We start from the raw sequence: 72,089 nt of genomic DNA on the forward strand, positions 1-72,089 counted from the left end.
TGGGAGGCCAGAGGGAAAAAGACCTCTGGGGAGCCCGAGATGTAGATGGGAGGATAATATTAAAATGGATTTGAGGCAGGTGGGATGTGATGATAGAGGCTGGATTAATCTTGCTCAGGATAGGGACCAATGGCGGGCTTATGTGAGGGTGGAATTGAACCTCCGGGTTCCTTAAAAACCAGTAAGTAAGTAAGTATTGTAGGTCTACAGAGACATCTACCTTGCGACAGAGATAATTTTCATAGAAAGTGAACTTTAAATCTTTAATAGCTAGAATCCACCCATTCAGGAATAAGACTAATTTAATTGCGTCAGTGTACAACATGGGACACTCCACTTTATTTTTGTTCTAAAGAGAGCCAAAATTACGAAATTTATTGCCCTTAAAACTACTCCATCGTCGATTATAATTTTACCATCTATTATTCCACATTTTCGAAATTTTGTAGGAATAACAGGAGCCCATGCATTTGGAAGACATCGACGCAGAGAATGACATGCAGCCCATGGAGTGGGACCCTATAACTAACCCATTCGAGCATCAGGTTACATCAGAATACCAGACAAAGATGGGATACTCAACGGAATTAATGGAATAAACGTTTCACCAACAGGTTTAGACCTTGTGGCTTTCATCTTCTGTACTATACTCCGTTTCTGGAATCTGTAGAGTATAGGAACCGAAACAAGTCCTTTGCGCAAGTGGTGAGTGGAGGGGGCCAGTCCAATGACCGCTCTGGGGGAAAACATTGATTGAAGACGAGAGTCTAAAATGCCACCTCTACCTATCACCTTCTGTCATGCGCATCTTACCCCATAGCGACTGTGAGCCGATGCAGCTCGCAATATACTCCCGCACTGATAGACTCCGCCCATTTGTTTGTCGTAGGCTCCTCCCAAATGCGTCGATTTACTCCACAGATTTCAGAAATGGAGTGCAGTCTAGGTAAAATAATTGAAATAACATGAACTATTACTCCAGCAATATTCCTGGTCCACAGTGCAGTGGCAGGGAAGTGAGGGTTTAAGATTATTTACCTCTAGGAATACAAGGCTTTTGATTTGAGAAATATTCAAGTTAAGTTATTGCTTGTCCATAACGTCTTGAATGGGCAATTCTCTTAATTCTTAAAATTAATTTATACCGATTTTTTTATAGCTTGTATATTCGAATGTGTGGAAATATGTACATTTTAACGACTACAAAATAGTATGTGTCTTTTGGAGTTTAGGCAACACCAGTTGTTACAAACACAGATCTACGAGTATGTACAGATACGGAAAAAATCTGGAGTTTCCTTATTGTATAAGTTTCGCCTACAACACACTGCGCATGCGCAGTAAACAAGAACCCCTATATGCTATTTGTGGACAGTCGTGTGACATTGTTGCCTAGATACAGGTGGACTCCCATGAAGACTCACTCCATGAAAGAATTTTGAGTAGAATAAGTACTTAGTGCGTATGAGAATGCGTAATATTTCTTTTTTATTACGATTTTGTTGAGACGGGCTGTTCGCTCTTTGTAACGCCTGTTCAATCTGGTTAACATTTTAGTGTAACTTTAATGGATCAGTCGTGGAAATGAAAAGTGCTGTAATTTTAAGTATGCTTTTTATGATGTACACAACAAACACAAACAGCGAGAGTAAGATTATTCCAGTATTCATATTAAACAGTGTAACGTACACGAATTTACAACATGAATACTTAATACTAAGACTGGGGAATTCTGCAAAACATAACCTATAGAAAGTGTTGTCTGAGCGGTAGTTGTGTTTGTGCTGATCATCATGATGACTTGCAATGTTTGGACCTACCTGTCTTTAGTGTCAGTCCAAAGACAAGTGCACAGCACATAAAATAATTTTCACATGCAATTTCTCATCCACTCAAATATGAGCTCTGCTAGACATATTTTCACTCAGGGACACCAAGATTCAAGGGGCTTTCATAGAACAATACAAATTATCTCAAGCCTACCTGTGTGCCCCCAATCCACACAGCATTTGTTTCAAAATCTCTCTTATCACTGCATAAATTAATAATATTGAAGTGCTAGTTTCTTTAATCTTCACATAAGTTTAACTTCATCTTGTTCCTGTTTCACATCTAGGTATTGCGCAAACTGAAAATTAATAATTAATGGTATTTGTGAATTTGAAAATGGTGTCGTTCTAATTATTTTATTCTTAATGTAGCCAGAACATCATGTTTATTTCTTAGTAGGTAATAATGTTAATTTCACATATCTAGTATTTCAATGACATAACTTTAATCATAAATCATCCTGGAAGCCTAACTTTCTTGGTATCATGTTCGATAAGGATCTTAGTTGGCCTTTTCACATCGATGACCTTCATAATGCTTTAGACTCAATAAGGGGGGCAAAGACTAATTGGGATTTCCCGGTCTCTGATCGGGTCAAAAACCCTGATGGAACTGATATTTAACCCTTGTGGTGAATTTCGGTGAAGTCCGGAGGGCCTAATTAGTCAAATCCACTCTCCTCACCTCCACGCTGGGGCCCCCTGGGATCTTTTAAGATGCGAAAGAGAGAGTGGTGTGCGGAAAGCAATGGGAAGCTTCCGCATTTATTTATCCCAAGAAGAATAGTATTACAAATAACTGCATGATGAGTTTTTCTCCCGTAAAAAATTCCGGACGTAAACTATCCCCCCAATCGGATGTCCGGGTGGGGGATACAGGAGAAGGACGATTCATGCCAGAACATGAAAAAGAAGAAAGAAGACTGACGACTGCAACTGGAACAGGAGCTACTCTGCAGCCAGGTAAGTTGGAAAATTTGAAGAAAGCAATAAGAACAAACAGAGTGGATGTGATGGGAATATCAGGAGGGAGGTGGGAAAATAGTGGGGAGTTGCAAAAGGAGGCTAGCAATAGCGAAGGAAGCTTTTAATAGAAAAAGGAACATCTTCTGCGGACCTTTGGGAAAAGAACTAAGAAAGATAGTAAAGTGCTTCGTATGGAGTTTAGCATTTTGTAGAGCAGAAATATGGACATTACGACGAAGTGAAGAGAAGAGAATAAAAGGATTTGAAATGTAGATATGGAGAAGAATGGAACATGAGAATTGGACAGACAGAATAAGAAATGAAGCTTTGTTGGAAAGAGAGGGTGAAGAAAGAATGATGTTGAAAATGATCAGGAAGGGGAAAAGGAATTGGTTGGGTCATTGGCTGAGAAGACACTGCCTACTGAAGGATGCAATGGAAGGAAAGGAGAAAGGGAGAAGAGTTGGGGGCAGAAAAAGATCTGAGATGATAGACGAGAATAAGATATATGGATCATATGAGGAAACAAACAGGCAGGCAGAAAATAGGAAAGATTGGAGAACGCTGGGTTTGCAGTGGAAAACCTGGACTTGGGAGAACAATGAATGAATGAATGAATGAATGACTGAATGACTGAATGTATTTTTTGTTACGGTTAAAGACCGCAGATTATGTAGAGGAAGCTATTGCATATCTGGCGAGGATAAAGCAATTTTGTGCATTAATCAATGCAATTGCCCACTTTCTACTGTACTATTTCATCTTCAAGCTTTTTTATTGTAAAAATCGGAGATATGCTTCCCCTTTACCATTTTTGATATCTTCATTCGATTTTGGTATGCCTTTTTTTCTCTTTTGCCTATAATTTTTAGGGCACTAAATTCAAATGCAGCCTTTTTTAAATATATGTAAAGTTATTTCATTCTTCTTCTATGTTTCCTGAAATTTTGATTTGTTGAAGGTGTTCCTTTATTCTACATTCATAAAGCCATTGAATACTACTATCTCTCAATAAATCTATTTTAAATATAGACTTAAGCCTATTATTTTCTTGCTTGAAATTTTTATTCTTTCTTTTATTCCATGGTTATGGTATTCTAATAGGGGATACAACTAAATGATAATCCGTGTCTAATTCTTATATTTCAAAGTGTTTAATATAAACAATTGAATGCTTTGTTGACGTGAAGACACTTCGAGATATACGAGTAGCTTCTAGCCACATAACTTATCCTTTTCATTTGGAAATTTGAGAACTGTAACATAACACTCTCACTTATAGCACTCTGGTAATTGCTGGTACACAATCACACAACATTTAGGAGCCATCTGTGAATAAAAGAATATGGATAAATTAATTTCATTTTAAATGAAAGTCTAAACTTCCATCATTTCAGTTCCCTGAATGTATTTTTCTTTTAGGTTATACTGTACCTATACTAGAAGTAACCATTACTATGCGATTCATCTTTTGATTCCTTTTCAGACTTCACTTTTATGATTCACTTATTTTTAATAGTTTGGAGACGTACAAGTTACCATACTACTGTCCGTCCGAGTGGTTATTTCGCAGGGTCGTCCAAACAGGGGAAATCACATAGCAGTTAGGCCTACTTACTTAACTGTGCCCTTTCTTTTAAATTATTTTAAACAGTTGTATAATACTACGTAAATTTCCAATTCTGTACAGCAAATATTTGCAGAGAAGAGTATCCACTAGTTCTTACAGAGAGGACAGGAGAAACGTTTGGGGCAAACCGGGATGCGACATAAGCATTCGGCTGGACAGTAGCTACCCATTTATCCTCTTCGTAGTTACCAATCAGTGTATTACGAAGATTTTAACCAAGAATTACACTTCCTTTTAGATCGACAAGAAGAAAATGACAAGATGGAAACTCCGATGATGGTGGAGGCTTCGAGCAGCGACCAACAGCGGGCATTTAACAACTGGAATGCGGAGTGGGAGAAGAGAGTCAGGCAGGGGGACCCGCAGAATCTGAAGAATTTGGAGGCTGGACTTCATTATTTCCAATTCGATAGCCGGGAAGGTACAGTAACTGTTTACATCCCGAAGTATACAATTGCTTTCAGCTATGCACAAGCAGCTCGTGGATACCTAGAGTAGCGCAATCAGCTAATCGGCCGCCATTGTTATTCCATTTCAACACTCTTGGGATAGGAATATTTAAAGTAAAGCTCAATTTAGGCAGTGTCCGTGGCGCTTAAAATTAAGAGTAGGTTATTTGATTCTGACTTAGACTATATTATTTCATTCCTATACAACTGTAGCATATACGACAAATAGCGAGCGCTGCGCTGGAATTGCTATGACTGATTTGTCGGTTTTCCGGCGCAAAGGATTGTGGTACTCTGGATATCTACGGACTCTGTGCACAAGTTCAGGAGACTTGAATTCTTATTAGTAGCGAATATGGCATTTATCCAGAGATGTCATGTAACCAGTTCTCACTAGTCGCCCGATTCACTTGTTGAATTAGTCACAATTCGTAGAATCTATTCTTAAATGTTTGAAGTTTAAAATACATTAGGTTCTTGAGAGAAAGCAAGAACATTAAACATTTTAACATGAAATTCTCTAGCTTTTTAATATGACAGTAAATATAATCGTATCATATTTTTAAATCGTTGTTTCTTAACCAAGTGTGCAGACAGTCAGAGGAGGAATACAATATCGACGGCCCATTTAGAAAAGAAAACAACTCAAAATTTAAAGTTTTGAGAAACCTGAATTTTGAAGCTTCATGTTATTGTGAAAAATCATCAAAGGATTGTTGAACTTAATCCAAATTGAAATCATGGAAATAGGCCTACGTAGATAAATTAACATGGAACAACCTAAAGCTTAGTATTCATATCATGAAATAATGTTATTTAATTACTCTGTCTATTTAGAATCCCCTATAGAAGATTTCACTTTAAGAAAAAAGCATTGAACATATGGGGCTATTCCATCAAATGACCAGTTGCCATAGAAACATCTACCTATCACATAGCTTGTACAATGTACAGAGCGATCCAAAAATAGCGCACATCTTAATAGGTTTCTATGGATGAATAAATGGGTAGACCTTATTATAACAATTTTTTTGGTATACCGTCTGTATTTATGTCCTAATACGTTCACATATATTTATAAAGATGAATTTGTTACATTTACTTACATCAGGTTTAACTTAAGTTACATCATTTTTCACAACATATGCTGAAAATTGCAGCCCCTTTCAGTAACGCATGTATAGCTCGCGCAAGGAACGATTACCGAAAAGCAATGGTGGCGTTGCTGTCTGTTTTGACGTGTGTATGTAGGCACGCCGAGGGGGCGAGAAATGCTGGCCGATTGAAGTACTGTCTCTTCCAACAAGATGAACATATGAGGACACAGTTGTGGAAATGAAGAACGTAGCAAGAGAAAAATTTGAAGCTAATTAAACGCGTAACATATGTTTATGAATGAAATAATAATACCGTGCGATACAAGTCACGTATTCACATGCAACGGAACAAACTAAAGTCGTGATGTAACTATCATAACGCAAGACTCGTTCTATAGATGTCATTTCTCTTCCGACTGTACTCTTGAATATCATTTAATCTATCTCATGACCTTTCCTGTTCGCCGCTCTTCCTTATCGCATTGTTTCATTCGCATTCCTTCCTTCGGTATTCTCTACTTGCGAGACCTATACCACAGTAGGTAGGCTATAACACAGTACTCGCCACGCGCAGACTACGAGGCAAGCCCCGCCCTTCTCTACGTCATCCGTTGTACAAAGTGTGAAAGCTTACGCGCCACAGACATGCATTAAAAACGGAGGAAAACAGTAACACTATAATATATGCATACACGCAGCAAAATACAATGAGCACCATTACTTAAAACATTGGCGTCTGGCTACGGAAATCTCCATAGTTAGGTGGCCAGCTGTAGGTGTCGGGGGCCACGGAGATTTCTGGTTTTACGTAAGGGTTTGTTTTGTCATATGTCAACTTTTGTAGATTAAGTCACAGGCTTTTAATTGTCGTAACATATTATTGAATAGGAAGTTTCTTATTACCTTTGGATCCTTCTACCCTCCTTCCCCTAAAAATTTATAGCGTACAGACACATTCACAAACCGTCAATAAAATTTCAGTTGAAACTGTCCCTGAATGAGGAAATTATTCTTTAGAGAAGCCGTCTAAGAGTATGGACATGCAATTCTGGAAAATTAGTAAAACACGGCATTCTCGTGAGAATGGTAAGTGAGGTCATAACAACGTATATGTAACATGGAAATATACTCATATGCTACTGAAGGAAAGAGATTAGAAATAGACACGATATACACTTTCTGGAACCGAACTTCTATCTACGGCATTTTCTTGAAAGAAAGACAAGGGTTTACGGTACAATAAGAAGCAACAGAGAGCTTCTGAAGTCTTTCGTTGAAGATGAAAATAATTTAACAGTAGAAGAGAGCGTATTATATAGGGAGGATGGCGTCTTCTTTAGATTTCGAAATACGAAAGAAGAGAGGAGTTAGGATGGCCAGCACTTTGTACTTGGTGACACTAGGAAGAAAGGAAAATGCTAGAGGAGGCTGTGTGAAAGCTCTCTTGCATCATTCATTAGAACAAATATGTACACAGAGTAAGTCAATATCTGTTCTACTATTCAATTCTGAGAAAAACTATAAAATGGAGCAGAAAAGTTGTGTTGTGATTCCTAAACTGTGCTTTAGGATCTATAAATTAAAAACTCTGACATGAAGCTGTTATATAAGAATAGGTCTATCTTGCTGGAAACAGCTAGCTACTGACGGAAATGATTTAATCTAGATGTCATAAGATACTTGTAGTTGTCTCTCTTCAGTTCCTCAAACAGACCTCGAACACTCTTTATAAAAATCAAAAATCCTTTCTGAAATGGCAAAATAACTTTCTTACCACTACACGCATTAAGTTGAACAATTGAAATAATTAATCTTAAACTTGATCCTGTTTTTCAGTTTCTATGCCGTAGATGATCTTTAAATTATATTTAGTGGCTGGCTAGAGTTCAACACATCGAATCCATCATTAACACATTTTATGAATTCTGATACATGCTTTTCTTCGGGAATAAGGTGCAAAATGGTTTTGGATATTGTATTAGAAAGAACTTCTGCGACCTTTCTTACATTTTGCTTCTCCATTCCACACAGAGTTAAATGATCATTTTGTATCTTGTATGTGTATTTCAGATCTCTTTTGTTGTAATTCAGAAGTTTTAAAAATGTATTCTCATTCACAAATTTCAAAACCACTATCAAGAAGATCGTTTCTTAAGAATTTCAGCGCATGTGGCACATCACAAAAAGCCCATATACTTATTTCAGGAACGTTAGTATTCTGAAATTGGGTTTTATTTTGGACACGACCCAACTTTAACAGAATCCACATATTACGCGGCCCCATGTCATTTACGAATCCTCTCATCCTTAGGCCTATATTCTTCAATTCATATACAGCAGTATGAAGAATGGCAGGGGTTACTGCGCTGTCGGATCGTAAAATATTATCTATAAGAATGCGTATCATCATTTCCCACGGGGCGTGAAACGCTTCTGTCAAGTACGCTTTCGTAAGCCACTATCCATGTGAACGTGGTGTAGTAAGCTTGCCGGTGACGTCAAAAGCTCACGATTCGGTCGTGACGGGATCAAACATGTTTGATTTTCAGTCGTAAGCTGCCTGGCTTTAGTGAAGCAAGATGTCTTGTTAGCTTTGTTTTTAGATTTAGTAAGAGTGATACAATACAATTTTTGGAACTATAGGTATCAAATAAAACATGTTCTGTACAATCCAACATTGGGCGAGTATCGGGATCGTGATAAACAAGCAGCAGCGGATAAACGAATGTCTGCTACCCTAAATATACCAACATTTGGACCGAAGGAATTTATAATGAAATTTAAAAACTTGAAAAGTTTTTTGCCAGGAAATGAGGAAAATTTCTGAGAGTGAGAGATCAGAAAAGTCTACCGATGAGATCTACAAACCTAAAGCTGCCTGGTTAATGAAAATAAACTATTTCAAGTGACATTCTAGTTCTGTTTTGGCAGTTATTGTTTGTTTCATACAGTTTTTGTGTCATATTTTGTTATAAGAAGTCGAACTCGCTCAAACAAATCTTCAAATTGTACCTCTGTCATTCTTAACGAATTTTTTAAATCCTCAGGATGATTTTTAAGTTCTCCTTCAATAAATCTTCAAGCTCCCAAAGCTTTGCGTTGTAGTGTCCACTGCCTAACCCACCATCTCCTTCTCTTGTGTTTTCTTCTTTGCAAGAAACGATTTCATTCGCTGAAACTGAACATATAACCCAGCCATCGGCAATTTTGTACTCGCGATGACATCACTGGACACAAGCCGCAGTACGTAAGATGTAATATTAGTCGAGGAGTATAGAGCACTCCGTTCGGATCCCAGTGGCGGACTCTCAACCCAATCATCTGACGTAGACTACACAATATTGTTTTATAGATGAACAGATTGTATTGTATTTCACCTTTATGTTTGCTGTGCTACAACAACCTAGGAAAATACTTCACAAATTGGCACTCTTAATACAACTCGTAAATTTTCGTCTGCTAGTCACGATCTTTGTTTAGATTTTACAAGTTTTCGTTCAGAAAAAAATTGTTCGGAAATATATCGAATGTAGAGACAAACATAGCGGCTATGTAGGGTTGCGGCAGGCAACCTATGATAATACTATAGATATTTTCTATGGAGAGCATTTTAAATAATTCTAAGCCAGTCTGGTGTGTTATACAATGACAACGTTTAATGTCCTCACTTATTTCCAGCTCTCTTAATATCACGTTAGTCCACCTAGTAGACTTTTTTAAAGTCGTATTTCGAGTCCCGTATGTTACTATAGATACTAATTACTTTCTGTTCAGATTCGTTTCTTCTATATATTTTCTTCATGCTTGGCATAACTTTTCTCTTATTGTATTTCCTTCGAGTGTAATGACATCGAGCAAATATTCTTATACAGAGAGATAATTCGTAACTCCGCGGATGAACATTACCATTTATACTGCATCAATATCTGTGTTTTCACCTGAAACGAGAGATTAGACCACTGTTCATGCATCTTTGATTTTATTTCTCGTTCAGCTAGTGTTTCAATATCCCTTATGCTCCTTTGTAATGTCTGTGTGGATAATTTCATACTGTTAAAAACATCAGATTATTCGGGACAAATAATGTTAGCAACTTTATTCTGACATGTTTTAATGAATTGTCTTTTATTTTAGCACTTCAATGATTTTGCGATTTGTATGTATGTATTGCGAGTAATTTTACGGCTGTCGCCGTCTCCCGCTTCTCAACTTCCAGGTACTCCGGTTTTGACAATCGCCCATTTGTAGACCCCTGCAGATCATATCCTCCTGAACCTCCTCGCTCCATTTCTTCATTGGCCTTCCTCTTCTCTTTTTTTCCGGGGGAGTCCAGTTGAAGACCTTATTAGGCCAGCGGTCGGCTGACATTCTCTGGAGATGCCCATACCATATCAGGCATTTAGTTTCCACTGATTGTAAGATATCTCCTGATACCTGCATTATATTTCGGACATCCTGATTCCTAATGTGGTCCATCCTCGAAACTTGACAACTACGGCGCCAGTAATCCATTTTTAGAGCCAACAATTTCTTCTTCATCCTGTCTCTCATTTCCCAAGTTTCAGATCCATAGGTACATATACTTTCTATTATAGTTTTATATATACTTGTCTTAGTTTTCCTTGTTACCTTGTCATTCCACAGGAGTGTATTTAATTGTCTTATGGCCCGCTTTCCTTGGCCAATCTTATTATTATCTTCATCACTTTTGGCCTGACTGTTGAGGGTAACACCCAAATATTTGAATGATTCAGAATTTTCTATTTGTGTATCCCCAGTATCTAAATTTACCTTGCTGCGACTACCCACAACCATGTATTTTATTTTCTTGAAATTAATTGATAGCCCCCCTTCCTTATTTTGCGATTTCCAAAGCAATAATATAACTTGCATGGAGTTCCCTTTGACTCAGTTTGTTCCATCATAATTTAATACTGGAACTGTTATTTGAATTTCGTTCTTCTATATTTTAATTGCTTGACTCCGTCTAGCCCTACGAAAAGAAAATTATTTTTATACTTATTTTCTACTGCATACATTTCCGTTTACAATTACATTGGATATGTTCATGCTTACCTATGATTTCGTGATAATCTTATGACGTGTCGTAATGTCGCTAGATGTTTGATTTTTAAGTGTCTATTATAATTTTAGAACAGAAGAGGCGTCTACATTGTCACCATATGCACACCTACTGTTCCTCCCATTCTTCCTTAAACACACGTTTCCGAACAGACGTTGAAGGTTTTGAGAAAGAAACAATCTAATATAATCAGGTATCCACTGATAGATGTCTGTGTACTGGAGTTGTAGGGGAGTTGATTGGAAGGGAGAGAGTGAAGCAAAGACAGTTTACTGCGCTGCCCCTTCGACAGCACTATTGCTAATGATCACGATGACATTTTCTCCGATCCCTGCCATACATTCTTCAGCAACTAACCATGGCTACGTCTCGACTGACTACTTTGTCCTTCCGTGTGAACGGACCACGCTTTCCAGCAAGAAGGAACTGGCGTGGAGCAATCACGATATTTTTAAATTGACGCGAGCGTTTCACGCCCCGTGGGTACACAAGCCTGCTAAACAGTCAAATGTATTGTCGTAAGAAATGCTATGCTGCACTTGCATTTATTATTATTATTATTATGCTGCACTTGCATTTATTATTATTATTATTATTATTATTATTATTATTATTATTATTATTATTATTATTATTATTATGTCTTTTTCCATGTCAATCGTATTATTTATATTATATTTTAAGATCTCAAAACTAAAAGAGATCAAACCTACATGCCTTTTATGGTGAAGAGATGCCTTTGTAATGTTCGAGGAGAAGGTAATGGATATTTAAGTTGTCTTTTAAAATCATAGGCGTTTTAGACAGAGCTCGTAACGTGACTGCTACAGCAACATCTTCGACTTTTTCCCCCTTCAAGTTACTGCTCTTCTAGTTATTAACACGGATTTTTTTGAGGACTGAAAATGGAGGATAATTTAATACTTTCATTTTCAAAAGTCTTAATACGGGCTTCTAAGTGCATATTTTCATGTTTTAATTCCTTCAAAGTTTCTTCTAGCTCTGTAATTTGGTCCGAAAGCATCTCATTTTCGGATTTCAACCATTTTTTTTTCAAAATATCAATTTTTTCGTGTCAGAGATACTAGGATTAGTGAACACTTGTTCATTTCCATTATTAATTGCAGGACAATAATTTTCTCCCGTGTTCGAGACGCTGGAATCCAACACATTTTCTAGGATCTTTTTGTTATTTCTCCTCTCCATGCGTTGGGTCCGGCGTTCTGAAGGATCATTATTTGATTCGGGATTAGAATTCGGTATAGGCCTATTTAGATGGGGTTCAGCTCATTCACGTAATATCCATTTATGTTTCAAAGTTGGAAGCTCCGTTTTAAGATCCCTTTCATAATAATTTTCACCAAAATGATAAGATCAGACTGTTGCGTTTTCTTCATTGAAAGAATCTTCCCTTTTACACAAATATGCCCATCTTTTCCTACGCACATCTTATTTAGGGAATCTGTGGAAAGTGATACTCGCGCGGGCAGAAATCCTTGTTGTAGGCTGTTTGAGCAGGTAGCAATAGCGCATACAAAAGGCATTTTTTCTTGTTTTGTTTTCGCAATAGCTACTTTCAATAGTACGTCATAATGTTAGTCCTTAGAACTAGACCAATTAAATTTATATTTCAGTTATGCAATATACGGTCGTAGGACATATTTTGACTGAGAAAGATAGCATAAACATTATTTATATTAACATTTTCCAGAAATTATTATTAAAACAAATGACCTTATGATGAAACTTACTTGTATGTACAGAATGAAGTAGCTCTATTAAACCTAACACAAAAATATGTACAATCACTATTTACAAACACAAAAAACAAACAATTTTCACTCAAACCCTCAAACTACTGTAAGACTGGTAATCCCCGCCACTTGGAGTGTACAGTACGATTATTTAGTCCTGACAGTCGCCGGAGATGTGCGCCTAGATCAGGCGAATCCATTTAGTTACGCCAAGGGGTGTATGGGTTATTCATTCGCTTGCCTTCGAAGCGATCGGGATGTCATGCGTGCGGTGGAGCGGCATGTTTCCAGTACAATTAAGCTGTACTGCATTCCTTTACCGACCGCTCGCCCTTATCTCTACTCCGGAACTTTTCCCCTCTTTCGCGTCGCTGAGCTGTCAGGACTAAATAAGCGGTCTGTACAACGGCTGATGCCAGAGACAGAGTTTGCTACCGCGCATCCAGTTCATGACATGTACCGTGTTATACTTACAGTGGCATGTACGAACTCTTTTTACCATGTTTGCGGCCACTTTTTTGAGCACGCATACACTGATGTTGTTAATCTCCGTTGTTATGGTACTCTTTAGTTCCTCCAGAGTGTGCGGTCTGTTTTTGTATACCCTTCCTTTAAGATAACCCCACATAAAGAAATCTGGGGACGTCAAATAGGAGGTCATGGACGCTACAATCCTCGAAAAATGATACGCTCACCCAAAAGCTCGCGCAAAAACTGCATGGTTTCATTAGATGTGTGACATATGGCACTGTCCTGCTGGAACCAACAATCACATTCATCACTGTCAAGAAGCGCAATAAACTGTATAATGATATCTATGTACACAACACTGGGCACTGTAGTTTCAAAGAAAGTGGAGCCCACTATACGACGACGTGAAACGGCACACTACACTCCAATTTCTTTAGAGTGTAAGGGGGTTTCATGGAACACATGTGGATTTTCGGTGGACCAAATTCGAGAGTTTTGACTGTTCATGTAACCACTAAGGTGAAACCACGCCTCACCTGTGAAGAACACATGGTCAAGCTCTGCAATTCCATGGTTGTCAACTAATGACCGCAACCATGTAAGCTACAGTACACTACGCGATTTTGTTTATTAGGCTCCTTGAATTCTTGAACACTGCGTACATGATAAGCACGAAAATGTAACCGCTTCATCGCTCTCTGAGCACTTCCACATGAACTCTAAGAGTGGAGCTCAGAGTCTCCGCGAACGTTTTGAAGGCGAACGCTCCATCACATTTCTCACCTCAGCCAGTTTAGCAGGAGTTAAAATGGCCGGTCTCCCGGTTCTCTTCTTGTCTGCAACTGATCCACATTCCCTGAAACTGACGATTACTCTCGTTATGGTCGAATTGTTGGGCACTACCACATCCGGATAATTCCTGCGAAATTCGTCTACAACACGTGTACAAGGACGACTGGAAAAATAATGTTCAACAACGAAACCTCGTTGCTCTTTGGAAAACGACATGTTTGCCGAGCAATAAACAAAGAACTATTGCAAGCGTCAGTGTATACATACACATCACAATGACGACAAGGTTTGTTGCTGTAGCAACATGATGCGGTAGCCGATAGCACTTTCCAACTGCATTACTCAATATAGACACCATAATTTTAATGTGAGCGACTTTTGGAGCGCTCGTATTAGGCAAGACCCATAGGCCTATAATCAATGCTTTTTTCTTAACGTGAAATCCTCTATAATTACTTTCTTCTCACAAGATCTGGGAGTTATCTTCGGCATGGAGTTCCACCTCCTTGGCCACCAAATATCTTCATTGAGTCATTCCACTTCAAACAGGACAAATATAAAGGAAATTTAACCTTGATGTTTTTTATTTCTGTCAAATTTTTTGTTCGATTGAAGGAACAAAAATAAAATTTAAGGGATACAGGGTTACATACAATCTGTGAAATCATATCTTTGTAATTTCTCAGTCGTAGATTGGCTGTTAATTTCGCAGTGTTTCCACCATCAATTAACAACTTTATATTCTCATGATGACCACACACATACAGACTGAATGAGTACTACTAGCTCCAGGAAGCACACATTGTTTTGGTCTTAGTTCCGCAAATTTTTAAAAACTAATTTGTATGTCTGAATATTTAACCTTAAAAGCTCAAAATGTTTCTTTTAAATCTGATGACAATAATCTTTTCTGTTTCTGTACTTTGTGGCCGTCTTCTTTTACAGAAACGAAGTTTTACTTTCTCGCCATGATGCGACTTATATCATTATTAGTGTAATGGTCAATTAAGTACTTTTTCCACTATGGATGTGTCTAAAGTTTATCCAATTCTAGATTCTGGATTTGAGAGAATTCCCCTCTCTGCAGCTAAGTTTTTTGCAACACTGATCATGTGATTAGATGCATCACAGTGTTCCCTAATTTTACTGTATGACCACTCTTCAAATATATAGTATTGACAGAAGTCAATAGTGTTTCCGAAACACTCTGGTAGCTTATTAATTATGTCACCGCTACTCTTCTCATCTGGTGTTGTTTCTACTTCCTTTTTTCTCAACGCGAAAAATCTTTTCCTTATGTGTCTGTTTTATTTTCTGATATTTCTGTTAGGGATAATTCTTCTGTGATAATTTCTTCTTCTTAATTGATGTCTCACCCTTGACATCAAACTTTCATTAAAATTATCAATGTCCGTCACTGACACCTCTGACACCTCTGAATTATTTATCAATTTCCGAATTGCCTGTTGTTTCTTCTTCAATGTTCTGGACACTAGAACCGCCTAAGATATCAACACTGCTGGTTTGAACAGCACTTGATTCACTAATATTTGACATTAACAAAATTTTCTTACGACAATTTTCACAAATCCTAAGATTGTACGACAACTTAATGTGTTGCATTTTCAATTTTTAAGCATGTTGGAAGTCACGCACCTTAATTTCCCTTTCTTAAACCTACGACTATGATTGCTTATTTTGAAAGGATTAAAACACTGATCATGTCTAGGTTCTGTTATTACTCATTGTGATTAGCCTACACACTAATTGCACCAACTAAAAACAATAACAGAAACTACGCCACACACACTCGCGGTAATACTATAGTACAGTGTTATTAATGCCCTAACGTTTGAAAATCTCGGAACAAACTGAAGAGAATTCATTCCTCCTTGGACCTGGATTAGGTATGGTATTGTATATCCCAGCCAATCTTCTCCAGACATAAACAAAGAGGACTGACAGTCGCCAGTGTGATGTCGCATGCCAGACTTCAGCCAACAGTTAACAGTGTGCCGCTACAAGGAATTAAGAGCGCAACAGAGCTCTATGCGCGTATTTATTTAGTATTTTTTTACTCTGTCATTTATTGCTTTTCCACTATGAAATTTTGGTCTACTTACACATAATTAAATGGAGAACATGCTGATAATTTAAAAATGGTATTCTAAGTTTGCTAACATTATGAACAACAAAATTAACCTATATAATAATTATGGCATAAAGTACTGTGAATACATAAAAATGGAAAGTGATTATACACAGGCTAAAAGCCTGATATTTAACCTTCCAAATGAAACTAACCTCGATTTCATACGATACACATAATGGGAGAAACGAATGTTTGTATATGCCAATGTGTACAATTTTTCAATAATTTTGATGCTGTATAGATCTCAAAATAACCAGAACTGGGGCCAAGAAAAATAATATGGGTCTCTTATTTTTACCTTTAGAAAGCATACAAGAAGTTTCAAACAATTCTAAAAATATGAGATGAAAAATTTGTCCGGTCTGACGTGGAATGACTCCATTGCATATAAAGCCGACACCTTTACATTTATACTTTGCTCCAAAACATGACGTCCTTCCTTCACACCTTTCACCACTTAACTGTAGAAACGAGCAAGGGGTAAAATTTACAAGCGTCTAGCTGTAGCAAACAGGAGTCTCAATTTCTGCATGTCTGATTGGGTCGGGAGAGATTGGTCGAGATCGGTCATCTGCCGTTGTAAGAGCCATCTCGTGTATGTGTATATATACGCGTATTAGACTGTGGTCTATATCGTGTAGGCCAATGCCATCATCCTGGCGGCAGCCTTCGAAATCTCATAGAATTGTCTGTGTTTTTTCTGTAATTTGTTAAATTTGTTTCTCTATTTATTTGTGCTATTTAGATGTGTATTGATATAATGTAACTAGTAATAACCATACTTTTTATGTAAGTTTTGTGGTTCCTCAGTTTTCTTATAAACGTAATGTACAAACTCATAAGAAAGTAAAGCATGTTGTGAAAGTAAGCAAGTCCTTCAAGTGCGATTATTATGACGCGCAGTTCAATCATGTGAAGAATCTTAAAAGGCATGAAATTAAAAAAAAAAAAAAAAAACATAATATTGTATATAATAGGTTTAAAAGTGACAAAATCTTTAAATGTGAAATGTGTGATGCTCAGTAATCAAGAAAACAAACTCTGAAATAACACGAAAGTCAGGTGCATCAGTTAGAAGCAGTGACGCGTAAGAATGTATCAAAACATCATTGCTCTCTTTGTTCATATGAAACAACCAAATATGAATGATTAAAACATTATAATGAAATTCATAATATATCACAACTAAATCGGAAACATTTCTAAACTTAGAAGAAGTTCATAAATGGAAGAAAAACACAGAAGTGGAGACCAGAGAAAACTTTATATACAGTAAGTTAGAGCGTGTCAGAAAACAGCAAGTAACATTAAGCATCACTATTTTTCCTGTTACCACAGTTGAGTATTACATGCCTACGTGAAACAGACAAAGGCATATATACAAATACAGGGCAGCAAAAATTAATGCTTTTTGTCCGGCCAGTATGAAAATAAGAGAGTTGGAAGTTATAATTTACGGACACACATGTTGGGCATGGAAGTGACCTTGGCCATTTGTTTCTCTCTTCTTCTCAGCGCCTGGAAACAGCCAGTAAGATAGCTAACAAGATACCATTTGACACCATATTGAATGAGATACGAGACTCTGTCACAGAATCCAGTTTAGAAACAGTACATCTCTTAACTAAAAAGGACTGTATAATACTGAGAAAGCCTTCAATCTTTCGGAAGAGGGGATGCGTAATGCTGGATACAGGAAGTTACAGAAAGCAGTGATCAGTGTATTCTGTATTATAAGTAGGGAAAGGAAGTTCATGTATTTGCATATTTATTCTCTATCATTGTTTGAATATGCTGAAAGATTATCTACATGAATCACACATTTCTGAATACAATTATATTACTTTTATTGTGCATTAATGTGCATATTTTGCCTCTATTTATAAAAGCATCATATTTCAACATTTATGCAGGGAACCTGCTTATTATGTATGTTTATTTGTCTTTCCCTCATTTTTAAAAGTATGTAATCTTGTAAACACGACTAATTTATGTTTATGAATTTTGAACATAACGATGGCGCCCCCATAGGGAGCCTCTTGAGTTAGCAATTAGTATTCCTTTACTGCAGTCTTGAGCAGATTTCGATAGAACAATATCCAGTTTAACATCAGTTGCAAAAAATGTAGGAGATAAAGTGAATGAGAAAACAGCAAATATTCTTTCCAAAAACCCTGGATATTATCAACTTAAAGAAATTCAAGATATTCTCGAAGGAAAAACACCCCAAAAACCAACAAAATGTTCTGTAGAACAGCTCACAGCTTTTGTGCAAGCCCTTCTTACTTCTTGTGACGTAGAACGAAATTTATCGCGCTACAAAGCTATGCTTAGAGACAACAGGCAAAGAATGACAACAGAAAACATACGACACTGCTTAGTTGTGAACTGTAACAGCATAAATGGAACATTCAGCAATGAGGCTAGCATTTCAAAATCCATAGACTAAACGTAAGTTACCTATACCTTATTATTCTGTTAAAATAATCTCAGACTGATAATGAATACTTTGTAGCATATTTATCAACAATTTTTACGGCATAAATGCATACATATTCTTCACATTTTTAGGGCATGAACTTCCTTTCCCTGATTATAAGCCACAAGGAACTGCTCCTGACATGACAGCACATTTTTTGAAAGAAGAAGATTTTGTTCTTATAATACAAAGCCCAGGGAGAAATTTTAAAAACATATGGCTCAGAGAAAGTAATAATTGAGGGCTTTGCCGGAAGAAAGGCGGATAGACCTATATGCCCTTCTTCGGAAAAACGGTTTAAAATGTAGTGAATAATTCGCTAATTATAATAGCGGAATTTTGTTTTGATTGTACTGTACATACCTGCAGGAAAGGGCTGCATGCGTGTATAACATTTTATTCAGGTGCGTTTTAAAATCTTAGATTGCATGTATCTCATTTAGCCATATTGACGTATACGCCCTTTTTCCGGCAAACCCCTCAATTATTGATGGTAGGGCCTACCCATGGTATGGGTGATTATGGATTTCAACTTATCGCAATAATGACAGTTGATGAAATGAATCAGGGATTTCCAGGGACTTTCTTAATATCTAATAGGACAGATGAAAATGTGCTATCTTTTGTTTTTTAATTGTGTTAAACAAGAAATTGGTATCCTGGCCACAAAATCTTCATGAGTGACATGAAAGAAGAATTTTATAAAGGTTTACGAAAATGTCCAGCTTTGGCATCAAATTTTTTGGATTAGGACTCTAAATTATACCGGGAAGCTAGAAGGCGAATGAAGAACTTCCAAGTGCCTGGGCAATAGATATTACTACAGTGCGAGCGAGAAGTTTCTCCGCAGTGCTTCTGTAGCCACGGTGCAGCCGAGAATCCACCAGGCAGAGAATTCAAGTGGCAGCACTGGCCGCTAAGCATATGATTGACTGGGGATGTGAGGTTGTCAAACCGGAATTAATGGGAAAATGTCAACTTTCTACAAGATTATGTACCAGCTGTCTACAGGATTACTACAACTAATGGAGCTGCGGAGGGACTTTTGGATCGCACTGTATAAAGCTTGGGTAACTGCGATGGGCCCTCCCGATAAACGCTTGTTTTACACCTGGCACATCGAAAAAGTATGGAGTAAGAACATTAGGAATAAAATAAACGATTTAACCTAGCAGCCAGTAACATACACGTATTTACGAGTTCTTCATACAGAAAATGACGAGAACATTTATGCTAAACTTTTGGTAGGAATCCTTCAGTATTTAACAGGTGATACTGAATTATCATTATTTTTTTAATATTTTACTACTACTGCATGAAGAACATAGTGTGTTGGGCCTGCTGCCGTAGGAAATAATTGTGGTATAGATATTAATATGCACATAGAACGGATGCAACGTAGTGCTCTAAAGCACATATACCTACACTGTAAAAAAAACAAGAAGACTAGACAAAGACATATCAACTCTCATGAAATTAACCAGAGATAGACTATTCGACAGACTGACCGTTTTGAACAAAAGAGAAATACAAAAACAAATCTGATATGAGCAAGCCAATCCGCAAAGAAGTTCTAAATATTTCTCTGTCACTTTTGCAAAGAAAGGAAACAGATCAATAAAATATATGTACAGTTCATGTTTCTTTAGTGTTGTTGTTTGTTTGTTATTTAGTAATATTGTATTTGTTAAATTCGTTTCTTCATAAGTCAGTTTATTAATTTTATCCTGACATTATCTATGGGTGGCAAGATTTATATACAGTGATGTACAGTTCAGCAGTGTAAAGTGAAAAACTGGTATCTACACATTCATTTGTAGATTGGATTTAAATGGTGAGTGACTTATATGGTATTTCATAACATACTATTAATGATGTTCTTATATTAATTATTTATGTTGGATTTAATCAATTTTTTGTGGGGATATTCATATTATGTTAGTACAATATAGGAACCTTACATGCAGGAAACAAGCATCGAACCAAAATCACACATGCGCGACTGATTTCACTCGACCCAACAGTACAATCGTTAATGTTTTATTGTACAATCATTACTTATTAATTATAAATAAGATACACTTTAGAAGTGTAGGTCTAAAAGCAATTGGCGTACAAATGTATGTAACACTTATTAGACCAGTACACCTATTCATTTCAAGAGAAACACAATATCTGAGACTTAGAATAAATTGACGCCTAATGTCAAAGGACACTAACTCCAAAATCACAACTTTACAGGGGAGGCAAAAAACAGTTTAATTGTGTACATTTTATTGTTACTGCTTTAATTTAAGAGATATGTTGATAAAATTTAAATCATATATACTGTATATATATCAAATATAAACCTAAAGACAATACAATACAGTACATATTTTCTAGAAATATTTTAGTATTGTCTTAAAAATTAACACATTTTGGAGATAGTGTTCTTTGTTACTAACGAAGCTTTCAATTTAGTAGACAGTGTTAAAAATAAATGCCAAAATATTGAATTTAAACATTTTAATAAAAAATTATAGCTATTTGACAATGCAGATTAATAAATTTAATTATTGTGGTGAGCAGCAAATATCAATTTCTTCTTCTTCATAAAGGAATATTATCTAAACTTAGAACATATCAGTAAGATTATAAAAATACCAGTTAATATTATTTACGCAGCATAAAAGCATAATATTATCATTATTAGATCAATTTATACTATTATCTGAAATAATAATTTTAACAGTGCATTTATAAAATAATAAAAGAGCAAAGTTATCTTCATTTTTACATTGCATTTTAGAACATCAGTGTTTTTAAATATTGCTAATGTTACTTTAATATACCACAGCTGATGAGGGTTTGGACGAAAAAGTTATTCAATTAATGATCAATTTATTTAAAAAATAATGAATTCTACAAATTCAGTTCATTTAAAAGTCTGTCTGCACGTAATGAAAAGAAAACACACTTAACTCAGAATTTGTGCCCTAAATGACATTGAATAAAATTATAATATGAATATATTATATTATATTTGATTCAGTATTTTATGTTTTGAATAGTATCAATATCTACACCTCTCATATAAAAATTTGAAATTTCCTCTTAATTTTATAATCACTCATTGCTCTTCATTTTGAGTACTGTATCTTATATTACGATTTCCTGTTCTCCATTTTTAAACTATTGTAAAAGAATTGGTAATTTCCTGGTAAAATATTCTGTTTACACAGTTGCAATAGATTTTTAATTTTCTAATCTTGTATATTTTTAGTGCTCCTTGATGCTTTGGTTTAAGCTGACGATTATCCAGCCTAAATCCAAGTGTAATCTTGCTTTGTACATTGAATTTTTGGAATTCTTCATCATACTTGTATTTAAATAATAAGTGTTCACTGTTACTTTTCCGATACTGGAACCACACTATATCCAGCCATCTTACAATGTTTCCGTTAGTGTCAACTTTCTTGTTCTTTATTAATGTCTTCTGAATTTCTCTTACATAATTAAATCACTCTGTTTCACTTCTATTTTTGATACAGCTTAAAGTATAGTGTATCACCCTGATGGATCAAATATTTCTGTATGTTTGGTTGTTTTTTTTTCAATGTTCGCGTGGACTGTGTCCATTTGTGAATGTCCTGGTTAAAAAAAATATGTTCAATTTGAGGTATGTCAAAAACATTCGCAGCGTAGAGGAGCATGGTTGATATAAGCACATTCCTCCACAAGTATCGAACATGAAATAGAACCTTTTACCATTCTGCAGTTTTTTCATTTGAGCAAAGAGACGTGATGGTACTACTGCAGCTTCCCTTTCTGCAATTATCTCGTTTCATATAAAATTTTGTGCTGTTCTGTTGGCTACAGCATACACGGTCAAATTATATAGGCCTACAGCTAATCTACGTTTATAAAACACTCATTCCATTTTAAAACTTGGATTGTAGCGCACAGCTTCGAAATAAAATTTAAAAAAGTAAAGAACGTTCACTGATGCCATAATTTTGTAATTTTCTTTTACTTGAGCTGCTTCCTTTCTTTCAATGTGGGACTGACGAACTGCCTCCGTTTCTATCTTCTTAAGTTCAAACATGTGATCATATTTATAACATTTATTGCATTGATGCTTTCTGGGATTATGAAAAGCTATATTAAAATTATTTTTGAAAATATGACGTTAATATGAAAGGTTTTCTGTCTGAACATTAGCATTCCTGAATTTCCCTTCCCCCAACATTTGGGCTCATCATTGATCCGGATGCACCGCAACCTTAGGCTTACTGTGCTACCTATGTTTTATCATTTAATACCAATTCATCAACCCTGTTACCTTGATTAAGGTGTACAGTCCAGATATAGAACGTTTATTACAAACTGTAAACTTCTTACAAACTGAATTGATTTAAGAATGCGTGTTCTCTTAATAAAAAAATTATCAAATCTTTAACAATAAACAGTATGGTGATTGTATTACATTCTTGGTTGTATGTTCTGAGGAAGTGTCACCAATAAAATCTTAGAAATGTTAAATAATTTAGAGACAAAGAACACTATCTCAACTCAGTGTTCTTCTAGTTTATATTTTATTATTGTCAAAGAAAACTAAGTCTAGATAGTGTTGTTTGACACTCAGCATCTGTCTAAATTAACACAACACTATCTAAAAAAAAAAAAAAAACAAAAAAAAAACTATTACTTGTAGAGACATATTACTTTCACACTATTATAAAGGCTACTTTGTACAACATGATACTACAAATAATTCAGAAAGTCGATTTTTGGCGATAGTGTCCTTTGACACTAAGCCGTCGAAATGTCAAAGTGTTTTGTAACTAATTCTATAAGTGAAATGAATTACTTTATAATCGAAATTGAAACGTTTATCTCTCTTCAATAGCACAGAGCATACAGCTGATCGCGAAGCCCGACCTCTCTATGACGTCACATGGAATGTTTGAGAGCGACATTTCTATTTGTCTCCGAATCACACATTAGTCGATGGTAGCCAATAAGAACTCGACATACAATATAGCTAGCTACACCTGAAAATTTCTACTCCTCACAGCGCGACCGATCTCGACCGATCTCATCCGACCCAAATTAGACGTCTCTTGTATGCTACAGATAGACACTTATATAAAATTTAGCTGAGTTGCCAATTCCTGAAGTCATTATCACATTGTATTTATGCCACGCGCCTAAGGGTTAAGAAGATAGGGATTTACGAGGGTTTACAATTCCAGGAAGAAAGACCGTCATATATTTTGGTGCAAGGTATACCCTCACCATTATTACAATCTAAAAAGCGTCACATTCCAGTACAGTGCCCCGAAAACTTACATAGTGCGAACACTGGATGAAAGATTAAGTAACAAAGTTTACTCCGAAGACCGTTTAATTGCACAACTGGACAGTATTGCACAACACAGCATGACCTAATAGTCTATTGTAATGTAACGTTTATTGTTATAATTGTAACTAACAATAAAATTACAAAAATGGATAAGCAATAAAGAAAACTGGTAATGTTTTAGGCCCATATTCGAAAAATTCTGGGTTAAAACTCCGTGCCCAGCCAATTTGACTCATGTTTTTCATGGTTTCCCTCAGTCACGAAGGCATATACTGGATTGGAAATTTGCATATCATGATTCATAACACCCTTAATCACCAATATCATGAACATTAAAATAAAATCTAAATCAATTACATGAACACAAGCCATTTATAACACACGACAATAAAAACAGAGTCAGAACAAAAGTCCATGGCCTACAGATATACCCAAAGATCCTACACACGTGATACGATCATAGATGTTAGTGTGTATGAATAAACTTATCAAAAGAGATGCCAACTGAGAATAAGTGAAACAGGAGAAGGTGGTTATGGGATTTTTAAGTCAGGTAGGATAAATTTAATTTTAGACAAAATGAATAACACGACCTCAGAATGGCTCGAAATTAACATAGGAGTGAAACGGATTTGCGGTGTTTCTCTTTTTCTGTTTATAATGCAAACGAAAAAAATTATTCAGGAATGGAGAGCCATGCGATATAAAGAGTTAGAGATAAACAGATATTTAAAAATATGTTAATTAATATTTGTGGATAACCTAGTTTTAATAGCACCTACAGAAAATGATCTACAATACTCAGTACATTAGTAAAATATCATTGCAAAATATAACATGGAAATAATACAGAAAAAGAAAGTTTCGCCTTCTGGCGAAAATAGCTTGTCCCTAGTAAAATATGTTTGGAAGACAAAATTTTAGAAAGAGCAAATGATATTACATATATTGGCTACAAATTAACATTTGATAATTATTTAGAATAATGAGCAAAACTGTAAAACACTCCAAGACTATGGAAATGATCAATAGAGTAATGAAACCTTCCCTGGTACAGAAAAGCACTAGAATACGACTTCAACAAACCCTGTACTCAGTTATGGCAGTTCTTTTTATTTTATTGAGTTATTTTACGACGTTGTATCAACATCTCACGTTACTTAGCGTCTGAATGAAATGGAGGTGATAATCCAGGTGAAATGAGTCCGGGGCCCAGCACCGAAAGTTACCCAGCATTTGCTCTTATTCCCTTAAGGGAAAACTCCGGAAATACCTCAACCAGGTAACTTGCCCCGATCGGGATTCGAACTCGGACCACTTGGTTTCGCGGCCAAACGAGGTGACCGTTACTCCACAGGAATGGACTTATGGTAGTGAGGCAAATATATTAAGGGGAAAGAACAGCTAATGAAATAAGATTTATGCGAAGAACAGTATTATATAAAAATGAGATCATAAGTGCAGCGATGAAGTAATGGAAGAACTCGGCCTGTAATCAATACTCAATTTCATACAAAATATGAGAACAATTGCATGAGACGTTTGCGATGTATGAGATCCCACAGAATCCCAAAAGCTATGCTTCACTATCTATCTTAGGGGAAAAGATTTCTGGGAAGCCCCATAAAGAGTTTGAGAGAAAATTACTCTTTATTATGAGATCTAATAGACCACATGACCTAAAACTTGTATGGATGATGATGAAGTCAGGTAGATAGATGTCTTTGGAAATGGTTCTTGTTGCGCAGTAGTGCAATGGAACAAATGCATAGTGTGATTGTTTTGGTTTTGCCAATCCACAATGCATATGCAAGGAATTTCCGCCATCGAGTACAGTTAAGAGAAAAATATTATGTGCTGACAATTAAGATTATTATTGTTTTTACCAAGTATGCTAATTTGAAGCTTTATGCCATGAAGTCCTGAAAATATGCTGCATAGCATGCTCAATAGTTAATATACACAGGAACGCCTGAAATATGAAAAAAAGGTACAGTTAATTTTGTATATTCGTTACTACTGTCGTTCAAAACATGTACAAAATGATTTTGTATGACTTGAAAATGGAGAGTAAATTATGCAGTTGAATACGTATCCTCGCCTTACTACTAGGTCTATGTCATTCACTGAAAGTAAGTGAATGCAGTGACACATGCTTAACAATCAAGTTTATTTTGCTTCTTGCAGACTTACCAGGATACATGGAAGACAAGCCAGGTACAATACCACAAACCACGCCAGCTACCATGACAGAACCAATCCCAACTCACATGTTAGATCCCGTGCCACATTCCGTGCCACCACCCGTGCCACCTCCCGTGCCACCACACGTGCCATCACCCGTGCCATCACCCGTGCCAGCACCATCATTACAGAACCCACCAGAAGAAGAAGATGACAGGAGAACGAAGAGTTGCTGCTGGCGTTGTTTAAGGTATTTATTTCTTTGGCTACTTCACATGTTGAATCGCAGGCCAGCACCCATGCCAGCGCCTATGTCATCTCTCATGATAGATTCAATGCCAGCTCCCATGCAAGATACCATATCAGTACCTATTCCAGAAACCATGTCAGCTCCCATGCCAGAATCAATCCCAGACCCCATGCGAGCTTCAATGCAAGATATCATTCCAGCTCCCATGTCAAGTCACATACTAGATCCCGTGCCAGCCCCCATGCCAACTGGAATGCCAGCTCCCACGCCAAGAGCAATGAGCCTCTGGTCTCGTTTAAGATATAGGTTTCGTGGGCCAGCTCCCATTTCATTTGACATGCCATTTCGCAGGCCAGCCCGCATGCCATCTCCCATGCCAGATCGCATGTCACCACCATATTCCAATTGCCTACCAGCAGAAGATAGGCACCGAATAAGGAATGCCTGGTGGTCTTGTTTAAGATATATATTTTTTGGGCCACGTCCCGTACTAGATGACGACGAGACATATTACACGCCGGCACCTATGCCAACTTCTGTGACAGCATCCTTGCCAGATCCCATGCCAGTACCCAGACCAGCACCAATTCCAGATTATATGCCAGGATCCATGACAGCTCCCATGCCAGATCCAATACCACTACCAGTGCAAGATTCCATATCGGTGCCTATGCCAGGTCCTTTGCCATTACCCATGCCAGCTTCCATGCCAGCAGAAGATAGGCACCGAAGAAGGAATGCCTGGTGGTCTTGTGTAAGATATATATTTTTTGGGCCACGTCCCGTACTAGATGACGAGACATATTACACGCCGGCAACTATGCCAACTTCTGTGACAGCATCCTTGTCAGATCCCATGCCAGTACCCAGACCAGCACCAATTCCAGATGATATGCCTGGACCCATGACAGCTCCCATGCCAGATCCAATACCACTACCAGTGCAAGATTCCATGTCAGCGCCTATGCCAGGTCCTATGCCATTACCCATGCCAGCTTCCATGCCAGCAGAAGGTAGGCACCGAATAAGGAATGCCTGGTGGTCTTGTTTAAGATATATATTTTTTGGGCCACGTCCCGTACTAGATGACGAGACATATTACACGCCGGCACCTATGCCAACTTCTGTGACAGCATCCTTGGCAGATACCATGCCAGTACCCAGACCAGCACCAATTCCAGATGATATGCCTGGACCCATGACAGCTCCCATGCCAGATCCAATACCAGTACCTGTGCAAGATTCCATATCGGTGCCTATGCCAGGTCCTATGCCATTACCCATGCCAGCTTCCATGCCAGCAGAAGATAGGCACCGAAGAAGGAATGCCTGGTGGTCTTGTTTAAGATATATATTTTTTGGGCCACGTCCCGTACTAGATGACGACGAGACACATTACACGCCGGCACCTATGCCAACTTCTGTGACAGCATCCTTGCCAGAGCCCATGCCAGTACCCAGACCAGCACCAATTCCAGATGATATGCCTGGACCCATGACAGCTCCCATGCCAGATCCAATACCAGTACCTATGCAAGATTCCATATCGGTGCCTATGCTAGGTCCTATGCCATTAGCCATGCCAGCTTCCATGCCAGCAGAAGATAGGCACCGAAGAAGGAATGCCTGGTGGTCTTGTATAAGATATATATTTTTTGGGCCACGTCCCGTACTAGATGACGACGAGACATATTACACGCCGGCACCTATGCCAACTTCTGTGACAGCATCCTTGCCAGATCCCATGCCAGTACCCAGACCAGCACCAATTCCAGATTATATGCCAGGATCCATGACAGCTCCCATGCCAGATCCAATACCACTACCAGTGCAAGATTCCATATCGGTGCCTATGCCAGGTCCTATGCCATTACCCATGCCAGCTTCCATGCCAGCAGAAGATAGGCACCGAATAAGGAATGCCTGGTGGTCTTGTTTAAGATATATATTTTTTGGGCCACGTCCCGTACTAGACGACGAGACATATTACACGCCGGCAACTATGCCAACTTCTGTGACAGCATCCTTGCCAGATCCTATGCCAGTACCCAGACCAGCACCAATTCCAGATGATATGCCTGGACCCATGACAGCTCCCATGCCAGATCCAATACCAGTACCTGTGCAAGATTCCATATCAGTGCCTATGCCAGGTCCTATGCCATTACCCATGCCAGCTTCCATGCCAGCCGAAGATAGGCACCGAAGAAGGAATGCCTGGTGGTCTTGTTTAAGATATATATTTTTTGGGCCACGTCCCGTACTAGATGACGACGAGACATATTACACGCCGGCTATGCCAACTTCTGTGACAGCATCCTTGCCAGATCCCATGCCAGTACCCAGACCAGCACCAATTCCAGATTATATGCCAGGATCCATGACAGCTCCCATGCCAGATCCAATACCACTACCAGTGCAATATTCCATATCAGTGCCTATGCCAGGTCCTATGCCATTACCCATGCCAGCTTCCATGCCAGCAGAAGATAGGCACCGAAGAAGGAATGCCTGGTGGTCTTGTTTAAGATATATATTTTTTGGGCCACGTCCCGTACTAGATGACGAGACATATTACACGCCGGCAACTATGCCAACTTCTGTGACAGCATCCTTGCCAGATCCCATGCCAGTACCTAGACCAGCACCAATTCCAGATGATATTCCAGGACCCATGACAGCTCCCATGCCAGATCCAATACCAGTACCTGTGCAAGATTCCATATCGGTGCCTATGCCAGGTCCTTTGCCATTACCCATGCCAGCTTCGATGCCAGCAGAAGATAGGCACCGAAGAAGGAATGCCTGGTGGTCTTGTTTAAGATACATATTTTTTGGGCCACGTCCCGTACTAGATGACGACGAGACATATTACACGCCGGCACCTATGCCAACTTCTGTGACAGCATCCTTGCCAGATCCCATGCCAGTACCCAGACCAGCACCAATTCCAGATGATATGCCTGGACCCATGACAGCTCCCATGCCAGATCCAATACCAGTACCTGTGCAAGATTCCATATCGGTGCCTATGCCAGGTCCTATGCCATTACCCATGCCAGCTTCCATGCCAGCAGAAGATAGGCACCGAAGAAGGAATGCCTGGTGGTCTTGTTTAAGATATATATTTTTTGGGCCACGTCCCGTACTAGATGACGAGACATATTACACGCCGGCACCTATGCCAACTTCTGTGACAGCATCCTTGCCAGATCCCATGCCAGTACCTAGACCAGCACCAATTCCAGATGATATTCCAGGACCCATGACAGCTCCCATGCCAGATGCAATATCACTACCAGTGCAAGATTCCATGTCAGCGCCTATGCCAGGTCCTATGCCATTACCCATGCCAGCTTCCATGCCAGCAGAAGATAGGCACCGAAGTAGGAATGCCTGGTGGTCTTGTTTAAGATATATATTTTTTGGGCCACGTCCCGTACTAGATGACGACGAGACATATTACACGCCGGCACCTATGCCAACTTCTGTGACAGCATCCTTGCCAGATCCCATGCCAGTACCTAGACCAGCACCAATTCCAGATGATATGCCTGGACCCATGACAGCTCCCATGCCAGATCCAATACCACTACCAGTGCAAGATTCCATGTCAGCGCCTATGCCAGGTCCTATGCCATTACCCATGCCAGCTTCCATGCCAGCAGAAGATAGGCACCGAAGAAGGAATGCCTGGTGGTCTTGTTTAAGATATATATTTTTTGGGCCACGTCCCGTACTAGATGACGACGAGACATATTACACGCCAGCACCTACGCCAACTTCTGTGACAGCATCCTTGGCAGATCCCATGCCAGTACCCAGACCAGCACCAATTCCAGATCATATGCCAGGACCCATGACAGCTCCCATGCCAGATCCAATATCACTACCAGTGCAAGATTCCATGTCAGCGCCTATGCCAGGTCCTATGCCATTACCCATGCCAGCTTCCATGCCAGCAGAACGTAGGCACCGAATAAGGAATGCCTGGTGGTCTTGTGTAAGATATATATTTTTTGGGCCACGTCCCGTACTAGATGACGACGAGACATATTACACGCCGGCACCTATGCCAACTTCTGTGACATCATCCTTGCCAGATCCCATGCCAGTACCCAGACCAGCAGCCATTCCAGATGATATACCAGGACCCATGACAGCTCCCATGCCAGATCCAATACCACTACCAGTGCAAGATTCCATGTCAGCGCCTATGCCAGGATCCATGCTAGACCCCATGCTGGTTCCCATGTCTGATTCCATGGCGAATTCCTTGTCAGCAACCTATTCAGATCCCATGCCAGTACCCATAGAAGTCCCTATGCCAGCTTCCATGCCACCAACCAAGCCAGACCCCATACAAGCACCTATATTAGATCCCATGTCAGATTCCTTGCCATACCCCATTCCAGCTCCAATGGCAACACTCATATCAGATTCAATAACAGCACCCCTGCCAGATCCTATACAAGCTTCCATGCCATCACCCATTCCAGATTCCTTGCGAGAACCCATGCTAGCTCCAGTGTCTGATGCCATGCCGGCTCCCATGTCGGATTCCTTGCCATCACCCATGATAGATGCCTTGTCAGATTCCATCTCGCCAACCAAGCCAGACCCCATACCAGATTCCATGCCTACTTCCATGCCGGATTCCTTGTCATCACCCATGCTAGATGCCTTGTCAGATTCCGTGCCACCAACTAAGCCAGACACCATACCGGATCCCATGCCTGCTTCCATGCCGGATTCCTTGGCATCACCCATGCTAGATGCCTTGTCAGATTCCATGGCACCAACCAAGCCAGACCTCATACCAGATCCCATGCCGGATTCCTTGCCATCACCCATGCTAGATGCCTTGTCAGATTCGATGCCACCAACCAAGCCAGACCCCATACCAGATCCCATGCCTGCTTCCATGCCGGATTCCTTACCATCACTCATGCGAGATGCTTTGCCAGAACCCATGCCATCTCCTATACCACCAACTAAGCCAGATCGCATACCAACATCCACATCATTTTCCATGCTTGCTTTCATGCAAGATTCCTTGTCATCACCCATGTCAGATGCCTTGCCATCACCCAGGCCATATCCCGTGCCGGCTCCCATGTCACCAACCAAGCAACATCCCATACCAGCACCCATATTAGATTCCATGCCTGCTTCCATGTCAGATTCCTTGCCATTACCAATATTAGCTCCAATGGTAACACCCAAGCCAACTCCGATACAAGATTCCTTGCCAGTTCCCATGCCAGAAACCAAGCTAGATCCCATGTCAAATGCCTTGTTAACGCCCATGCTAGATCCCATCCAAAATCCTTTACCAGCGCCTATGCGAGATCCCTTGATAACTCCTCTGCTAGCATCATCGATGGAAGATCCCATGCCTGAATCCTTGCCAGGTTCCATGCCTGGACCATCATTGGAGCACTTAGCAACGGAAGATGAAGATGAGGAAACAACAACGACGTGTTGGTCTTGTTTAAGGTATATATTTTGTTTGCTTTGTTGTCGTTTGAGGCGTAAGTAGTATAAATATTGTACTTCTAAGAGCCATTTTCAGATAGATTGCCCTCCGAGTGTTCCCATTTTTCTCTCCCCACTTGTTCATAGTAAAGCTTCTGTTAGAGTAATAGTAATTTATATATACTCCTTAATGTTACCTATCATCAAACCTTTCATTTTATTTGGCGACCTGTTTCTTTATGTTCTAACAATATGTCTGAATATCACGCTCCGTCCCTTGGTTCCACTCAATATAGCGATAAATAGACACTTGTGGTCGCATTTTCCATTTAAATATTTTGTTTCCTGATAGGCACATCACGCTTAGAAACGTTTGGACCTGTACATTATGAATTAATTATATCTTTATGGCCATACAATAGGAAAGAGATTTACGTTTTTTCTTAGTTCTTTTTTTTTAACCTCAGTCCTAAGAAATCCTTTTTTCTCTTGCTGTCACTAGAGTGCACTGAAATTAATGTTTGGATGGCAATGGACTTACTGTAAGGTAAGTTCATACATTTGCTTTGTTTTCTTGAATGTAGTTAGTAATTATGAATGGCTAGCAGTTTTTAAAATTATGTGATATTTTGTCTGAAACTACATTAACAACTCCCTCAAAATCTGTGCTTCAGTGGCTGACCATGACAATATCTTTGAAAAATATTGGAGTGCAGGAGGTCAAGTGATTTTATTGTCAAACGCCTGGTATTAGAAAACAACAGCAACATTAAAAACTCCATCCTAGCTTTCAGTTTAATAAGGAAACATGGTAAAAATTTTGAAATATTTTTTTCTAAACTCAATGTTTTAATATATATTATTTTAATGTACCGAAGTACATATGATATTTCCATGCAGATATTCTGCGTCATCATACGATGAAAGAGTAATGGAACGGAGAAAGATTCTCTCCGGCGCCGGGATTTGAACCCGAGTTTTCAGCTCTACGTGCTGATGCTTTATCCGCTAAGCCACACCGGATACCCAACCCGGCGTTGGACAGAATCGTCTCAGTTTAAGTTCCAACTCTTGGGTTCCCTCTAGTGGCCGCCCTCTGCACTACGTCATAGACGTCTATGAACGTAGGACTGAAGTCCACACATGTGCTGAGGTGCACTCGTTATGAGTGACTAGTTGGTAGGGATCCGATGGAATAATCGCCGTCTTAAATCACGAAGCATATCATGTATATTATTCTAATGTACCGAAGTACATATGATATTTCCATGCAGATATTCTGCATCATAATACGATGAAAGAGTAAAGGAATGGAGAAAAATTCTCTCCGGCGCCTGGATTTGAACCCGGGTTTTCAGCTCTACGTGCTGATGCTTTATCCACAAGAGCTGAAAACCCGGCGCCGGAGAGAATTTTTCCTCTGTTCCATTACTCTTTCATCGCCAATGTTTTAAGGTAAAATTATGACCACTTAACCAAACCGAACTAATTGCCAATAATGCGGGAATATATTCGTATATTTCCCAGCAACTCTCACCACTATCCACCACTTGAAATGGACAGAGGTGAAATTAACTTCGGGCGTCATATTTTCTTTTTTTTACGTACAGTTAATGGATTATTCTATAAACATTCAGATTCCTGCTTAATGTTAATTAAATAAAAATAGATAAGCAATGAGAAAATAAAACTTTAATACAAAAAGAAAAGCAATAGGAAAATTCATTGCAAATGCTACTTGCGATGTTGAGGAGGGAGGATGGCTTTAATATGGTGGAAAACCATTGAATGAAAAATAATGTTTTTGCTGTAAAATACACTTTAATATGTGAGAAATATATATGGCATGAAATTTAATGAGGATATATGCCCTTGTCAACTACTGCAGCGCTATCTTTAAAACTATGATGCATAGGGTTTTCAAAGAACAAGAATGGTTAAAATGTGGTGGAAAACGAGTGAATTTTTAAAAAGAAAAATTCTTTGTTTAAAATAATCTTTGAAATTTCAAAATTTCATCGCACAAAATTTAATGCACATTTATATAACCCTTTAGGCTGTCATTTTTAAAGCACAGAGTTTTTAAATTACACTAAATTTTAATTGCAATTTCTGGTAACTTTAATTTTTTGCTTCATTCTCATACAAAGAGTGAATATTTTTATATCTTCGAACTATTAATACATGGATTTTATTTGAAACACACATTCTTAGATAATTAGGAAACTTTCTGTGAAACAGAGATTTGTTATTTTGTTGCATTTGATAAAATAATATCCTCACATGTTTCTCTAATGGTATCTCCAAAATTGATTCTTAAGATGTATTCTTTATTTTCACATTTTGAAAACGAATATCAAATTTATGATACAACCATTTTAAAGAATGTTCTTTTAGGAGTAAAATGACAAAGAGGTTTTGAACTTATCTTAAAAATGGCTCAGATATATTCACTATCGTGACCTACAGTGCCTTGATACTCCCCCCCCCCCCAACATTTCTGCCCAATTATTTTTACTAAACTCAAATGGGCGACTCCAAAATGAATATAGATTGTTAGTTGAGAGGCTTGAGAGAAATAGACCTTTGGGAAGGCCGAGACATAGATTAGAGGATAATATTAAAATGGACTTGAGTGATGTGGGATATGATGGTAGAAATTGGATTATCTTGATGAGGATAGAGGCCAATGATGAGCGTATGTGATGGCGGCCATGAATCTCTGGGTTCCTTAAAAGTCATAAGTAAGTAAGTAATCTCAAATTTAAGTTGTTGCAGCAATGATATTTATATATACAAAAATGAAGAAATTATCATAAAATAGGTAAGAATTCAATTTATACAACATCTCCCCTTAAAAATAAGATTTACATGTATCGGAAATAATCTATGAAGGCCAGTGACAGCTTGTGTCTGTCGTGTGCATGGGTGGGTAAGAGTGTGTATCGGTTATGTGAAGATTATAAAACCCGTTCCATTAGTGAATTGAGGCGTATAGTTGCAAAATCAAAACATAATTTTTCAGTACGAAGGAAAAACGTTTGCAAGGAACTAAGGATTTGCAACCAATTCTCTTTTTCATTATACAAATCCATGTTATGTATCTGGCTTTGGAGCATAACAGTGCTATAACAGTTGTAGAATCATATGAAGATATGAAATACAACATTAACTCATTTCGGAAAAAAAGTGATGTATCTGATTTTGCAACTACACGTCTAAATTAAAGTATTAAATATGTTGTTGTTGTTATCTAATGCCGGGCTTTGGCAACGAAGCCATTAGCGTTCTTGCTCTCCAATATTTCTCTGTGGTGGATCCATCAGGTAGAACTTCACAGATTAGCATAAGTGTAACCGTTTTTTAAGTGGGCACCAATTTTTTGTTTGTAATGGTGGTTACATCACCCACTCACGTAAACCCCCAGTATGACTGGAAGGCCACACCTGTCGTTGGTTAATGGGTCCATCGGACCTGGCCGGGAGGAGTTTTAGAGTCCACCGACCTTTCTCACAAGTACCACTTGTGGAACATTTCTACGCAGTGGCAGGCCAGCGTAAGAGATGAAATAGCATTTCCTCTATTCCTGATGGTGTGGTTATACCGCCAATACTCGGTCCCCAGAGCCTCATCTGTAAAAGCAGGTTGCACCACGAGCAGGTTGAGGTTGGGTTTTGGATAGGAGAGGTTATGGAATGCACTTCACTGTCCCTTGCAACCCAGTATTAAATATTTAAGCCAGTATAACTGATTCAGTGAGAATATCAATTCAGTTCCAGAGGGAGACGAAGACAAGAGTCACTACAGAAATTAAAAAATATATTACTATTAAGCACACGTTAGTGAGTAGCTGTTAACCGTTTTCGGAAATCACAGCACACTTAAACTTTGAGATGAGTGCAGCAAAATTCATTTTTAATAACAATTATTTTCTTTTTATTTTGGTACATTGAAAAGGGTGAACTATCTGATTATGGCTCTTAAGTCGTTTCATTGTAAAAACAAATAGAAAACAACAATTTATATTAGCAGCAATAGCAGTAGTAGTTGCAATAGTAGTAGTAGTAGCAGCAGCAGCAGCAGCAGCAGCAGCAGTAGTAGTAGTAGTTGTAATACTCTTTATCTTCTGTCTATCCTATTCCTGATAACTATGCAATACTTGTGTACATTATTCTTGTTTAGAAACACTCTCGGCTACAATCCAACTAATCCTCTTCTACTGTCATTGCTATCTTCTATTACTATTATCCCTAATTTTTTATCTTCAAGCATATTTATCTCTGACTAAAATTCACTAATTTTTACGTATCTATATTCTACGTTTTACTGTACTACATTATTTTCCCTATTTTTCACTGACATTTTCTCAGAATTTTACTCTTGCATTCATTCAATGTTACAAAATTCGAATGTTTGTAGTAACTTCCTTAGTAGTCTTCTTCAATTCACTTATATCTCTTTCTGTTTCATTGGTATATCTTCTCCCTACTTGCACTCACTTTCATTTATTGTCTACTGCACTTCCCAGATTCTTCCTCTCTGTACTACATAAAACACTCAGTGTTGGTTATTTACCATTTATGACTTATTTTAACTCTCTTTACTAATTTCCCTTTCACTGGTTTATTCTATGCGTCTTCTCCTTAACACTTAACTAATTATTCCTAGATCTTTTCCTCAGCTCCACTTCAGTTACACTTAGCGATCGAATCCTCACATTTCAGTTCTCTAGATTAGCTCGCTCAAATTACACCACTGAAATTTATATTAGAGCAAAGGATTTTAATGAATGACATCTGAAAAACAGGGATTTTTGAAAAGTAAAAGGACAATTTCTAAGAAAATATATCAATGTTCCCGTTCTACATAGAAACAGATAATAAGTACATTTAAATTTAGTGATACCAAGGAAAAACATAGTTTAGGCTCTTTCTCAAGTTCGCACCATTTGTATCAATGTATTTAGAGCCAACTGAAATTAGTTATACATCTTGATTACACAACTTTTAACACTGTATCACTTCGGAATATGTATGATAAGAACTTTGTGTTAAATATTAACGTACCTTGTTAACATGTTTCGACCTATTTTCAGTAATCTTCGGAACTGGTCGTTGTTGGTCTTGGCGCCTCTTGTTTCCTGTGTTGGTGCGTTCGTAGTGTACAGTCAACACACAACTCAATTTCAAAATACATACACTCTTTGACTCTACACTACGAACGCACCAACACAGGAAACAAGAGGCGCCAAGATCAACAACGACCAGTTCCGAAGATTACTGAAAATAGGTCGAAACATGTTAACAAGGTACGTTAATATTTAACACAAGGAAGTTCTTATCATACATATTCCGAAGATGAAATTAGTTGTACAATCTATTCCACTCTACAAAGATGTTTTTTAAAATAAAGGTTAAGTAACTGTATTAGATGTAGTGAAACCGTTGAAAGCATACAGTTCGTACAGTTTATTTTTGCAAATTAAATAAGTTACAAAGAATAAAGAAAAGGGACTCTGTCAACTTCCCTTTACTATCATAACTAGTTTCAGAAAACTTACAAATCATTTTTATTGAACATGAGTTCCGTAGTATTTTATAATTTACGAAATATCATGCAATACTCGCAGATCAATGTTTTAAAAAATTACCCATCCATGGAGCACCACAGCGAACTCTGAGCAGCCGTTACAAAAACAATTAGATATATAGTTAAATATAAATTATTTACATAATTGTGAGAAGAAAACAGCGTCCAGAATTTTCTTTGAATATTAGGCCTATTTGGATTAAAAATCATTTAAAGTAAGTTGATAAATCTCTTTGTCATGTTCTTTTTTTTTTTTTTTGGAAATGTAAATTAAAGGGAACAATTAAAGAGCGATTAATAGTCATAAATGTAATTTCGGACTAACAATGTTATATCAAAGGCAACTGAAGCATGTATCCTTTCGAGAAACGCTAATAAAAATAAATTATTTGCGTTTATATAATCTAAATGGTTACTGTACCAATATTTTAAGTATAACACTGGATGTTACTTAATGTTACCGATATTAAATTTACATCGTACACAAAATATTGAGTTTTCTTGCAATTTATTTCATTATACGTCTAAAATTTACTACATAAATAAAAAAAAAAACATACGAAATGGCTTTGGGCAGATGGTAGGTGCCTGAAATAATATACAATAATCGGCATTAACATAACAACATTAGAACAGTTAAATAAATTATTATCAGCTACACAATGTAGTTTCCTATTCGTATCCATTAGGCCTACATGAGTGCATATGTACTGTACATATGTGTGAAATAATTTTGAAAAGACCAATTTAATAAAGACAAATTCTAGAAAAATTAAATCTACAGCTACAATTGTAATCGCACCTTAAATACAGGAAGATAAAATAGTTTTATAATATTATAAAATTAGTATAATGTTTGAATGTTGTTAAATCATAATTTCATTTTCCAGATAATATTAAATGCTTTGGCATATCATAGTGTTATAGAAGTTTCCCGTTTTCTGAATTACTGTTGTGAACACTGCATCTTGCTAACTGAGAATTAACTGCATTCTGCTATTGCCTTCTCGTGCCGTCGTAGTTCTGTAGCTAAAATTGCCCTCAATTCCACACAAGCTTCTATTCAGTAAAATTTGTAATTTTTATTTACCTTACTCTAAATTACTGTACTTCCTTGATAATTAATCTCTTAGTATTATTTCTCGAAAAACTTATTGCTATATAATTCCTAATCAATAGGGAAAACTCGGCTAATTTCGATACACGGATAATTTCCTGGTATTTATTTTTAAATTTACCATGAAATTAAACTAGAAATAAGTGTAACTTTGGTGACATATATGAGTGACAGAAGTTGTACTATAAAATAGATTTTGTTCACTGCGCTCTTGCAATAACATGAGCGGTTCTTTTGGAAATTACTTCAAGAGATTTGTAGCTTTGAATTTGTGAGTGAATACAACATCCAATTTCCTTTGTTAAATGAAGAATATTTGCTGCTTTTTGTGGTCCAAATAATTTTAAATGATAAGTATTACCATTGTATACTTCTTCGTGAAAAATATATGCTTATCAATGCACTGATTATGTAGCAGTATTATCTTGGGATGTTATTTTCTTAGCGTTTTTCTCATTCCACAAGACCATTTTTTTTTCTTTAAATTTATTTATGGTATAACAATACTGTCTGGTGGAAGAAATAAAAACTGCATGAAACGTACTTACAAATTACAGGTAATCAGGGTAAAACGTAGAAAGAGATACAACAAAAATGATATGAAAGGGCAATTTAATATGTTTGAACAAAGGAAAACTGCTGTATCCAGGACCAGGACCAGGACCAGGACTCGGATCAGGACCAGGACCAGGACCAGGACCCGGACCTGCCGGACCAGGACCAGGACCAGAACCAGGACCAGAACTAGGACCCGGACCCGGACCCGGACCAGGACCAGGACCCGGACCAGGACCAGGACCAGGACCAGAACCAGGATCCGGACCCGGACCAGGACCAGGACCAGGACCAGGATCCGGACCAGGACCCGGACCAGAACCAGGACCAGGACCCGGACCAGGACCAGGGCCAGGGCCAGGGCCAGGACCAGGGCCAGGACCCGGACCAGGACCAGGGCCAGGACCAGAACCAGAACCAGGATCCGGACCAGGACCAGGACCAGGACCGGGACCAGGACCAGGACCCGGACCAGGACCCGGACCAGGACCAGGACCAGAACCAGGATCCGGACCCGGACCAGGACCAGGACCAGGACCCGGACCAGGACCAGGACCAGGACCAGAAGCAGGACCAGAACCAGGACCAGGACCAGAAGCAGGACCAGAACCAGGACCCGGACCAGGACCCAGACCAGGACCAGGGCCAGGACCAGGACCCGGACCGGGACCAGGACCAGGACCAGGACCCGGACCAGGACCAGGGCCAGGACCAGGACCAGAACCAGGATCCAGACCCGGACCGGGACCAGGACCAGGACCCGGACCAGGACCAGGACTCGGACCAGGACCAGGACCCGGACCAGGACCAGGACCAGGACCAGGACCCGGACCCGGACAAGGACCAGGACCAGGACCAGAGATAATACATAGGCTACTTCTTTCAACACCATTTTTTCTCTAATATTCACTAAAATCTTAATTTCACTTTGTCTATACATTATCATATTGTGTCATTTACCCTATTTTTTTCATTGACCTTTTCTCCTATTTTTCTTTTATATTATTTTACTGTTACAAAGTTCAAATTTTAGCACCACTTTCTTGTTGTCACTTATTCAATTCTCTTAACACTTTTTCGCTATTATTATTCACTCTTGCTATTTGCGCTCATTTTCAGTTTTTCACTACTCCACCTACACATAAGTTTTCTTTCTCATTATTCTCACTTCCAATAAATAGGCCTACTTATATTTTTTCTCTATTCATTTGATTCTACACTTCCTCTCTCTCTCTCTCTCTCTCTCTCTCTCTCTCAAACTTATCGATCTTTATACAGTTCCACTTTAGTTGCATTTCTTGATCACATCCCTACATTTCTTTTATCGCATCCTTTGCAATTTTAATATCCAAATCCTTAGTTATCGCAGATTTCTGGCCTTCCCCTACTCTTAATCTGAGCTTCATTTCTATATCTGTCTTTTTTTCTATTTGTTTGTTTTTATGTATTGCTTGTTTGTAACTTCTGTATAAATTTATTTGTGGTAAAAATGCTGACATGTAACTTCATGATATCTAATAATTTACGTACATTAAATACACCCTTTATTTTAATCTGAACCTTATTTTTGCACCAAAACCTTAGTGTCTGATCTGATCTGATCTGATCTGCCCTATATTAATTTTAAATTTCTACAATCCGGTAATGTATCATTACACAATCATTTTTGTCGATTTAAAAATAAATTGTAGTCTTTTCAATAACTGGATCTTTATGAGATATTTTTATTCCACTGCACGTTTCCTTTATTAAAGTTGTAAACATTTCAAGTTGTGGCAGCAAAGGTACTGGGCATCATCTGTTCTAAGTTCTTCAAGTTGAAGTTGACTTTACTACAGTGATTACTGAGTGGACAAAAGTGCAGAGAGCTTTTACTGGACGTGTAACTGTGATAATCAGATATCGCCAATTCATATTAATATTACGCAGCTCATGAAGTAAGATTATGTAAGTAACAAAAATTACATCATATTAATTGAATGTTTTGATAAACTAAATTTGAAAATCGGAGGTGTGCTCAGGCGTGGGTTCGATTACCACTTGAGTTGATTATCCGTTTACTATTTTCCAGAGGTTTATACTAACTATAAAACGATTGTTAGGTAATAAAATGACAAATCTCAGAATCAACTTCGCCAAATATCATCTCGCTGACACTAATTACATTAAAGTGAAATAAATTATATTTCAAATTCTTAAAAAAATGTGTCGTTTATTTTCTGTAACAGTTTAATAGTAATAGCTCCTTAAAAATAATTATTATAAGGAATCTTCGGTTTATGAAGCATCAGCTGAATATTTTGTTGCCCAGTCAATTTACCCCAAAATGATACACACGACACAATTTTTATCAAGAATAAATCAATTCTAATTTGAAATTAAAACATACAATGGCCATCCACTTTGTGACACGACGATTTCGTCATGAAAAATAATCAGTGATATTTCATGTTATTCTTACTCATCTACCACATTTTTCGACATTCAAAGAAGTTCCTTGCAGTGTAAGCACTATTTAAGTGATCACTTCATTTAAATTTCGGCTATTTTCATTTGTACAGACACCATTGTTTACTGCAACCCTAATGTAGAGCATAGCTACCAGGTGGCCCATCTGCGTCCTCTTTTGTTGAACGTGACTTCCTTTCGTACATAAAACGCTAAATAGCTGCCTAGTTCTGAGGCTTAGGGAACGGATTGACTCGACTGTCCTACTGGTTGAAATGTCAAGTACAACTAGTAACAGGATTATGAGCCCGGTCCATTTACTTTGTTCCTGTTTTGTTACTAATAAATGATAAAAACGAAGATCCTGGTGCGTTTACGAATGATGAGGACACTGACTTTGTTCTGCTCTACGGTGAAACAAAGCAAAATGCAACTGCAACTCGAAGGCTTTACCGGCAGTAGCTTGAAAGTGATGTTAATAAATAATAATAATAATAATAATAATAATAATAATAATAATAATAATAATAATAATAATAATAATAATAATAATAACAATAATAATAATAATGATGATTATAATAATAAACATAATAATAATAACATTAATAATAATAATAATAATAATAATAATAATAATAATAATAATAATAATAATTACAAACTACAATTCTTTTTCGGTATATTTAGCCATGGATCTAAACCAGCAACAATCGCTATCACATTGATTTAATGAAAGCATTGTCCCTGAAATTTAGAAAATTCTTTGTGCTCTCTTGTTGATAGGTTTTCTATAACCGTTTTCAAAACGGCGCAGATGGGACACCTGGTATAATTCTCTTCAAATATGTTGATCGATAGCGATCGTTATAGTGAAAGTGGTTGGTACCTAATGCGAATGCGTTACATTTACATCTACATTAGCTACAATACTTCAGTTGAAGTATGTACTATTTAAGTTTACAATATGTACTTGATGGTAAGCTGTTAATAAATTAAACTGACTCTTTTATAGTGTCTAGTTTCTTTGGATACGACTGTACGATCGATAAAGGAAAGAGTGTAATGCTTTTGTTTTCACATGGACGAGTAATAGTAAACTGCAGAGTTAACTTCAGATAATGGTTTACAATTCCGCTCTCTAAATTATTTCATCGAGTATTCACTGAATAGTCACTGTCACTGCAATTTTGTAACAAAAAAATTTGTTTACCTAAATTTTGAGGAATGACTTCAAGAAATCTCATTACATGTTATACAAATGTATTAATCTTGTATTCGAGAACACTTATTTTACTGAAGAAATATATGGACGTAATAACGGAAATTGGAATAAGAAACAGAACTAAAATTGTACCCAACAGAGACATACAATTCACAGTGTATACAACTTGAAATATTAAACAGTTGATCATTTATCGACCTACACCATCGCAATGCAAACTTTAAACTTTGATATTGCAACACCATAATAAAGGACATAATCGTAATTTCTAAAATTACAATAAATTTTACTATTGTCTGCAATAATCAATAATCTTTTATGCTACAAGAATGCAGAAATTTTAGATACAAATAATAATTATTAATACATCCGTCTACCATGATAGATGACCATATAGGTCCGGAAAACAATGCCAGAAAAATACATATATGGAATGGAGACAAATAAGGGATATATCAGTACAATAGGTGGTTATCATAGTAGCCCACAATATGCAATTTAGAAAGTTTAAAAATTAAATATTATATAAATGATTATGTAAAATGCCTATGGATTTAAGAATATTAATTTTTTTAATCAGTATCATTTGCATCATCAAGAAAGTTAGAATATCTAACATTGAAGATTTGTTCGAAATTTTATACTTGCAATCGAAAATTACGATTCTTCTGCTGAAACAGAAAAATCACAAGAATTTATTAAACGTGTAACTAATTCTGAATTTGGACTGAACTGCTAAAATGTTCAACGGAAATGTGACTTACGAAAGAGAACAAATGAACTCTGGATGAAAGATTGTTGTAAAACAAGGAGAGACTTCGTCGTTTTATTCATAATGACAAAATATAGTGTGAACTACATGGAAAACATCTTCATCGTCTCAATATAACATACTCTGAAAGTAACTCCTGATGGTATTGTGATTAGGACCATCTTGTACAGTACGACAACCTGGATCAGTAATAAAAGGAATTAAACTTACCTAAATTCATGTAAAAAATATTGTCCATCGCACCGAAAGTTACCTTACATTTAACTATGGTGTATACATTTATATGCACGGTCCTACAGAAGGGAAACAAATATATGACAGACTAAAAGCATGACATCAAGCATTTCTTCATATTTTTCGTTGTACTGACATGCAGTGCTTGATTATAGTACCTTAATCATGTGACTTTTATAAATTGAAACAAAAAAGATATGAAATGGAAACCTAAATACTGATTCAAGTCGAACATTAATTGAAAATGACAAAGAAGGAATGATGGAATGCACTTGCCCACATGGTAGGGAGGTTGGGATGGGCAGGGCGGGACTCGACATGCAGCCACCTCCACGTGGTGAGTTCTGGGTTGTTTCAGTTCAAGAGAATGAAACAAGCAAAGAGCTGCATCTCTTCTGTGAATGGTGGTACGAAAATTCATGCAGAGTGGAAGGTGTTCAATAACAGTAACTTCTCACACTAATTCCTTAAGATAAGAGGAATAGGATCTTCCTTCGCCAATATGTGTTCTTTTTTTATTTACTACGAAATCGATTTTGTTTCTAGCAGTATTCTTCCTTTCTTTCCTTTTTATCTTTTTCCTTCAACAACAACAAACAAGGTTTATTTTTATTTAAATTTGTTTTGCACCACATTACTACTTAAGCATTTATGTTGCACATATCAGGATGCAATAGAAACTCGCATTTTAAGATTATCTGTCAAGAAAATTGTCAGCGATGCTGTAGGTATCTCGGTAAGCTATATCTTTATTTAAAACTTCCTTTCTTTCAATATAATTTCTTATCGAAAAAGGACACTCTAACAATGGATTAAATACATCATCATTATTCCTAGCGTCTATTTCTATTTATATTTTCCGAAACACATAACAACATTGAACCACCTCACTACTGTACTATGAAATACAATAGTAAAACACTCTCGCTTAAGTCATAAACTAAGACATAACGGGTGAGAACAATGTGGGTCTCTGCCTGCTAAAAGCGGAAATTTTTATGTTCTTTATGGCCTATTTAGGAAGACAAGTCATCACTGCTATACCCAATCCATTCCACCCTTGAGACAGTCCATGGATGGGAGGAGGGAAAGCTGACCAGGCCACGAGGCCAGACGAATTGTTTCTCAGATACAACGTTTCAATTTCAACCACAAAGCCCGCGAAAACTTATGAAATGCAGAAGTCAGAGTCGACACGAGCGATTCTGGCCGCAGGAACAAATTTTTACTGCAAAACAGGTCTATATACATCACAAAGTTTTCAAATACTTCTGCAGCAATATATGCTTCATTCAAATGACTAATACAGAATATTATATAAAAACACAAAATTTCATTTCAGTTAAGCCAATTGACTGAGGCCTGGCCTCACTTGCCTCAGTTAATCAGCAGCCACTGGTTTATAGAAAAAACTGCTACATGGCAGTGAATTCAGTAGCACTTGCCACTAGACGGAAACAATCTTCCCTGCAGCATTGATGGCAGTGATGAGGAGACTGCCATTACACTCTGTCCCCGCGGTACTCTGGCTTAGGGTGAAGTACGCATCTTGTAACAGCGTTGCAAACTATTCATTACTTAAACTGAATTATTATTAATGAAAGTATTAAAATAGTTACTCTTAAAGGCCTTGTCAACTTAAAAAAAATGCACTTTTAGGTAGAAAATGATTCTAACAGAGTAGGTGTAGAGATTAGTTTCTGTGAAAACCCGAGCGTCGTACTATTAATAGTACAGCGACAATCCACAGTTAAAACCCCGGAGTTACAGAAGTGACGTCACAACTCCACTATGCCGAGTATGCCAGGCCCTGAGTAGCAGCAAACGGTAATTGTAAGCTTCTTCCCGCATCAGTCTCTTCCTATTATTAGTGTAAATTTCTGGTGTCTGGTGTCATGTCTTACATGAAATAGTTATTTCCATGAATCACGGCTGGAATCAGGCCATATCAATTTGAGCCCAGGAAATATAAAATTGTAAGAATATGGAAAGAAAGCAGTGAGAATATAGAGCGGACTGGTGTTTCTTCAGCAACTTATCGAGAGTGTTTCTGTTGCTGTGGAAGTGCAATGGTAAGGTATGTAAAGGAAAGTGTTGAGTGTACGAGTATTATGAGTACATAATTTTCATAATGCATTTCACGCTGTTGTACTAAACAGAGACACGTTGAATACTACTAGGCATGTTATGATGGTGAGGACGAAGTCTTAATTTTGAAAGGGAAGATTTACAGGAGGTAAATAACAGGAACATACGATATGTAGCTTACAAACTGTTTACTGGATTAATTCTTGGAATCCCCTCGGAATAGGAAACAGAAAAGTCATACCTTCATGTGTAATAAAATAAATTCGTCACGAATACCCCGACCTGACAATGAGTAGAGAAACTTTCAAACTGCCGATAGAAGGGAAATTTAGAATTTTTATTAATTAGAAATTGTTCTTAATTAAAAAAAATCACCATAATTTATTATATTTTGCAACCAACACTCAGAACATTAAAAAATCACCTTAATTGATACATTTTTAACCAATAAATTGCTCCTTCCATTTATAAGGTTTTAATAACTTTACCTCCTATAAACATATTGTTGGCCATTTATAATAATTGTTTCAATGTTAGTGTTAACTCGATCAGAAAAAAGTAATCAATTTCAAAAACTTGTTACAACCTGCATTTTTTAAAGCAAATTCAAAGTTTTAACTGATAAATTTGTATCAATATACACATCGAAATTTTTATTGGACAAAGGCCGAATAGAGAGAATAAACATTTCTACACAATAAAAAATATGGCACTCTTGTCTATTTTTAAATTGTTATATTTCGGTAAAACCTCTTCTCCTATGGAGTCAGTGCACTCGTCACTACTGCTACTAGTTGTTTCACAGAAGGATACATCGATATCATTTACTTCCTCACTTTCACAGTTTGAAATACCCCTAAAAATTTCACTCCCCAGCCCACACTGCACACCTAATTCATTGCAATTTGTATGTGTGTTTAAATTGGTATCATCACTTGTTGGTCCCTGCTTCTTCGTTCACTGCCTCACAAAGTTCGCTGCATGAACTTGTAAATGACTAGTCTATTGCTTGTTTTATAATCTTCTTCCTTACATATGCACCAGTCTTTCTCTGGCATTGATGAGGTCCATTAATTTCATCCGGTTTCAATTTTGAAAGAAGGAATTGCACTTTTTTTAAACCGATCTACTTATTTTGATACGCAGAAGTTCATTTCTAAGCCGAGATGTAATTTCAAAATCTTCTGGTGTGAAGTGTTCAGAATAAACGACAGAATTCCGGGTGGGTTCGAAATTACACCGATTTATTCGATTCACACACGCTTTGAATCTAATTGGTGATCTTTGGCGATTAGGAAATACATGAATGTGTTCGTAATATTTGAACACCCAAAAATAAGACAATGAGGCATTTCCGATAGAATAGCACACAAACTTATATATAAAATAATAAGACACTAGTTGCTTCACCGTACAAAACGCTATTGAGTGAAGCTCAAGAATCGCAGTGAACTACCTGGAGTTGTGACGTCACGACTACAGTCTGTGTATCATTATACACGCAGTTTTAAGAGAACGGAAAGTCGTAGAAACTTGCGATTTTCACTGTTATATTTCTCTAAACGAAACCTTTATTTTGAACACCTCTTTATTTTTAAGTTAACAGGGCTTTTAAGCCATAAATGTAACAAAACCATTATGAAAAATTATTTTGTTGCAACTTAAAAGTGTTATATAGACGTAAATGTGTTTAAAACAAAAGGCCCGGTTAAGGAAGTAACTGACATGTGATTTCCCCTGTTTGGACGACCCTGCGACATAAACACTCGGACGGACAGTAGTATGACAACATGTACGTCACCAAACTGTTAACAATAAGTGAATCATAAAAGTAAAGTCTGAAAAGGAATCAAAAGATGAATCACACAATAACGGTCACTTCTAGTATAGGTACAGTATAACCTAAAAGAAAAATACATTCAGGGAACTGAAATAAAGGAAGTTTAGACTTTTATTTAAAAAATGAAATTAATTTATCCATATTCTTTTATTTACAGATGACTCCTAAATGTTGTGTGCTTGTGTGTACCAGCAATTACAGAGCGTACTGTGAGACTGTCATGTCACAGTTCTCAAATTTCCAAATGAAAAGGATAAGTTATGTGGCTAGAAGCTATTTGTATACCACGAAATGTCTTCACTTCAACAAAGCATTCAATTGTGTGTATTAAACTGTTTGGAGTAAATGAAGTATCCCTATTAGAATACCATCACTATGGAATAAAAGAAACAATAAAAAAATTCCAAGCAAGAAAATAATTGACTTATTTTTAAAGTAGCTTTATTGAGAGATAGTAGTATTCAATGTCTTTATACTTGTAGAATAAAGAAACAACTTCAACAAATCAAAATTTCAGAAAATATAGAAAAAGAATGGAAGAACTTAACAGATATTTAAAAAAAGGCTGCAGTTGAAAGTATTGGCCTAAAATATTCTAGGCAGAAGAGAAAATGAAGTATACTAAAATGGGTTGAGGATATCAAAAATGATAAACCAGAAGCATATCTCCGATTTTTACAATAAAAAATTAAAGATGAAATAGAAAATAAAAGAAAGTGGGCAATTGCATCGATTAATGCACAAAATCACTTTATCCCGCCAGATATGCAATAGCTCTCTCTGCATAATCTGCGGCCCTTTACCGAAACAAAATAATAATAATAATAATAGTAATAGTAATAATAATAATAATAATAATAATAATAATAATAATAATAATAATGTATGTATGTGTGTATTTATTTACACTGCAAGTGGGCAAGCACCCGGTGGCAGTGATATACACAATATAAACAATACACAAAAAAAATGATAAGCAATACACAATAAATTTACAATACACAATACAATAAGAATACACAATATAATTTAACACAATAATAATAAAACATAAATAAAATACCTAATTTTACATTACAACCTACATAATAATGTATAGGCCCTACATAAGTTTCAATAGTCTTTCACTTTATTCTCATCTCACTCACTGTAGTGGCACTTTGACACATTTCACTGACACTTTAGGGCACATTTCACTGACACACTATAACACATTTCACTGACACTATAGAACACATTTCATTGACGCTATAAATTATCACTGATAGGAACTATTCACTGCATTATAAAACCATAACTTCACTGACTCACCTCGCTTCACTGATACAACAGTTCAAATAAGTCAAATAATTACACCCTTATGCATACTGTACATATAAACAGAACTACATTTAAACTAAACATTTCTAGTCTAAGGCCCTCTTACACGCTTTTTTTTTTAAAATAATTTACAATTCAAACCAAGGAAGTAACTCGTCAGGCTAAATAAATACATGTCACCTTAAAAAATTAATGTTAAATGTCACCTTAATTTTAATTTGCACTTGATACACAACTTTTTAAATTATTCTTGAAACTCCTTAAGGAAGGACAGCCCTCAAAGACCGATGCAGGTAGGTCATTCCAATCATTTATAGTTCTATTTAAAAATGAGAATTTACCTACATCCGTTTTCTGTTTCCTACATTTGATTTTAAAATCATGATCGTTTCTACCATAGTACGTTGGCTTTTCTAACCGAGCCATTATGTCTACCCATGCTTTCTGACCTAGATGTGCTCTATACAATGCTGTTATTCTAGTTTTCCTACGTCTGTTTTCCAAAGTTTCCCATTTAAGTTCTTTTATCGTATCGTTTCCATCTTCTCTTTTACCTTTAACAAATTTAGCTGCCCTATACTGGATTCTTTCTAAGGAATTTATCTGATATATTCTATAGGGATCCCAACATGTAGTTCCGTATTCCATTAACGGTCGCATTAACGTTAGATATGCTATTTCCCTCGATTTGGGGCTAGCCTTTCTCAAGATTTTCATAATAAAGTGAAGTGCCCTCCATGCCTTACCCGTAACATTATCAACATGCTCTCCCCAAGAAAGTTTGGAGTTTAAATACACTCCTAGGTATTTACAACATTGTACTTGCGGAATTACAACACCACTGAATTCGTAATTAAGACTAGTTTCCCCTCGGGTTTTACAAAATGTTATAGATTTACTTTTAGAACCATTTAGTTTCATCTTATGCATTAACGCCCAGTTATAAATTTTATTCAAGTCTGTTTGAATAGCATCTACATCTGAATTATTTATAATCTTTCTATAGATAATGCAGTCATCTGCAAATAGCCTCACATTTGATGTAATATTCTGGCATAGGTCATTTACGTATATTATAAAGAGTAATGGACCCAGAACGCTGCCCTGTGGCACCCCTGAACTTATATTTCCAATTTCCGATATTTCATGACCTACTCTAACTCTCTGGGTTCTACCTTTTAAGAATTCTTGGATCCATAGCACCACTCTTTTATCTATTCCTAGCCTACTTAACTTATCTATTAATATGTCATGTGGCACCAAATCAAATGCTTTCGAAAAATCAATCACAACTGCATCGATTCTTCCGCCTCTATCTACCCCTTCAGCTAGATCCTGAACCAGCGACGTAATTTGACTATCACGTGAGAAGCCTTCCCTAATAATAATAATAATAATAATAATAATAATAATAATAATAATATATAAACTACTAAAAATAGGGATATTGCAATATCAATTACTTCCAAATATTTTCTCGAAATAATTATGGTATTATCATAGTCTAATATCATACAGTCACGAAGCTTGAGGTGAATTTTTGCATTTCTCTCGATACAACGCTCCAAGCGGTTAGCAACTGAGAGTACTAGGAACAATAGACTCCGCCGGTACTATTTCTTATTGTCTGTGATGAGGCGATAGTATCGACCCTAGTGGCTAGCAACTAAAGTACAACTGTTATTTGCTAAATATTCCCTACGTATTAAGCTTCGTGACTGTATAGCCTATACTAGACTGTGGTGTTTGGATATGAAAACAACTGAATGTTGCATATCAACAAGAATTTGAAGCCTAATTCAATTGTTTATTTGTAAATAATCACAATTTGTGCCATCAGATTTCACACATCCAAGTTCTAATTTAATTTTAAATTGTGTTTTAACATCAAGATTGCTGTTTTTCATTAATATGCTTTGAATGAACATGCAGAGGCATCATTTGTCAAGCGATCAGATAGAAATGGTAGTTCGATTAGAGCAGCGAGGTGAACGTCAGGTTGATATAGCAGATTTGATAGGTACATCCCAGAGTGTGATTTCTAGAGTAGGCCTACTTTCTCGTTTTCGGGGGACAGGTTTGGTAACCAGAAGACCTGGCAGTGGATAAAATCGTAAGGCTACGCCTCGACAGGACCAGCAAGAAGAACACAATTTGCTACAGCTAGACATATACAACAAGACCTTCAGAACGTCACTGGCCTTTTGGTATCTGATCAAAAGATTAAGAAATAGATTCTGGGAAGAAGGTTTGACGTCCTATAGACCGCTAAGATGTCTATCACTTGAACCAATACATCGCAGACAAAAATTAGCATGGGTCAATCAGAGGATCGAAGAAGGTATTCTTAGGGGAAATGTCCTTTATACTGGCGAGTCCAGATATTGCCTCTTTAATGACAACAGACGTCAGAGAGTATACAGGTCTGCTGGCAATCGCAGTTAACCGCAATATGTCCAACGAGTAGTTTCTTATGGTGGAGAAGGTGTTATGGTTTGGGCAGGTTTGTCCTTAGGCTGTCGAACTGAACTTCATATAAACGATGGAGCACTGAGAGGTCAAAGTACGCAGAAGAGATGGTGAGGGAGTGCATTTTGAACAGGCGTGATGCCTTTGGTCAAGAGAGATTTATATTTCTTGATGATGATGCACGTGCACATCGAGCTGCAGTAGTTATGGAAGCCCTGGAAGATTTTCAGATCAAAATAAATTAAATTATGATTTATTTAAAGACGCTCGCAACTGCCGAGTTTATACCAGCGTCGCCGATGTGCCGGAATTTTGTCCCGCAGGGGTTCTTTTACATGCAGTAAATTTACTGATATGGGCCTGTCGCATTTAAACACACTTAAATGCCATCGACCTGGGCCTGGATCGAACCCGCAACTTCGAGTACAGAAGGCCAGCGCTATACTAACTGCGCTACCCAGGTCGACTCTTCAGATCAATCATCTTCTACTTCCACCTCGCCCAGACCTAAATGCAATTGAACATGTCTGAGAATTTGCTTCAGAGGCAACTTGACAACCATCTACCACACGCAGCTATCATCAGAGATACTACCCATAGCATTCAATGAAATGTCATAAGACCAGATTGATAATTGCATTCGAAGCATGCCAAAGAGATGTCAAGCTGTTGCAAATGCCCGAGTAAATCAAACTAGTTAATAATGTGACAAAAGACCTGTCAATCTGGTTCTTATTGTAATAAATACTTAACACAGATACATCCCAACTTTTGTCCCTTGTTTTTTTTTCTTTCTGTTTGGTAGTATTGTGTAACAAATACTCTAGAAAACCTTCAATTTAGTTTATTATTTAATTAGCCTATATGTAAAAATAAATAACAAGTGATTAAGATTTTTATTTTGATTGCAATGTCCCTATTCATTCATTCATTCATTCATTCATTCATTCATTCATTCATTCATTCATTCATTCATTCAATGTTCTGCCCAAGGCCAGGTATTTCACTGCAAAACTAGTGTGTTCTCCAATCTTTCCTATTTCCTGCCTTCCACTTTATTTCCTCATATGATCCGTATATCTTAATGTCGTCTACCATCTGATATCTTCTTCTGCCCTGAACTCTTCATCCGTTCACCATTTCTTCCAGCGCATCTTTCAGTAGACAGTTTCTTCTCAGCCAGTGACCCAACCAATTTCTTTTTCTCTTCATGATCAGTTTCAGCATCATTCTTTCTTCGTCCACTCTTTCCAACACAGCTTCATTTCTTATTCTGCCTGTCCAATTCACACTTTCCATTCTTCTCCATATACATATTTCAAATACTTTTCTCTTCACTTCGTCGTAATGTCCATGTTTCTGCCCTATACAATGCCACACTCCATACGAAACACTTTACAAGTCTCTTCCTGAGTTTTTTTTTCAGAGGTCCGCAGAAGATGTTCCTTTTTCTATTAACAATTTCCTTGGAGAATACATAAAGCTCTATCATCATCATCATCATCATCATCATCATCATCATCATCATCATCATCCTTAGCTCGACAACCCATCATGGGTCCTGGCTGTCCATAGGAGTTTCCGCCATTCATCCCTATTTCTAGCAACACTCATCCAGTTTTAACCCAATAGTTCTGGCAAGCTCTATCATTAATTATACGAAAACTACTTTCATGGTCCTAACTCGAAGAGGACAATCGGTACCAACTAGATTTACTAATGTCAATAAAATGAAAATTTTAGGGATGGTATTTACATCCAATGTCATGGATGTTATACAGATAAACTGGAAGGATATTGTTAGAAAAGTCAGATATGGAATCCAAAGATATCTCAGTCGAAATTTAAATGTTATTCAAAAAGTGTGGCATATAAACACGTTTATTTTATCCAAAATATGGTACCTTGGACAAGTTCTTCCGATATCCGAACATACAGCTCAACAAATTGAAAAGATTTTAGGATTCTATTTATGGAAAGTTTTCGTATTTCGTATCGCCCGACCTCAGTGCAGATTGTCGATCAAAGAAGGAGGTTTACAGTTGATTAATGTAAAATCTAAATGTGATGCTGTATTTATAAAAGATATATTACGCGCTGACCACAATATAGACACAGTATAGTCGGGTAGGCGCTCGGATTTTTCCGTTTGGGGCTCAATTTATTGTTGAAATAACAACAGTCAGCTTTCCTTTTATATGGTATCTATGAATCTTTGTTTATTAACCTGTAAGTTAAGAATTAAAATGTATTGTGAAAAACTCATTAATCTCGTGGAGAAATATTCATTTTTATGACGAAATTTGGTAAATTGTTTTATGAAATTAGGTTCAAGAAAATTACACAGTTCTTGAAACTCAGCTATGATTATACGAACAAAACAATAGTGATACAATATTAATAGGCCAAATCTTCATTTCATATAAGGTGACTCAGTATATCAACGAACACAACACAAAATACTTTCGCGCCCCGACCACTGATTGGTTCCTATGTTCCCATCTCCTGTGTTTGAGTTATATTGTGAGTGGTGTCGCAGCTGCATGTCATGTCATCATACCTCATTTCCAACAACAGTTCGTTCTTGCCCAACCTGCAAATTATATTCTTTCTTCACAGACATATTAATTAGTTTTCGGGTTTTCATATATTATATTTAATTTCCGTGTTTAGAAAAACAGTACGTTTCCTATTAGGTCTTCATAAAAATATTGGGAACTAATTAACTTAGCGTTCTGTGTGCCATAGAGAGATTTTTTTTGGCTCTGCAGCCAAGAGGATTCTATTCAAACATTTGTTTACATGCGGAGTCACGTTGTATGGAATGATGATTATATTCTTAATATATTGAGTATTTATCACAAATAATAGTAACCCCAACACAAACAAGAAATTTAATTGAATGATTACAAAATGTAATCGAACATAGTATATTAGAGAAGTGCGCTAAATTTATTAAGCTAATGGGTTCGTCTAGTATCGTGCGTTACTGGCGCTATGTTCGTTTCAAGTTTGTCGAGTACGGTAAAGTTCGATATTCGCCGATGTTCACTCTGCAGGAGGAGGAGATCTGTCGTATTTGTTTCAACCTGTTATAAAAATATTCGCTATCTTCCATTTCCACCCCTTGCCCTTAACCACACACCAGAAAAAATTTTGGAAATATTCAACAGTTTTTCCCTCCATTACTGTATCTCGTATAACAATGAAAATTTGTATGTGTAAAAAACTGTCCTTCTGCTATATTAAAAATTATTTTTGCGATTTAAATATATATATATATATATACATATATATTTTTTTTTTCAAAATTCATAATGATGGCCAGTCGTGAAATCTGTTCTGCTCTATACTGTTCACCCAGTATATTAAGAAATTAGGTATGGATACTTTCTATAAATAGAGGAAACAGTACGTATATACTGCAAATTGTATCATATGATAGACATAAATATTGTATTCAGAGACTTTCTTACAGTGAAAGACACCGTGAAGATCCAAATATGAAGACATAGGATCACTTTCTCAAGCAGTTTCGCTTAGTCAGAAAGACTTGTGCGATATGATGGTACATGCTAATATTCCGTTCAATAAGGTGGAGAAAAAACATTTAAAAGAATTTCTTGAAAATTTCGAGAGTCAACAATATGGAAAAACGTGTTTACCCGCTTGCTATGACGACACTCTAAATAACTTGTGTGCGGCTGTAGGGGGAGACGGTAAAATTTGGATTTCTATGAATAAAACGGAAGTTGTTTGTGCCATACTTATCCCAAATCTTATAATGTGTATATTGTCACCTTATCGTGCTGCTATTACAAGATCGAGAATGAAAGTCGAAAATATTTTGAAGAAAATGTTGGCAATGCAACTCTGTGCGATATTCCTTATTTCCGATATGTACCAGTACCGTCATGTGATATAGAGAGAAGTTCTTCTCGATACAGTGTTTAAGGGATAATAGGATACTTTTAATACAACAATATATTGTAACTCATCGTAATTAATTTCATTGTAAGGCAATCAGCACTAAATGAGCATTATTTTTTCAATATATTAACTTATAATAAGTAAGTTTCTGTAGAAAAGTACAAAGTTATGCCTTATAAAGTTAAATATCCAACAAGAAGTAAAATTTGTATTGAAAACAGAATCCTACAAAAAGTGAACACATTTAACTGTTTAGGGTACCACCTTTCATACGAAAAAAAAAAAAAGGATGTTGATACTAAAATTACTAATTTTGTAAAAGTTATCGGCATTAACTTATAAATTCAGTTTTGAAATCTAATTTTGTACAGAAACATACAAGATTAAAGGTGTAGAACATTTTAGCACGACTTATAGATCAGAAACTTGAACCCGTGGGGGGGGGGAGATTCATAGGAAAATGGTGGGATAAACACTTTGCGATATAAAACGAAATACAGAAATTTTGGAAGAATTGAACGTCCAACTTTATAAAATTGTAATGAATAATTTCAATAATTTCAAGGGAAAAATTTTTCCGGGGCCGGGTATCGATCCCGGGACCTCTGGTTGAACGTACCAGCGCTCTACCAACTGAGCTAACCGGGAACTCCACCCAACACCGTCTCAACTTTTCCCTTTATATCCACACAACTCGCGTGGGCTGACGAAACGCCAGAGACCCACATCGAGTGCACACAATCTCTGTGTGACTTGGAATTGTGGTTTTCTGTTAACGTACACAGTGACGTATATATTATGCAAATCTAGTCTTTCAGGTAAAGCTCCCTGTAAAGCAGATTTGAATAATTTCAAGGGAAAAGGTGTCGGGTGGAGTTCCCGGGTAACTCAGTTGGTAGAGCGCTGGTACGTTCAACCAGAGGTCCCGGGATCGATACCCGGCCCCGGAACAATTTTTCCCTTGAAATTATTCAAATCTGCTATTCAGGGAGCTTTACCTGAAAGACTAGATCTGCTTTATAAAACTGTATTCAAAACTACAGAATTAATTGGAAATAGCATGTCGAGAGAGTGCCAACAGAAAGATGGCCAAAGGCGGTAGTGCTACATTACCGCCCTTCTGGACGACGATCTGTTAGAAGACCATTAAAAGTATTGCATGAGACCATTGAGACCGCAGTGAACTATGCTGGGTTGCAAGAAAGCATTTATAGGTTCGTTAAACACTATCGGTTCTAACTGTTCATTTAGCGTCAGTAAGCGATGCAAGAATGATCTTTAAAGCTATTGGTTCGTTAAAGCACTCTGTAAACTATAGGTCGAAAATCGGAGCTGTAAACTGTTAGTGAATCGTTAGCCGCCATATTGTACGTAGGCCTATATTTCTTGTTTTTGTATCTGACAGTATTAAGTAAATTCGTGGAAATCATCAGAAACAGGTAAGTAAAATGTAATATAACTTACATATCACAATGAACCCGAGATTCATGTGTGTATAGGAAAAGTTTTGTGAATAAAACAATTGTATTACTATTATAGAATCGTCTGACGTATAGGTTATGTTTGATATGGTACAACATCTAACAAAACCAAGAATACTGAGAGACAGATCGAATCCTCTAGAAGAATACGATAATATAGATTTTAAGGTTACATTTAGATTATCGAAAGACACATTCATGACTCTCTTGAATGAAATAGGGCATCATATTGGAAAACAAAGCGCACGCAGTAAGACAGTATCAGTAAGTAACAGCTGTTGAGTGCCTTGCGCTATTACGCAATAGGAGCGTTTCAGAATGCGAAAGTGGATCATATTCACGTTTATAAATCTACAGTTTGTAGAATAATAAGATGTGTGACTGCATTGAAGAATCAGAGAACAATACACTACTATGCCTCAAGGAAATTCTGTACAAACAGTAAAACAGAATTTCTTCTCAATTTGCAATTTTCCCAAGTTATTGGTGCATAGACTGTAGCCATATGAAAATTCAAAGCCCTAATGGACACTTGAATGAGATGTACCGAAACAGGAAGGGTTATTTCTCTATCAATCTGTACTAAGAATCGTTGCAAGTTGGCCTGGGTCAGTATTTGAAGCCTGTCTTCTACTTGCGAAGTTTGGAAACAATGAATATCCAAAAACACAATATTACCACAGTTTAGTATATACAGTCACGAAGCTCAATACGAAGTAAATATGCATCCATAGATAGTTGCTAACTACTAGGATCGCTACTATCGCCTCATTACAGACAATGCGAAATAGTATCTGCACAGTCTATTGTTCCTAGTACCCTCATAAACTCAAGCTTCGTGACTGTATATACTGTCGGTGACTCGGGAGAAGACAAGAGCGGACTGAGGAGGAAGGGATGTGAACAGATAACGTATGACAACACGTGCAATATTTGTATTGCAGTAAGCGGAAACATTAGGTCTCCTTCTGTTCAACTTAGCTATAATTTCCATACGCATTGTTACTCATGTTTCCTGCACGAGTAATAACCTGGCTACTGGGATGCTTATCTGAGAGATGTGTATAATAATCAACAGCGATAATCAAGAAGGTCACATTCTTTCCGCTCGTCTTCTCCTGAGTAACGGACAGTAGTAGACTGTGATATTACCATAGCGACACGCACGTATAATAAGGGAATTATTTGCACCGGCTACGATGGCTCTGTCGTTTTGATTTTTTTCCGTTTAAAGATGAAATAGCTAACAGATCGTTAAATATCACATTTGCAATTACCTATACTTTAAAGACTGAAATAGTTTAAAGGTCATTTATTTAACGAGAGAATAGCAATTTATGGAACAGTATAGATCCCAGTATAGATCTAGTGCTTGAATTGGATGATGATGATGATGATGATGATGATGATGATGATGATGATGATAAAGTAAGTTTAAGAACTTGGAAAGTTGTTTTCGGGTGTTTAATATAATATATACAGAATGTAGCGAAAATAGTGGGTAAAACTTCAGGTAACGCTTCCTCATATGTAGAGAAGAAAAAAAGGTTATATAAACATAAGTCCGGAAATGCCGCTCTATAGGGGTTACAAGGAGGATTATTTCGAACTACAAAACTGATGTATTAGTTTCAGTTTCTGTATATTTGTTTACAGGAACTGTTCAATATGTCACCTCCTGCCTGAATACAGGCACCAGTTCGTCGCATTGACATCTGGACCTGCTCCCAAATTCCTGGCGTAGCACGTATTGTCCGACAGTGTTGCTCCATTAGCACACATTTCAGTTTGGATGTACGTAGACATCTTAATGCAACATTCCCTGGCCGATGGATAGGGCGAGGTGGAACTGCTTGGCCTCCACGCTCACCAGATCTCAACTCACTGGACTTCTACTTGTGGGGACACTTGAAGTTGCTTGTGTATTCGACTCCTGTGAACGATGTAGAAACTCTCCGCCTGCGAATTGAACATTTTTGCCCGATTTTAAGTCCTCTACACATTTCTCAAAATTTTTGCACATATTTGTTAACACACTGTATATGCGTGTATGTGTATGTAGTGGACAGATGGACAAGGGTCTTACTGATTTAACACAGCTATTATGTGAGGCTGGGTTGATTCTCAGAACCTCACTCTTTATTATGCTAGTACACATTCTATTTAAACTCTACAGTAAAGTTCTGTTATTACTTTTCTTCGGCTTCTTTCGAAGCTTTAGTCTTTTCCCGGAATTCTTCCTAAATTAAAGGAAGTTTTTGTTGATAAGGTTTCACGTGTGTCCTACTTTTCGAATACTCTAGTCACTCCTAACTATCCTATCTCTGTGAGCGCAGCGACACTTTAAGCTTTTTCCTTTCATGCCAACTTCAGCTGAGTTTGAGGATAAAATGCGTGAAACAAAAGTTTCTGCCAAACTTAAGGAAGCTGTACTTCGCTATTCTTGGCAAGATTCCAGAACTTACAGTACATACACTCAAATTATTTTTCTTCCTTCTCTTGTTCCGAACATAATAGGCCTAACTTGTAAATTACAATTTATCATGATGTGTCAAGGTTCTCTTGCAACTCAATCGTCTCACAAATTCCAATTATAAAACCGAGATCCTATCAGTAGAAATATTTATCAAACATGTGGTTAAAAGAAGTGCTTCATATCATAAAATTCTCTTCATGTAATGAGAATCTCAAAGGCAGACAAAATTTTAGACAAAAATTTTGAAATTTGTGGAAAGAGTAGCGATTTTCCAAGATGCCATTTAAATTTACAAAAACGTTAGTAATTCTTATATTTCTTAACCAGATTCGATTAAACTTTCTACAGAGAATATTTATACAGCATTATAACTGTAAAAATATTCAGGTCTTTAGTTTGAAAATTTTAGGAAATTGAAACTACACTTCAATGTATTCTTAAGTTAATATTTAATTTAAATATACATTTATTAATTTATTACAATTACAGTTAGTAAAATAAGAAAACCACAAAAATACGTATAAAATGTAACAGACACAAAGACACATTAAAACTATTAGATACATAAAACAGAAATATGAGTTAAAGAATTTATCCCCGTATGAAGAAACGCTCATGGTCGGAAGTTCAAATCCGAGCTGCAGATAAGCAGAAAGAAGAAGACAAAATAAACAAATTAATATAAGCAATAAAATAGCACAGATTACACAAACAAGAGCCTATATGATAAAGAGTATTCACAATTGAAAACGTTCATAACCAATATTTACTAGTATAATAATATAAGACTAATATTAACAATTAATTATCTAACCTTATGTTAAGTTCTCTTAATAATTTCTTTAATTTTAAATTTAAATTTAATCATACTTATGTTAATTGAAATAGGGTACTGAGAACTTAATTTGCTGTAAAGTTTTAAGCCGCAATTGAAGCCATGTTTAATATCAGCAGCCGCTGAACTTTTGGATTCTGGTAAAATGAAATAATATGTTTCTTCTCGCATTATAATCATGCAAATATTTGTTGAAAATTTTCTTTTTCTTATGAAAGAAATTCAGTATTGTATATTTATATATCAGCTCAAATTTGAAAACGTAAAAATCCAAATAATGAAGTTTAGTAGGGTAATCAAGTAGTTTTTTCAGACAAATTTTGATTATTCTCTTTTGTAGTAAATCCATCGACTTTCTTATGGACTTAGAAACACTGCTCCAACCAACATGCCATAACGTAATACAGATTGCACCAAGGATAAATAAAATTAATCTTAAAATATTAATAAGGAGGTACGCACGAAGCATAACAAATCTATATACAGGGACATCATTTTATTTTTACTAACATTTTTAATATTAATCTGGCTATACCTTTAGAGAACCGGAAACACCGTTCGCTACGCCCTTCCACTACTGGAGTTCGATATACTGGCGTAAAACACAAACAAATCACTTTACTAGGTATAGGAGGGAAGAAAAGTACTTCCACCATATACGTAAACTAGGAAATATCGCGATTTTGAGTTCGATAATTTTCATTAGGTTTTTGTTTAATCAAAATGCAGTACTATATTAACAATGAGTGTTTTTACTCACGAATTGAGTTAACCATGCGGACGTATTCATTATGCAGTGTATATTATACTGTCTACAACACATTAGCGTACAATTTAGAGAATGAATTTAAATTGAAAAATAATCATAATATGGATATTTAAACACATTTTTTAAAATGGTGGCCATTCATTTCGATACAGGCTTCAGTTCTAATGTGCATATTATCGCACTGTAGAATATTGTACAGCTGTAAAAAGAAAAGGTGGCCGCTCTCCTGAAACAAAGTTCCCTTCGGGTATCTTCGCTACAATTCGGAGACAGGCGATGTTACATGTTGTTGGACCACGTTGCCTGATATCTACAGTTATAACTGAAGTATTTTGTATATTATTCGATAGCGTAATGGTATCGTTCAGGCCTCTTATTCATGAGGTCCTGCGTTCGACTACAACCTCGTGCTTTTTATGTTCTTTTTGTTCTGTTTTTGAGAGAGGCAAACCATACATAATGGCTCCTTTCTCTTTTACAATTATTTTAGTAATTAACATCAGGTTCATTAATATATTATGCCATGACTTTATCATTATGATATTGTGGCTGCAAATGGAAAGAAAAAAGATTTTATTCTCAATAAAAATATCTTTCGTGGCATAAACAAAACAAATTTACTGGCGTCGGCCTTAAAACATTCAAACAATTAAGCGTTCAGAAAAGAAAACAAAAAACTACAATTCAATATTTAGTCTATCTTCCTCTTATCTCGATCATCTTGTAGTCGAGTGGGCATGGAACTGACTAGTCTTTGCAAATAACGACTGTTCTTAGACACGATATTCCAGGCATTCTGAACATACACACATAAATGTTCCGTCCATGGTCAGGTCTTTCATTGCAAACCCAGCAATCTCCAATCTTTCCTATTTTCTGCCTTCCTCTTAGTCTCCGCATATGATCCACATATCCTAATGTCGTCTATTATTCTTTTCAACCAGAGACCCAACCAATTCCTTTTTCTCTTTCTAATCAGTTTCAGCATCATTCTTTCTTCACTCACTTTTTCAAACACAATTTTATTTCTTATTCTGTCTGTCCACTTCACACGCACCGTTCTTCTCCACATCCACATTTCAAATGCTTCAATTCATTTCTCTTCATTTCGTCGTAATGTCCATGTTCCTTCCCCATACAATGCCACACTCCACACAAAGCACTTCACTAGTCTCTTCCTTAGTTCTTTTTCCAGAGGTCCGCAGAATATCCTTCTTCTTATATTAAAAGCTTCCTTTGTTCATGTTTGCAGTTTTTCTTGGGAAGGATAGGCCTAAATGCGGTAACATCCCGTTGCATTCCGCACACCACTATCTCTTTCGCATCTTATTAAATTCCAGGGGGCCCAAGCGTGGAGATGAGGAGAGTGGATTTGACTAATTGGGCCCTCCGGACTTCACCGAAAGTCACGGCAAGGGCTAAATATTAATTCTATCAGGATGTTTGACCCGATCAGAGACCGGGAAATCTGAATTAGCCTTTGCCCCCCGCATCCTGGACTAGCTTCTACGAATCATCAGAAAATCTTAGAGTGTGATTGGGCCAATTTTTCCGAAAATGTTTCCACACTTTTGCCCTCGTAGCTCAGCGGACGAACGTCGGAATTGAGATGTCAACGTCTCAGGTTCAATTCCTCGTTACTCCTTTTCATTTTATTCTGGTTCAAGATAGTATAATGTAATAATACAAAAAGAAAAACTAATACCAGTATTATGCAACTGGATTTTTCCAAACCTAATATTAAATTTATGTTATTTATATCGCTGAAGAACGATTACAATATAAATAACTTGAATATTATTTATACAGTTTCACTAAAGAACGATAACAGAATATAAATGATAAATATCGGTTTGTTTAATTAATGTAAGATATTATATAATACGTATTTAATTATCTAAATAAAATAACCTATTTTACAAAGAAAGATCGTTATTTGTGTTATAATAATTACTTACATAAAATACAGATTATTTACATTGCGAAAGAACAATAACAATATAAATAAATTGAATATTATTTTATAATACTAATGAAGGAAAACAGAATATAAATGATAACTTGAATATTATTTATATCGCTAAAGAAAGATAACAATATAAAAAACGTGAATATTATTCATATCGGAATTTCACAGATTTATTACAGTTGTATTTAAGAAATTGTGGAAGAATAGTAATTAGTAACAGTGTCCTATTTATTCATTTTGGAGCCAAATTTGTAACTTTTAAAAGTGTGGTTACTATGTAGAAGTGTATGTGTTGCAAGGGATGCTTGATTTGTTATGTATGTGAGTCAGTTATGGGATGCTTGATGTCGTCGCAATGTCGTAATTATAGTTTGATTGTGTTTGTGTGACTATTGTGTATTAATTTATGATGTATGGTACGGAAAGCTGCATATTTGTGTTATAGAAGTGTTACGTACGTGTGTTGTTAATGTTTTTGTATGTTTCAAATTGATAGCTAATATTTGTTTTGCAATCGCAATGCCTAATTTACGGATTGTTTATGTTTTGTTTACATCGCGTAAGCTAATTTAATTTTCTTTTGCATTTCTCTTTATGCTTATGTTTTTTGTGTATAAAACTATAGCCCTAACATACATATGTAAAATAGGGCTAACCCCCATTGGAGATACAATAATAATTATTATTATTCATATCGTTATAAAACGATAACAGAATACAAATGATGACTTGAATTTTATTCATATCTCTAAAGAACGATAACAAAATATAAATAACGTGATATCCATCAAGAACGATAACTGGATATAAATTATAATTTGAATATCATTTACATCGCTAAGAACGATTAAAAAATAAAATGAAAACTTGAAGAAGGCCCGAACCCACAACCTTTGAATCACTAAACAAGCACTCTACCGCTGGTCTATGAGGCGCAGTTCCGGAACTGCTTGTGCAAGCACATGCACCGTGTAACATCGCCGCGACCCGAAGTGGACTTTGAAAATATTCGCTGTTCACGAGTGCGGCCACTTTTTTTTTTATAACTGTACATATATAAACAAATCGCAAAGGGTAGGGTTTTTAGGAACAAAAAGAGAAATAGGAAAAGTTAATTGTATGTAAACCATTTTCTTTTTAAAAGCAATTATTTATTATGTAAATAATTCACTTCATTGGTTAGGAGAAACGAATGGGGTCTACCTGCTCCACGTGTGTGATCTCTAACTACTTGATTATTTGTTAAAAAAAAATAATAATGACAATATTGATTGAAATAGAGTATATTGATTATGTGATTGTGAAATGTAGTCCTTACTCTCCAGTCGTGATTATGTAATGAGTTTTCTTAGAGTGATTTGTGAGATGCACGTAACACGAAAAAAAGAAATTGATTAAATTAAGATATTGAGAGCTTTCGTAATTTTTGGGGTCAGTCATTTCAGGGGATATGTATGACTTTTAAAACTTCCAGCCCACACCTGTGGAGTAACGGTCAGCGCGTCTGGCCGCGAAACCAGGTAGCCCGGGTTCGAAACACGGTCGGGGCAAGTTACCTGGTTGAGGTTTTTTTCCGGGGTTTTCCCTCAACCCAATACGATCAAATGCTGGGTAACTTTCGGTGCTGGACCTTGGACTCATTTCACTGGCATTATCACCTTCATATCATTCAGTCGCTAAATAATCTAGATGTTGATGCAGCGTCGTAAAATAACCCAATAATAAAAAATTAAAACTTCCTCAATTTCGGCCAAAATTTGTGAAATTTAAACTATATAAACAGATCTATGATAATATCATCTGTACAAAATTTGGTGCAATTAGGTCTAATAGTTTTGAAATTATATTTTTAAGTATATTTTATATTGACGTTACTAAAAAAGCTCCTTGCATCAAAGTTTTCAAAATGTTTTTTCGTTCATATTTGCTAAAAATCCTGAAAATAGTTATTGGAATGAAAGTGAATTAGCATTTTGAGCTTAGTAATAGTATAAGTTAAAGTGCAATCAAAGATAAAATATTATTTCTAAATTAAAGATACACGTAGTCCAATAAAAGTAAATATCCAGAAACAAGCAATAAATAAAACATCAACAATACAGTCCACACCTGTGGAGTAATGGCTAGCGCGTCTGGCCGCGAAACCAGGTGGCCCGGGTTAGATTCCCAGTCGGGGCAAGTTACGTGGTTGAGGTTTTTCCGGGGTTTTCCCTCAACCCAATATGAGCAAATGCTGCGTAACTTTCGGTCCGGACTCATTTCATCGGCATTATCACCTTCATCTCATTCAGACGCTAAATAACCTAAGATGTTGATAAAGCGTCGTAAAATAACCTACTAAAATAAAAATCAACAATACATTTAAAATAAAGAAATAAAAGGAATCTAAGTTAGATACTATCTACTGACCCAAATGTAAATTAATTTACCTTCGATGTCAATTCCGAAATGAATTTATTTCTCTCTTCTCCTGAATAATGCCTATATATTTTTTTCATTTTGCGTTTCATAATGCCGTTTTATGTTGCTTTTTTTGCAAATGATATATATATTTTTTTTTGCACAACAAACATTGGACTTTATCACCGTGTTCGAAGCATAAATATTGTATCTTCCACTCTTCCTTGAAAGCTTCAAGCGCTTCCGTTCCGTCATGATGCGCTGTGTTCTAATATCTGTACATCCTTTAGCAATGTTTACAAGTAAAAGAGCTCCGCGCGCTCGCAGCGGGCAGAAAATAGCTCTCGCCCGCAATTATTAGTATCCATCGCAAGACTGCTGTAGACTGTCCCCGACGACTGTGAACAGGACGGAACTCATGCCCCTTACACTCTGTATGTGTGATCAGGGCTTTAACGTGGAAAAGTTGTCTTTCTTGCTTTTTACCCTACAAAGACGTTTAGGATTTTGTCTGAGTTTAACAAGTTCCAGGTACGGTAATTTAATATCCAATGGGCAGAATGAAATTATCAAACTGTTCAAACCTTCTTGCTGCATTACTGATTTCAAATAATTTTATTCAAATCTCGTAACATTGGATTTTCTTCATTACTTTTCAAATATGTCAGTAAAAATCTCCGATTTTATTACCAACTTTTATTTTCTGAAATGTTGAGAGTTGTGCAGTTTAGAATGTGCTGTAATGTAAGTTCATAGTTAAATCTTCTTCCCTACATAGAACACATTTTGGTGAAGTACAGCATAAACCCCAATTCTGAAGAGATACGCTGCCAAAGACTTACGTCCAGTTACTAGTCTGAATATATCCGTTGCTGTTCTTGGAGAACTATGTATCACGATTTGAATTTTTTAAATTTAGCACCAAAATTTATTTTTACTAAGTTTATTATTAATGTTATTATTATTATTATTATTATTATTATTATTATTATTATTACTTAATATTGTATATTTATAACTTTTCTTTATTAATAATTTTGCTCAATAATACGATATATCAAAATTATACATTTGTTGGATTGTGGTTTTTTTCTTTGATGGCAAATAAGTTTTGGTCTATTTAAGCTTGGAAAAGCATTTCTTCTGACGCAACAATCACTAGGATTGTCAGGAAGATCCGAAGGGGAGTGAAAACATTTGGAAATTTAGTACCAGATCCTATTGCAAGCGAGAAACTCAAGTATTTTCATGCGGGCTTTAATTTCTGCTGGAAGAATTGTCTTCAGTACCTTACTCCTGTAACCATTTAAATTAGCAACTTTATGGTATTCACTTACTCTTGTGTCTGTTGTGCTCTCACATCTCTCATTGTCACTTCCAGATCTGCTACGCATTTTCCTATAGTATCCATAGATCCGATCTCGGCTGGGGGGAACACGTTACTGACACAGCGAGAAAGGAATGGAGGGCGTTACACTTTGTGATGAGGGTACTAAGAAAAGGCTCTGATAAATCGAAAGAGATTGCATATAAATCACTAGTTCGTCCAGTAATGGAATATGGTGCTGCATGTTGGGATCCTTACAGATTAGAACATATTAAGACACTGGAAAAGATTAAAAAAAAAAGGGCTCTCAAGTGTTGTCGTAATAATTCACCATTAAAATGGGACACACTCACTGATCGGAGAACGAGAATTCGATTATGCGCACTGTTAAAACATACAGAGGTGAGCCTGCCTGGAGAGAAATAAGAAATAGGTATCAGCCGTCAAATTACTCTTCGAGGAACGACCACTAATATAAATTGAGGGAAAGAAGACAGAGGACGGAGTATCGTACTATCAGGGACTGGAATGGTTTACCTGCAGACTTTACCAATAACCAAAAATGTACTTATTCAAAAAATGGCTTAAGGACTTTACTAATAGACGGTAGTATATTATACACACTATTTAAAGGGTGTAATTGATATTTTGTTATTGAAATGTTGTATCAGTGAGGAAGTGTGTTGTGTCAGTGAAGTCCATTGTGTAAGTGAAGTGTGTTTGTGTCAGTGAAGTTCTATAGTTCAAGTGGCTATGCAAAGTATTTGAACAGTGAAATGCTTTTTAAGTGTTAGTGAAATCAGGATAGAATCAGTGCAGTGAGTGAGTTGACAGTGAAATAAGTGGTGCCTAAAGGTACTTGTGCAGGTATGAACCTATCATACACGTTGGTCTTAGTTCGAACTTAGGTTTAAGATACAAATTAGATTTACTTTAAATGTTATTTTAAGTGATCATGCTTCATTTAATTTAGGATGCTCCTTGTTATAATAATAATAATAATAATAATAATAATAATAATAATAATAATAATAGTAATAATAATAATTTATCATTATTATTAATTATTAATGTTTTTTATTAGTTGTGTTTATTATTGTCATTATTAAGTGTAATTAGTTACCACTGCCACCGGGTATATACCCATTTGTAGTCTGAATAAATACATACATAGATTGCATTGGCCTGGGTAGCGTAGCGGGATAGCGCTGGCTTCTGTGCTCGAGGTTGGGGGTTCGATGGCGTTTAAGTGTGTTTAAATGCGACAGGCTCATATCAGTAGATTTACTGGCATGCGGGACAAAATTCCAGCACATCGGCGACGCTGATAAAACCTCTGCAGTTGCGAGCGTCGTTAAATAGCAGAGTGCTGCATTGGAGTTAAATCGCTCGCTTCAACTCGGTCGAGTGTCGCACCCTCGAGTGAGATACGATCGGTCGTGATACGCTCGTAATAAATAGAAGCACAGTACAAGGTCATCTCACCGGCATGTCTTATCTTGTATGGAAGGCGACAGATAAGATACACATATGTTTTGCTAACACGGTAAAAATAAGGCTTTGTTTTCTGCGTTTATGACAACAGTCAATGGAACGTACCAAAACAGGAACATGAAGTTATAAATAAAATAGTATGAAAAACTTCGATATGCAGTTATTATGTCTAATTAAATTATTCAATATTTGATTTACCACATATATAATATGATGTCGACCTGGTTGGCGAGTTGGTATAGCGCTGGCCTTCTATGCCCAAGGTTGCGGGTTCGATCCCGGGCCAGGTCGATGGCATTTAAGTGTGCTTAATTGCGACAGTCAGTAGATGTCAGTAGATTTACTGGCATGTAAAAGAACTCCTGCGGGACAAAATTCCGGCACATCCGGCGACGCTGATATAACATCTGCAGCTGCGAGCGTCGTTAAATAAAACATAACATTTAACATTTTATAATATGATAGGTCCATACATAGTGTTCCGCCTATATACTGCGACAATGTAGAAACGTTTTACAAAATATTATTGATATAGCAGTAGATTAATAACAATATTATTACAGAGATAACGTCACAGAAAATATAACATAACGAATAATCATGCTGCAGAACTGTTACAGACGGAAAGATTGATACACTAATTATTAGAGATTATTATTATTATTATTATTATTATTATTACTATCATTATTATTATTATCATTATTATTATCATTATTATTATTATTATTATTATTATTATTATTATTATTATTACTAGAAAATTTGATACGGTTCTTGTATTATCGTGATTGTGTTCTCCGTTTATAATAATTACATTTAGGCTACATCCAATAACATCTATCAGATGTGGCAAAAAGAAAATCACTCCTGTGTGGGGGAAAAAAACATTTACCTACAACATTAATATTATATTTTAAAGCGAGTTTTGTAGTTGTACTATGGAGAGATTAGTTAAACACTGCAAAGTTTTGAAATGATAAACATCTATGATGTTACTACACAGTTCATCACTGTAACAAGAACGAATGTCTAACGCTCGGCTTATACCGTTCGAGGTTTTATCGGTCGTGACAATTTTACGCATCATGCATATGCGCTACCTATCGGATTATGCTATGAATTACTTGGCGCTCGAGCGAAAACGTCCGATGCAGACCTCTGTTAAATAGCCTAAACCATAATTTAAATTTCCATAGATTGGTTCTGAAAATAAGAATCATTATTCTTAGGTGCGAGACCTCCATAGGTGTGGGGCCCAATTCAGACAAATTGGTCCAAACGGCTTAAAGACGGCCCAGGTCATATTTATTTTATAGTTACTTATATTATATTAGTTACTGTATACACTGTACGTAACAATACTGATATATCATAATATTTAAACTACAAGAATTTTGTTTCACGTACCAAGCATAATATTGTGCCATAATTGCATTCTGCACTGAAACAAGACTAACAGACAGGCGGGTTTTCACCTTTTAGTCTACCCGCAGTCCTGCTGTCGTGATTTGGTGTAAAGAAATCGCCTATCGCAATTCGCGGAATATCTTCACCTACATAAACTTATTTCTTATTCTGCTAAACCTCCCTTTTATCCGACTTACACACCACTGCGGTTAGATTCACAAATTCGAACCTTCCTGAAAACGGTATCGGCGTGACGCAGGGCCACCACCGCAGAGATATCGCAGAACAATCAGAAGACAAGACAGCACATGCGCTATCCCTATAGGCACAACGGCAGACACTTAGCGATAAGAAAGATTTGTATTATTTAAGCTCGATTTGAACGAATAAATACATAGAATTAAACGTTCATAGTTGTAGCCTTGAAAGTTAAATTAAATAGCATATAAATGTACTGCTTATTATATGATTGGTCTATCATTTGATATTTAGAAGCTGCGAACAGGTTAAATGCTGCACGCTACAGCTTATCCTGCTCTCTCCCATGCTATGATTTGACGCTCGTAACAATCGTGGCTGTGGTAGCCACTTCTGTTTCATTAATTGCTCCCGCAGTGTATCTACGAAACAATTCAATTTTAAACTTATAAAATTAATGTAACAAATTAATGCCCAGCTATTACATTTTCATTTAAAATTTGTGTATTTATTGTGTTAATCTATTAATGATTTGCGTAAGTTTCACTTCTTAAAATATTGACTGTGCGCTATTGCGTATGTTTTTACTTGCAAAAAAGCAGAACGCAGAGCTAGTATAAAGTTGCACCTCATTGGTTGATGGAATGCAGTAGAGGGAGTGCAACGATATGGCCAACTTAATATATTTGAAAACAACTCAGATAATGAAGTAAATTTTCAAGATTTCTTGGATGTTTAAATAAATAAAGGAATAGGAACATACGTAAATGGAATTCACTGTGCTAATTATACTAATTTACTTCATATGAATTTTCTTAGTGCAGGGCAGTGATATTTTATTATTTTATTAGAAGCATGACACTATTGGTACTGCTGAATGATGTTACACCGAACGCCCCTTATTTTAAATTCGAGGGAGAATCGCAGATGTGCAGTTCGCGGCAGTGAAGTGTTGTGTGCGCGGATTAATTTTTGTGTTGGATATTGGGCATACGGATAAATGAACGGCCTGAGAATGTCTTCGCGGGTTGGAAGGTTAGTTACACATTTTATTGTAGACTATATTTTATTTTGACGTTTTCTGAAAATGAATTTTCTTAAAATTTTCCGTTGGTAATTTAAAACTATGACATGATAGAATGGTAAAGTTAGTTTCAGTATCATGTATTGCATTACTTTGCATGTAATACAATCGTTAAAAAATATAGCGGTTTGAAGTTCAATGAAGGGTATGGCAGTCCTTTTGAATCCCGTTGTACAGGCATGCGTGCAATAACGCCCTAAGCAGGGACCGCTGCATTTTACCATTGCCGGGATATAATATATTCCTTTAATTTATTTACCTGCGATCTTATACTAGTTCTAGTTTTTATGCATGGAGACATGTCTACGTGTGCTTGTGTATGTATGCGTGTGTATGGTAAAATGCAACGCGGTATGATAGGGTTATTTCCAGAACCAAAGATAAGTAGGACTGCATTGGGTGCATACAGTTGTTGCCTGGGAACTATATTCGGAATGTCATACCACACAATGTAGTGTTTAAGAACTTTCGTTTTGCGTTTGTGAAAGAGATGATAATAGTCACGAAGCTTGAGGTGATTTTTTTTAATTTCTCGCGGTACAATTCTCCAAGCGGTTAGTAACTGAGAGTAGTAAGAACAATAGACTGTGCGATAGTAGCGATCCTAGTGGCTAGCAAATAAATTTAAACTGTAATTGGATGCATATTTCCTACGCATTGCGCTTCATGACTGTATGCACTAGACTGCGGTATTATGGAGTACCAGTTAATTGGCCAGTTTATTTTTCCAATTTGGCTTTCTCAGATAAGTTATGATGGAATCTTCTTCGATCATGAAAATAGAGGAGCCATAATAAAATTAGGCCTATTTTGTACCAGCTTTCATCTTGTTACATTTTTTAAAGTTACTCATTAATTCAAACGAGTTTATTATAACTTTCGTGGTTTTGGCCTATACTCGTGTTTATAGTCAACATTCCAGTTGTAAAATAGCCTATAATGCAATAGTTATTCGAAATTCCTTTTCATTATGTATCGTGAAAAAATATTGTTTATTCTTACCATCAAAACTGGTTCATCAGAGTTTAACCAGTCGTAGTGAAGTATTTCGTTCAACAGTACTAGGCGTCATACCTCGAAATGCAAGGTTTATTTCAT

General features: G+C 36.6%; 1 protein-coding gene across 1 annotated transcript; it reads left to right on the forward strand.

The window, feature by feature from the left end:
* Window positions 1-2,272: 2,272 nt before the first annotated feature.
* On the forward strand, window positions 2,273-28,126 carry LOC138692734 (uncharacterized). Its single transcript, XM_069815926.1, has 5 exons — window positions 2,273-2,792; window positions 4,664-4,846; window positions 26,237-27,160; window positions 27,569-28,008; window positions 28,061-28,126. The coding sequence occupies exons 1-5, from the start codon at window positions 2,633-2,635 to the stop codon at window positions 28,124-28,126; spliced, it is 1,773 nt and encodes a 590-aa protein (XP_069672027.1). The 5' UTR covers window positions 2,273-2,632.
* Window positions 28,127-72,089: the final 43,963 nt, after the last annotated feature.

Source organism: Periplaneta americana, chromosome 17, assembly GCF_040183065.1.
Source record: "Periplaneta americana isolate PAMFEO1 chromosome 17, P.americana_PAMFEO1_priV1, whole genome shotgun sequence".
Lineage (NCBI taxonomy): Eukaryota > Metazoa > Arthropoda > Insecta > Blattodea > Blattidae > Periplaneta > Periplaneta americana.

What these genes read in the sequence shown, in the direction of transcription:
- LOC138692734 (XM_069815926.1), top strand. Translation starts at nt 2,633, where the DNA reads ATGATGAGTTTTTCTCCCGTAAAAAATTCCGGACGTAAACTATCCCCC. An exon ending in CCAATTCGATAGCCGGGAAG is followed by an intron (nt 4,847 to 26,236) that starts GTACAGTAACTG and finishes TGCTTCTTGCAG; the next exon opens with ACTTACCAGGATACATGGAA. An exon ending in CATATCGGTGCCTATGCCAG is followed by an intron (nt 27,161 to 27,568) that starts GTCCTTTGCCAT and finishes GTCCCGTACTAG; the next exon opens with ATGACGAGACATATTACACG.